The sequence below is a fragment of the Kogia breviceps genome, chromosome 8 (genome assembly GCF_026419965.1).
Source record: "Kogia breviceps isolate mKogBre1 chromosome 8, mKogBre1 haplotype 1, whole genome shotgun sequence".
NCBI classification, from domain to species: domain Eukaryota; kingdom Metazoa; phylum Chordata; class Mammalia; order Artiodactyla; family Physeteridae; genus Kogia; species Kogia breviceps.
In genome coordinates this window covers 89,519,338-89,591,426 of record NC_081317.1, presented here as the reverse complement: position 1 = coordinate 89,591,426, position 72,089 = coordinate 89,519,338, and positions in this window count along the sequence as shown.

The window sequence follows — 72,089 nt, the reverse complement described above, 5'->3', positions numbered from 1 at the left end:
GAGGACTCACAATCTAAGGGGCACCTACAGGTGAGAGCAGCGAGGGGCAGCACCTGTAGGTCACTTTCACTGAGGCTCTGAGCTTTTCCTGCCCTGGCTTCAGAATTCAAGTGATCTCAGCACAACATTCATAGGGATGCTGCTAGGTGCCAGGAGTCTGGAAAGAGGCAAAAGATCTCACCATGCTGCCCCTGCTCTGCCCCTGCACTTTTGTTTCAGCCACCCCATGAGTGATGGAGTCTGGGCTGCTTCCTGGTCCCCTGATGGGAATAACTCCCCAAATGACACAGAATAAGGTCAGAAGGCTTTCCAAGTGGCTGCTAGTCAAATGGCATCTCTGGGTCAATTAGGAAAGAGCCCTGTACTGGCAGGAGACAGATGGCTCACTCAAAATGGGTGATTGGAGAGAGTTTAGTGAAAAGATGGTTTACCAAGGCGAGTCCAGAATTAGAAAAAACCAGCAAAAGATGGTGAAACACCCTAGCAAGAGAGGGTGAAAGCACCCTAGCAAGAGAGGGTGAAGGGACATCAGGAGAAAACAGTTATGGAAACCCCAACTGAGCCACATCTCTGGTAAGGGGCACCTCATAAGAGCGGGGGACCTTGATAGAGGGTCACAGCCACTGCCAACCCAAAAAGGAGGGAGATGAGGGGATAAATACCCCACCTCTCTCTCCATCAGTCCACCTGTCTCCTGCTGGTGCATCCCGCTGGCTAAACAGGAAGCCAGAGAGCAGGAAGCCTGGTGGATGCAGGCCATGGCGGTAGGTCTTCCAGGGCACATAGAAGTGGGGGGAGGGAGAGAAGAGCTGGGAGCAAACAGAGGTGGCCAGCAAGTACCCCTTCCTCCAGACTTTTGCTGCCATCTGCCGGGGTGTCATGATGAACATTCTAATCTATGATTACAATATGGATGGCAGCCCCGAAGTTGGTCTGCGGTAGCCCTGCTATAATCAGATCTGATTCCAGGGCTCACTCTTCCCAGCACACAGCCCATACTCTGGCTCCCCAAACACCCTGAACAGAAATCCTGACTCCCCAGCATTTGCCCACATTGCTCCCTCCTCTGCAATTTCCTCCCCATCTTCAGATACACCTAATCTAGAAAGCACGGAGAAAATGCCACCTCCTCCCTGAAGCCTGCCCAATCCCACCAACTGGAAGCCATATCTGCTTCCTCAGGGATCCTCACAGAACCTCCCCTGTACTTCTCCCTCAGCGAGTTAATACCAGGATGATTCATGAGTGGGCCTCCTCACTCTGTTTTCAACTCTCTGTCTCTCTGTGTCTCTTCTCTGTCTCTCTGATCGCTCTCTTTCTCTCTCTCTCATACACACCTTAGGCTCCTCTTAGGGAGTAGATAGTGCAGCCTGTTCTTCCCTAAATTCACCCAAGTCCCTTCAAACAGCCAACTCTGTCCTAAAGAAAACACCCGAGGCTGTTGGCTACATGCCCCACTGATGCAGTGAAGGAGCCACAGGCTTCAGAGTCCAACAGGCGGATGTGAATTCTGGCTCTACCTCCAACCAGCCTTTAGTTTGGGGCAAATGACGTCACATTTCTGAGCCTGTCTCCCCATCCTAGCCATGGGAATAATAATCTGTACTTCGGGGCTGCTGTGAGAATTCAAGGGGTCCGTGTACGTGGTGTTCACTAAATAATAGCTTCCCTTTGCATACCCCAATACACTGGGTGTTCCTCAAGGGCACATCATGTCTGTCTTGACCCAGCTCAGCCCTCAAAGTCGGCCCAGCACTCTGGGGGTGGGGTGGTATAGTGTACTGGTTAGGAGGGCAACCTGTGAGCAATCCCTGTGTGGTCTTAGGTAAGTTACTTGGCCTCTCTGTGCTCTATTTCCTCATCTTTAAAACAAATAATAGTAACAGCAGAGGTGTTCCTAGCTAATATCCATGCAGGGCTTACTGGGTACCAGACACTGTCTGCTGCCTCTAGGAGGAAGCCTTACAAGTCAGTGCACAATCTGTCACTCTCTCTCCCTCTGTCAAGAGACCAGCAGGGACTTCCCTGGTGGTCCAGTGGCTAAGACTCCATGCTTCCAATGCAAGGGGGCCGGGTTCGATCCCTAGTCAGGGAACTAGATCCTACATTCGTGCTGCAACTAAGATCTTGCATGCTGCAACTAAAAGATTCCTGCATGCCGCAACTAAGACCTGGCGCAGCCTAAATAAATAAATAAATAAATAATTTTTTTTTTTTTTAAAAGAGAGAGAGACCAGCGGTCTTCCACATGATGGCTGTTCTATCAGTCTGTTCCCCAGGTGACAATGGCAATAGCACAGACCACTGCCCTTGCTGATCCAAGAGGAACACGTGGTGTGACTGAGTCCACTTTAAGCCACTGAGATCTAGGAGGTGCTTGTTACAAAAGCATAACTTAGCTGATGCTGACTAATACCCATGGGGCCTGTTATAGTTCCCATTTTATAGTGAGGAAACTGCAGTATCTGTGTCATGGACAAGCCTGTGTAATATTCAGGTTTGTCCATGTAAACTGGCCCATGATAAGCCCTTATTAAATGCTAGCTATTATAGATTCAGACATAGGCACAGATACAAACATGGGCACGGCTCTGGGCCAGTAAGTCTTTCCAGTGGATGGCTCGAGGAAGCCCCAGACCAACTCAGCCTCAGCCTGAAAGGAAAGCCAAGGTCTCCACAAGCACATTGCTGCTGTTCCACCACAGGCCAGAGCTTGGAAATTAGCAATCTCAGCAAATGCCAACCCTCCCCTTGGTTCCTCCCGTCTGTCTGGCCATCAACCTTGACTCACCAGCAATTGCTCCTGGCTGCATGTAAGCTGGCAGCCATGGATTTTCTTTCCTTCTAGGTTAAATTTCTGGCTATCAGTGGGTGAGTTTCTGTCACCTATAGCTCACCTGCATCTCGCAGAGCCTGGGAGAGCTGGGAGGCTGAAGGGGACTGTGACAGTTGGGGAGGGGCAGGGACCCCCAGGCACTTTCTCAGGCCCATATTCCCTGATCACCTACATCATGTCCTAATCATTCCCGATTGACAAAGGGTAACATTATCGAACATTGCATTTGTACAATACTCCCCAGCTTAGACTGAAAACATTTTCCTTTTCTTCATATATTCAACAGTCACTGGTCACTGGGCACTGTACTAGGCTGACATGGCTGCTCCCACCAATTCACAATTTTAGTAAAAACAGCAATAATAATGACTAAGCTTCTGAATGTTTATTCTGTGCCGGGCCTATGCTAGGCACTTCACATGTTTTATCGCACTTAATCCTCCCCACAAGTGTATGAGATAGGGGTTAGGAGTCATCATCATCATTTTATAGATGAAGAAACAGAGGCCCAGAGAGATTGTAACCAGACCGAAGACACAGCTAGAAAATGGTGGAGCCAGGATTCAAAGCCAGGTTGGTCTGGCTCCAGAGCCCCAGTGCCCTAATAGTAGTGAATACAAAGGGTTGTGAGGCAGAGAGGGAAGCTAGGATCTAGTTTACTCCTCATAACAGCCTTGTAAGTAGGTCTTAGCATCCCTATGTTGCAACTGGAGTTACTGAGGACCAGAGATAGATATATACAAGGTCATACAGCAAGCAAGCAGGGAAAGAAGGGTCGTCACCCAGCACACGTCTCCAAAACCTCCTCTGTACAAGAATCAGCAGCCATGGAAAGTGGAGACAGGCCTGTAATGCAGAAGGTCACGATAGACCAGTAAGTGGGACATAAACAGGGTTTGGAGGGAGCACAGAAGAGGTAATCAAGGGAGGCTTCCCAGAGGCGATTACATTTGAATAAAGACAGGAGAGAAGAATGGCACAAAGGCTATGCGCTATTTATACTGGGGGCAAATGGTATGGGGATCAAGGTAGCCTGAAGCTGGCATTGTCTGCACCGCTTCTTGGCCGCCACAGTAAGTTCCCCTTGCTGAATTTCTCCTTTCTTTCAGTCAGGATACTCAGACCACTCCAATGGGAGGGAAAGTTTTGGTCACTCTGATTCCTTATTCAGAGGACAGCCAGGCTGGGGGTGGTAAGTGCCGGTGGCCTGCAAGCTCATAGAGGACACACCCATAACGACCTGGACAAATTTTTGAGCCACATCCAATTTCTCCACCTTATCCAGACCTGTCTTCTGGAATTTTTAATTCCAGCTTCATTTATTTTGTACCCACCTGTCCCCATCTAGGAGGAAATCAAGCGAGAGTAAGAAGGGAATAAAATAATAGGAACTTTTTAGTCTGGAGCAGTCATTAAATGCTCTCTTTGCCCATCAGACTAGTATTTAAATAGAGGAGGGGTCTGGGGCAGGCAGAGGGCATTGTTAACAACTGCCTCAGTGTGGCAGCAGGAGACAGGAATAATAGACTTGGAGAATGTTTTCATGATTATGCTCCAGTGATGAGAAACAACGGGTCCCAAAAAGGAAGTAGTGGCACTCAGAACCGCTCCGTGGATCCTGCAGGCAGCAGCAGAAACTCTGCCTCGCTTCTTTTCTAACAGGACTGAATTAATTCGGGGACTGCGCGAGCCTTGCGCTCCCATTTCGATTACAGACAGACCTAGTTTTTGCCGAACTCATTAACTAGCAAGTCTGCAGGGACCTGGGCTTCCAAGCCTTGCTGGCCAGGCCCCAGGAGCCGGTTTCCGAGGAATCCAGGCACCCGGAGTGTGGGCAAGGCCTGCGCTGAAGGTTGGGACTTGGAGGGAAGCTCTCACTGTTCTCGCAAGTCTGAGGGTCTGTGTGTGGAGGAGGCATTACCAGCAGCCAAGCCATGACAACCTTGGGACTCAGCACCGGGGGTAGCTGGACATTGGTGATTTGAGTTCTGAATTTCCTGTAAAAGGTCATCCTCCCAGTAGCAACATATCATGTCAGCAGGCAGCAGGAAGGCGCTGAAACCCCAAATGGAAACATGTGGACATGTTCAAAGGCTGCCTGGTCCTCAAGTTCAGCTCCAGGACCCCCTCCTCCAAGAAACCTAGAACATCCCAACTGGTCAGGACCCCATTCTTGTGTTTCTGTCCCTATCCCAAGACATTCAGCCCTTCATATCCTGTGTAGCAGGTATTTCCATTTCCTATCTCCCTGATGAGCTGTGAGGCCCCAAGCAAGTTCTTTGATTCTTTGTATGCCCAGCCTCAGCACATAGTATGTTCCATGTTTACTTGTTGAATCCAAGAATGAATAAATGAACGAAAAGTGGCTGTAGGCAAAAGGAAAAAAGAGTACAATATTTTATGGAAACATTACCCACAGGTTAACAGTAAGAGATGAATGAAGACAACCCCGTTGAGTGGTGACATACTTATACATTCTAGGCTGGGCTAGAACCATGTAGAGGCAGGCTCGCCCTGGGAGTAACAGAGCATCACAGTTAACCCAGACTTTGAAGCCAGACTTTAATAAACCCAGACTTTATTTCCTAACTATGAACTTAACACTCTGCGACTTTGGCCAAGGTATCCATCTCGCTGTGCCTTAGTTGCCCATCTGTAAAATGGGGGTGATAAAATACTATGTACGTACCTCACAGGACTGTTATTTATAAGGTACTTAAAGTCGCGCTTAGCACAGAGTGATGAGCCATTACACGCACTCCTCTGTGACCCACCCAGCGCTGGCTTTTCTGTATCTCATCCTCCCTCTCCCACCACATACACCTCACGGCTGATCTCTGCAACCAAGCTGTGCTGGGTCTATGGGGACCCCTGGTGGCCGAGACATGGAACTGTCTGACCTCTGCTGTTTCCTCACCTCCTTCCCCGCCTGAGAATATTGAATATATCAATCACCCCCTTCTCCTTGCCTCTTATTGTTCACAACTCAGTTTATGCCACCTCAGATGCCCTCTCATACAAAAACACGCATCCTCTCTAACTTTTGTCCACTTGTAATTAAACTTCTTCCTTTGTCTCTATGTTTTGTTCTCCTCATCCTACCTCGTTTTGTTCCACCTGAGAGCCCCAAGTGTGGTGTGGCTGATAAGCTTAATAATGCTATGCTGGGCTTCCCTGGTGGCACAGTGGTTAAGAATCTGCCTGCCAATGCAGGGGACACGGGTTCGAGCCCTGGTCCGGGAAGATCCCACATGCCGCAGAGCAACTAATCCTGTGCACCACAACTACTGAGCCTGCGTGCGCCAACTACTGAAGCCCGTGTGTCTAGAGCCCAAGCTCTGCAACAAGAGAAGACATTGCAATGAGAAGCCCGCGCACCGCAACAAAGAGTAGCCCCCGCTCACCGCAATGAATAGTAGACCCTGCTCACAGCAACTAGAGAAAGCCCGTGCACAGCAACAGAGACCCAGCACAGCCAAAAATAAACAAATAAAAATAATTAATTAAACAAAATAATGCTATGCTGCACTGTCCGGTATAGTAGCCATTAGCCACGAGTGCCTATATACATTTAAATTTAAGTTCACTAAAATCAAATAAAATTAAAAATCCAGTTCCTCTGCTACACTGCCCACACTTCAGGTGTTCAATAGTTACAGGTGGCTGGTGGTCACTGTATTGGATATAGAACATTTCCATCATTTGTAGAAAGTTCTACTATACATCACTGCTGTATATTCCTCTAAAAAGAGAAATATAATTTCAACTTCCCTTTTTTTTTTTGGCCAGGCTGTGCAGCATGCAGGATATTAGTTCCCCAACCAGGGATTGAACTCGTGCCCCCTGAATTGGAAGCATGGAGTCTTAACCACTGGACTGCCAGGGAAGTCGCTCGACTTCTAAAAGGAAGAGACATAATAAAGAACTATTATTGTTTCCTTATCTCTCTATTAAACAGCTGGCAAGGGGACAGCTATCGTGTGTGAGGGCCCCGCCTGCCCCTGCTCCCAGGTGACTGGACCAGGGACTGACATCTTATGTAAGCTGACCCAGCAGATTCTCTCACCCAAGACTTCGGAATCAGACCCCCCTGGCGCTGGCCAGTTAGCCGCAGGGATTGGAGTAGGAAGGCCTTGGCAGCCTGCAGCTACCATTTTATAGAGGTCTCGATGGGTCACGCGTAAGCAGATGAACAAGCAGATAAAGCCAGTCTGCAGAGCCAGCAGAACAAAACAGAAGACCAAGAGACAAAAAATAAGAAACCAAACATTCTGTAGTGGAGGGCTGAGGGGGCAGCTGGCAAAGTGGAAAAAATAGATGCCAGAGGTCTTTCCACTTCCTGTAGGGCCCATCTGTACTTTCTGTAACTGGGTGCCCTGCCTGTCTCCAGTGTCTTGACAACTCCCTCCTTTTACCTGGGCTCCAAATGTTTTTCCGTACCTTGTCTCGAAATGGTTCTTGACCAGGCTCTTGGCGTCTCAAAACAGAGCCCTGACAAAGTGATGGGTTGAGTTTGTCTTCACCATCCTGCTCGCAGGACTAATTTGTGTAAACACTGTATGATGTACTGAGGGACCCAACAGAGGAAACTGCAATGTTCAGGGACTCAGCAGTTGTTATTAAGCATTTCCTGGGTTTCTCCAGCATGCCAGGCCCTGAGTAAAGGACGGAGGGGTGTCCATCCCCTTCCATTTCCAAATCCTAACCAGACTTCAGGGGTCTGCTCAATGCCACCACTTCCTGGAAGCCTTCCCAGATCTATGCACATACACCTCAGCTAGAGGTGAGCTCTCCCTCTCCCAGACTCCCGTGGGATGGCCTCTGTACATCTGCTTGGGCATTCCTACTTTCTGCCTCTATTTCAGGTCTTTGCATCCTAGGCCCATGCTTTACTAGTATGTGAGGTCCCTGGGGATAGAAGCTGGCTCCTGCTCACCTAGCTCACCTGCTCAGCACCAAGCAGGTGATGACCAGTTTGGGTTGAATTACTTGATAAACATTTAGACCATATTTTGGTTTCCAACATATCTAACCTAGCATGTGTGCTCATCCAAAGCTGTGGAGTCAAAAACCAGGTCTCCAGAATGGTCTGGAGTGCAGTTGGGCACAACTCCTCACTTGTAAAAGAAGACATGGGGGCTGAGAGAAATAGCTGATAGAGGTACCTTGATTTTCTGCCTTCCACTCCTATTAATCTCACTTCACCTGGAAGTCATCCCAGGTGCCCTCAGCTGTAATAAACATCTCCCCACTCCCAACACACCCCTAGCTCTTTGAGATGTTATTTTGAGCGATGGTGGCGAAGGGGGACATCTCAAATAAAGAAGTAAGGAGAAGCCCCTGTTAGGTCTGGATGGCAGGTTTTTGTGGAGATTGCCTGAGTGAGGGTTTGGGTCAGTTTCACTGTTTGACTGATTTGCTTACTGAAGTGATTGATGGGACATAATAACCTACACGTTTGGACCTCTAATGAGAAGAATTCAGGTATTTGTCCCAGGTGTCCATGGTGTTAAATAGCTGAGGAACGGTTCAGCATGACATCCAAGAGGATGGGTTCTCCATCAGCTTTTTAGGTCTAAGCTGTCCTAACTGAGAACATCTCACACAAGGATCAAATATTCATCACCAAACAAATATAAAAAATTTTGTTATAATGGGGAACCAGGCCAACTTCTGACACCCATGACACAGGTTACACGTAAACTAAGTTCCAATAACTGTATCACTAAAACATTAATGCTGGTTAAATTTTGGTTCCCTCTTCTAGATCAGGGAGAGTATGTATGTTTCATCTCACTTACCAGTACTCATTGTTTGGTGGCAGTTGCTTAAAGCCTGTGCTGAGGAGGATTCTGAGGCCCAGAATAAAGTGCTGATGAATGACTTGGATTTCACAGAGTGAAAATTGAGGCACTGAGGAAGGTCACTTCCAGGCAAAGGGGTCAGGACAGGCAAAGGCTCAGCCTCATGGTTCATCCAAGGAAACATCCACACCAAGTATCCTGGGAGCACTTGGCTCCTAATCCAAAAATGACTCAAGCCTGGATGTCCGGGTGCAGTCCAACGACAACAGCTGGGAAATTTGGCGTGAGAGCATTTGGACAGGAGAGGCATGCTTTGAGGGCAGCGGTGGCCCAGAGGCCCCTGTCAGCTTTGACAGCGGGGAACCCTGAGGAGAGACAGCTGCGGTACAATTCTGCAAGGTCACTGTGACCCCCCCCTCCTGCCAGTGGCTACCTCTTCTCACCCAGGGCGGCAAGCTCATGCCTGCTTCATCAAGAAACTCAATGTTCATTAAGGCTGCGATTCCCAGCCTGGCAGGCAGTGCCAACGGGTGGTCCCCTAAGCCTTTCATACGTCTGTGTATCTGTCCATCCCCGAGACTGTCTAGGTCTCCAGACCAAAGGAAGCGCTGGGACATGGCATGGTAGCCCTCCCCCCAGATGGCTCCCACAGCAGGGGGTGGAGGGGTTAATCTTGCCTCTGGCCTCTTGGTGGCCCTGCTCCGTTCTCCTCTCCCACCACTCCCCCACCTGCAGGAGGATGCTCAACTCCAGGATTTGAATAAAATAAAAACTGACAGTGTAGGGCCATGTTCAGGGCCGAGATACAGAGGCTTCGTGCAATTACCTCTGTCAGAATTCATTTTGTCAGCACCCCTCTCCTCTTCAGGTTGCATGCTACTCATATCTTTCGAAAGTTTGAGGAGTCAGAATAAAATGAGGGCAGGACCACAAGCGTCCCCAGATTAGAACAAACTGGCCACAAAGCTGGCAAGGGCAAGGTTTGTGAACCCAGAGGAGTGCGGGGAGAGGAGCCCTCCATGCTGCAGAAAGTCCCAGAATCGCAGTGGGAAGGGACCTGACAGGCAACTTGTCTCCACCCTGCACCGCCTTATCAAGTCCCCACCCCCAGTTAGGGATGGGGCCCTTCACAGTTTAGAGCGCTGCGACATGCCGGGGGAGGGGGGTGCGTGGGCGGCCCCTGCAATGTTCCCTCAGCGTCTGGCCTAGAACAGTCTAGGAAAGGGCAGCCCTGGGTCTGACACAGCCACGCACAGGTTATCCCCACCGTTCCCTGTATCCTTCACACATGTGTGCATCTCCCACCAATGGAGACTGCGTGCATGTGACCCCAGAGTGATTGATCCAGCCCGTGCTTCTGCCCTGCCCTCCAGACCTGGGTGTCCAAGCCCACTGCCCTTGCCTGTTGCAAGGGCTAACGGGATCTCAAACTTAACAGTGGAGGCCTTCCCATACCTAGGCTTCCCTGTCTCAGGTAATTGCAACTCCACCCTTTGAGTGGCTCACTCTAAAATCCTCAGAATCTTCTTTGCTTCCTCTATTTCTTCCAAACCCCACAATGAATGTGTCAGCAAACGGGATCAGCTCTGCCTTCAAAATCCATTCGGAATCTGACCACCAAGCCACATCCATCCCTGCCCCTCCCCTGCTGCCTCACTAGCCACAGGTTCCTCTCCACACAGCAGAATGAGCAACCTCTTAAAAGCTTAAGCCCAGGACTTCCCAGGTGGCGCAGTGGTTAAGAATCCGCCTGCCAATGCAGGAGACACGGGTTCAAGCCCTGGTCCAGGAAGATCCCACATGCTGCGGAGCAACTAAGCCCGTGTGCCACAGCTTCTGAGCCTGTACTCTAGAGCCCACGAGACACAACTACTGAGCCTGTGCTCTAGAGCCCATGAGACACAACTACTGAAGCCTGTGTGCCACAACTACAGAAGCCCACGCGCCTAGAGCCCGTGCTCTGCAACAAAGAGAAGCCACCACAATGAGAAGCTCGCGCACCGCAAACAAGAGTAGCCCCTGCTCGCTGCAACTAGAGAAAGCCCGTGCACAGCAACGAAGACCCAACGCAGCCAAAAATAAGTAAATAAAATACATTCTTTAAAAAAAGCCTAAGCCGAGTTATGTCACTCTTCTCAAACCCTCCAGTGTCTCTGCACCTCTCAGCATAACAGTGGGGTCTTCACCTTGGTTTACAAGGCTTGGCCCCTAAACACCCGTCAGGAATAAGGGGCTCATCCCCTGGATGCGGGAGCAGCACCAGCCCACAGCCCTCACCCCCTCAGGGCCTGCCTCAGCTGAAGAACATCCCCTCGCCTCGGCTCACACGCACTTCCTAGGGCGCCTGCACCCAATGCCTGATCAACACTGGGGTGTAAGGTACAGCTGTCTCACCCCAGGTCGGGACACCTGAGAAATGTTAGCCCACCTTCACAGCTCCCTGCATTGGAGGCCTCCAACGAGACTGTCACTGCTCAACTCCTGTTCTGCCTTGTCCTACTTCCTCCCCTCCGCCCCACTCCCTCTTACAGGTGTTGATCCCAAGAGCACCTCCTAATAAACCTTCTTCCCGGGAATCTCCAGCTCAGAGTCTGCTGCCTGAGGAACCCAACCTGTGACAAAGACCCTGTGACACCTGGCCCCTTTTCCTTCTCTGACCTCAACTCCCAGCCCTCTTCCCTCACTCCCTGTGCTCAGCCACTGGCCTCTTTTTTCTTTGTTGATCAGACATGCTCCTGCCTCGGGGCCTCTGTCCTTGCTCTTCCCTCAGCCTGGGAGGCTCTGCCCCCATATCCACACTCCTCTTATCCTTCATGGCCTCACTCAAACACCACCTTCTCTGGGAGGCCCTCCCTGGCCATCCCATCAGCAATTGAAAAAGACCTGATGCTTCCTATCTCCTCCCCTGTTTTGTTTTTCTCCTTAGCCCTTATTACTATCTAATGCACCGTATACTATTTTTTGTTCATTGTCTCTCTCAACTAGAGCATAAATTCCAGGAGGGCAAGGATCTTTGTCTATTTTTTTCAATGTGCCTAGAACAGTGCCTGGCACACAATAATATGTGTTGATGGAATGGATTAGATTCAGTGTTGTGAAATCTATCCATCCATTCATCCATCCATTTATATACACCCATCCATTCTTCAAGCATTTATTTCTCTGGACATATTAGATGAGGTACTGTGGGAAACTCACAAACAAATGCCACAATCCTCTCCACCAGTGGTTTCATGGTCTGGGAAGAACTGGAAAACCGGGCTGAGAGGACTCAGAGGAGCCGAAGATCCCTGCCAGCCGTGAATGGACCATGGGGGCTTCCTAGAAGAGGAGCATGGCACTGCCCGTGGTAGGACAGGGAGAACTTGGAGAAGGAAAAATGGAGGGAGGACACCCAGGCAGAGGGAGGGTGGAATTGAAGGTGTTGGCCTGGGTGTGGGAGAGGATCAACTCAAGGAGGATAGAGCTTTGCAGAGATTCCTGGGAAGGTCAATGGGGTCAGCAGATGAAGATGTTGGACCTCTGCCCTATGGACAATGGTGTCTGGGCAATAGACTGATGTGGTCATAAATGGTCCATTTCACAGGCTGACAGGGCAGTCATCCAAAGATGGAGGAGAGGACCCAGAAGGACCATTACAAGCAGGTTATATGAAAGGAGCACTAGTGCAGGTGTCCAGAGAGCGGGGCTCCAGTCCCCGGGTCATCGCTAATTACGCAGGTGATGTTTAGTCACACCAAACCACATTTCCTCCCTCTTGGTACCTGTCATCGAATCTCAGAATCACTGAGCTGCCAGGGACCTCAGAGGTCACCTAGTTCAGGTTTCCAAACTCCAGGCTGGGAAATCGATTTACTGAGCTGAGAGTGTTTTTAAAATGAAATAGAAGAGAAGGGCTATGTCAGAGAGCATCAATTGTGGTAAAGGTAAAATTGCTTTGCGAAACGTTTGTTTCGGGGTGTGTGTGTGTGTGTTGGTTCAAAATATAAATTCATTTCCGTGGGTCACAGTAATAAATATTTGAAAGCCACTGCTTTAGTGCACTCCCTCCACACTGTGTGAATTGCCTTTACAGAATTCCCAGTAAAATGCACGGCAGCTCGTGCTCACCTCTGGGAACAGGATGCTGACAAAGGCAAAATCCCCTTCCACTGTTGACGGCTCTGTGCACTAGAAGCACTTCTTCATCTCAAATTGTCTCTTGTTCTCCTGCCCATTGTTCTTCCCTAGCTCTCTCCCCCAAATAAACCTAATCCCACCTTAGATAACAGCCTTAAGAGAGTTGAAAACAGCTCTACAATCCTCTTGGCCAAGTTCTTTCGAGGCTTTAGGCTCATCCACTTCTCTCGCCTTGCCCAGCATCCCTCCTCTAGGAAGCAAGACCCAGGTCTTCATTGTGGGCTACCACCTCTGCCCAACCCGTAACCTACATGGTTTGAGGGGGCCTGGTCGCAGCCCCTGACTCCAGAGATGGCCAGTATGAGCGCCACAGTGCCCTTGCCCGTGGGGACTGGCTCCAGAGTGGCCACACGGTCCAAGCAAGCCAATCAAGGGCAGTCAGGGACTCCTACAGAAACTGTTAGAAAAGATGGTATGATGCTAAGACGGTAGACTCCTAGCCGAGAACTGTACTGACCATCTTTTCCAAAGCCTAGGGAAAATCTGCCATGGAATGAAGCCAACACAAAGGAAAGTAAAGGATATGAGGAGAGAGGGGGAGAGAGAGAGGGAGACTGGGTGGGGAATAATAGCTGCTGTTATTGGCTGAATTGTGTTCCCCCCAAATTATGTTAAGTCCTAACCCTCAGTACCTCAGAATGTGACTTATTTGGAAATAGTGTCTTTACAGAGGTAATAAAGTTAAAGTGAGGTCATTTGAGTGAGTCCTAATCCAGTATGACTGGTATCCTTATGAAAAGGGAAAATGTGGACACAGACAGAGGGGAAATGCTGTGATAACACACCGGGACGATGCCATGTGAGGATGGAGGACTGGAGTGATGCATCTGCAAGCCAGGGAAGGCCAAAGATTTCCAGCAGACCACCAGGAGCTAGGAAGAGGCAAGGAAGGAAGTCTCTATAAAGTTCAGTGGGAGCAGGGCCCTGTTGATGCCTTGACCTCAGACTTTTAGCCTCCAGAGCTATGAGACAGCATATTTCTGTTGTTTTAAGCCACCCAGTTTGTGATGCTTTGTTACAGCAGCCCTAGGAAGCGAATACAGTTTATATTTATAGAGCCTTTACTCTGTGTTCCACACAGATCTTAGTACTTTACAAACATTAACTCATTTAATAGTCACAGTAGCCCTATAAGGTCATACTATTATCATGCTATTATCTCCATTTTACAAAGGAGGAAATTGAGGCACAGAGACGTTAAGTACCTTGCCCGAGTTCATAGAGCTTATAAGAGGTGAGGCCAGGATCAAAATACAGGCAGTGTCTAACCACTAGGCAATACTGCTCTCACGGGAGATGGCGTCCTGATGGCACTGTTGCAGCTCTGGATCAATGGCCAGAGGCCAGTTAGGGGAGCCAGTAAATACCCATGTTTTTGCTTAAGTCCTTTGATTTGGGTTTCTGTCACTAACCAACCCACACCATAGGCGTCCCAGCTCTGCAGACCTTGTTCTACAGCGTGGTTCCCAGACACTTTGTAATCTTGCCCTCTCCACCCCTCCCCTGGGTACACTGCCAGTGGGGTATGTCCTTAATGTCTTGCCTTGTTACAAGCTAAGTTACTTAAAAATGACACACTGGCTCTCTGGATGGTTCTCATGAACCAAAAGGCAGAGAGTGGCTAGCAAGGAGCAGCAAGAGGGCTGAAGGCGGAAGGGAGTTTTCTGAAAAATACATCCTTCCTGAGTTTGAAACTGAGAGAATTAGAAGAAACAGGAATGAAGGCACACATGCAAGAAGTTCATGTGGGACTTTAGGGAACTGGGCATCAGCAAAGCTTTGTGGGTTGATGGGAAAGATGTGACGGAGGGGGAAGGAGGAGGAGGACGGGGAGGAAGAGGAGGAAAGGGTACTTCTCCAGCGTCCCCCTTTCCCACATGCCTCTCCAGGTCCCAACAATCATCTCTCTCTCCAAGCATCTTTCCAATCTATCCCTTCATCTCCTACAAGAGACCCCGGAGCTGACAAAGTCTCAGGAAGATAGTGAAAGTGCTCAAAAAGGAGGCTTCCTGATGAACAGTAGAACTTTTCAGTCTGGAGCACCATGGGCTAAGAGAACACCAGTTTACGTTCTTGAAAACCCAGAGGGCCAGCGAAGAGGCACAGGGAACTTGCCATCAGCTGCCATCCTAGGGCCTAGGAAGCTCCCCATAGAAGGTGAAAGAGAAAATTTCAAGCCAAAAAAAGGTCTATGAATTAAAAAATGGGTGATAAGCTTTGATAACTCAGAACGTCATGCTGTCAAACTGCAACACGTTGAAGACAGATTTAGAGCGTTTCAGCGGCCTCTGATAGAAGGAGACAGCTTGGTAATGCTTGTGGGTCTTCTTGTTGATGATAGACAGGGATGGATACAGACCAAAGCAAGAAAGAGGCAGGTAACTAGAAGGGAGGACAGGAGACAGAAGATGTGGGACAGGAGAGACAGAACAGAAAATGAAAGGGCAAGAAAAGACATGGAAGGGTTGGGATGGAAAGAGAACTCGTGGGGAGCCTGGCAGAGTGACAAGTACTGCCATGAGGTAGATGAGGGCAGAGATGCCCAAACAAGGGAAGGGCCCACGCAACAGCATCTAAGGGCACACAGATGAGGCCAATGAACGCTGCAAGCAAATGGCTCTCTCAGTTGATAACACTCATGAAACAGAATTTCACAAACGGCTTAATTTGAATTTCCACTACTTGATAGATTTCAAACCCAGAACAATGATTTCTGATGTAAAGGATCAATAAACAGTTGCCTGGGTTGAATCCCAAGGAAACAGGGACGCTTCCAACAGGGTTGCTAGGATTAAAACTCCTTCAAATACCGAATAAACACTGACTTATCTCTTTTTAAAGAACTTTTTTGTAAGGCAAAGGTTAGCTTTGCAAGGAAAGGCAGGAGGAAAATTAATCTAACTTACTGTGACCTCTGCCGGCTGGGTCTGAATTACATTTCCACGTGGCCTGTGAAGATCTTTCACGTCTCGCGCTCCATTAGTTGGTGTACTTAGCAAAGGTCGCGGGATGAGCAGACGTACTTTCTAGCCCAGAACGTGATCCTGCCGCACGGCCCTTTCCTGCTTCCCTGGTGCGTCTCTGTTGGAGGTCACCGGTGTGGGCATGAGCCATCCTGCAAGGCCTCATCCAGAAGCCTCCTGAGAACGACAGATGTTACCACTGTCACCACAGCTCTGGGCCGGCACAGGTTTCACATTGTTCCCATGCTCAGGGCCAGAGAGAACTGAAGCCCTTGAGTTTCTTACACTCCTAAGTGGAGATTCATGTGTACCTTTCAGGGAACTGATTTATAGTGAGAAAACCTGCAAGCTAAAAGTCAAAGGATGGAGGAGGGGGAGGAAGAGAAAATAGCAAGGGAAGCCGGTGTGATAGGAAAGCTTCACAGCCCCTCAGATGCAAAGCTTTCTGTCTGTTGGTCTCACCCACAGTGAGGTTCACATTCACATTCCTTTCTACATTGCTCTATTCCTTTTCCTTCAGAGTGGGGTCAGAATTCATGCCTTTCAGAAGATGGCACAAGCCAAGTGGAAAGACACAGCTTATGTTGCATAATAACAACACACACTCGTATTCCTTCTTCAGGAGCTGAACCTCCTTGTGCTGGGAACAAACAGAGGTGAACTGGGAACTGGGTCTGACCTTGCCCTCATGGAGTTTAAAATCAAGGAGAGGCAGGTGTATAAATTACTGACTGGCACACATGGGCACTGGAGACGCCTGCCATGGCCTCCCCACCCACTAGCCTCCTGAGAGAATCTGCCCCCAGGTTGTGGTGGTCGGATAAGCATGTTCAAACTGTTTATGAACTGGAATTCCGCTTGTCCTCTTTCTGTCTCTCTCTTTCCCTCTCTCCTCCTTCCTCTGTCACTCGCTACATGGGAAGTCATCTAACCATCTGTTGGGCTGTGTTTTCTCCAGTCTCTTCCCCCACTACTAGTTTGGAAGTTGTACATTCTATTCCCAATCTTTTAGTGTTATCCCTTTAAACACTTAAATACATATTTAACTTTATACTTTTCTAACAGCCTAAAGGGAACTGGTATCTTCATCTTTCTGCCTTCACATTCCCTGCACTCCAGACTTCTCTACAATTGCAGCTTGTTTACAAACACAAAAAGGCATTGCAGTTGTGTTTTCGTTGATAGTTATGTAGAGCAGTAAGAAAGTTGTGGTAGGAACAAAGGAAACTGTGGTGGAGACAACCGGGGGGCGGGTTTGGGGTCCAAGGGCAGGACACTGGGAGCCAATCACAGATCAGACACCCACTCTTCATGAGAGAGAAACTTCAGGCCACCTGCTCTCCAAGCCTGGCCACCAAGAGTCGCTGCTCCTGGCCTCGGAGTCACTGCTCTCCGAGCCCAGTGACTGAGCGAGGGGGAGCCTTTGTCCAGCTCCCCATGGGGCTCCCCTTGGAGGGTGCCCCCCCACGTGCTCCAGGGGCTCCCAAGCTGTTCTTTGGGGTGGAATGCACACACAGGAGGACCTGGGCTAGGAGAGCACGTGGACATCCCTGTTACACCCACTCAAAGGTTCCCAGTTCTCTCCGTCCCTTTGTTGCTTTTCCATCTTACTGGGCCAAGAATCACACCAAGTAACAAACCCTCTCAAGGGAAAGAGAAACTGTGAGATGAGATGTGAATTCAAAACCAGAGACTGCAGCCTTGACAGAGGCCCTCATATCCCAGGGAGCTCTTCAGAGGAGCCACACAATGTTCCCCCACCTTGCCAGCCTGTCTACTTATATTTGCTATTCTTCTGGAACCAGCTATCAAAATGAATAGAATATTTTTTGTTCCCTAACTAGGACGCAGAGTGATCTTTTTAAAATGTAAATTGGATTATGTTCTTCCCTTTCGCAAAGCCCTTTGATGGCTTCCCATCTGCCCCTTAAAATTAAATCCCAATTCCTTACCTTGCCGCATAGGGCCCTGTGTGGTCTGGCTGCTGGCTGCTTCTCCCACCTGATGACGTGCTATTTTCCCCTGCCTCCCCCCACTCCAGCCCTGCACAGCAGCCCATTGGCTCCTGGGAACTGCCAGTCTCATGCCCAGCTCACATCCTTTGTGCACGCTGGCCCCTCAACCTAGAACACCCACCTCCTCTGACCCTGGCTCACCCCTGGCTCACTTCTCCTCATCCTTCAATTTTCAACTTAAATGTCACCTCCTTGGAGAAGCCTCTTTCTCCAATAACCCATCGAAATTAAGTACCACTGCCCATATATTTTCTTTTCACAGCACCATCTTTCCTTCTCTTTGTAGCGCTTTCTTAAATGCATGATTTCTTATCCATTTGCTTGTTTTCTTGTTTATGGTCAGTCCTGCCCCACCAGGCTGCAAGTTCCCCTGAAAAGGACCCTGTCTTATTCACTACTGTCTCCCCAGCACCTAGAACAACGCCAATATATACAAGCCACTCAATAATTACTTGTTCAATGAATGAACTGATTTCTTAAATATGCACTTATTGAGCATTCCAAGGTTGTGGTGAAGAGCAAGCGAGATCATACTATGCAAATATGAATGGTTATCATCATCAGTATCATGACTATTTCTACCCGAGATAAACTTTTGCAGGCCAACCACCAGCCAGTCTTGCCAGGCTGGTTATTTCCAACATAATCCGAACAATAGCAACCATCGAAAAGGTCAAGTTTTCACCACACTTTGCCCAAGGATCATTTACAGTCCAATCATTTGGATTAATCTCTTGACTTAGGTTTGATATGTTCTTGTCAAGCAAGCAAATATATATTGATATTTGCAAAGAGCTTCCTACATGTGGTATCCACTAAAATATGGCTGCATTTTCCATAGTAATTGTCTCTACAAGCTCATTCCCAGCTGTGCTGGGTCATTTAGCTAATCTGCAGTAAGTATGGTATTGATCCAAGCAGCAAGGGAGGAGCACATTAGCCTGGCCCACAGAAGGGTGATTACTTCGGCTGCATGGTCACTTCACAGACTTGGCTGAAGTCTCCACGCTACACAGAGATGGTCTGGAAGTCAGCCCTCTGCCTCATCTCGCCCCCAACCACCTCCATGCACATTCACACAGGCAGTGGGATCTGAGCTGGCCACAAGGGGAGTGGCCATGTGATGACAGCATCTCAAGGAGACCTTATCATGTCACTCCCATGAAAGGGCTCTTATCATTCATTTCTTCATTCCTTCATAACTGACACTGTCTTATAAAAACGATAATACACAGTGCTCGCTAAGATGCATTAAAATGGATATTCTTATATGCTGCTTCTGGAAATGTAAATGAGCATAATCATTTGAAAAGCCCATTTGGCAGAATACATCAAAAAGTTCAGAGCTTCCCTGGTGGCACAGTGGTTGCAAGTCAGCCTGCCGATGCAGGAGACGTGGGTTCGTGCCCCGGTCCAGGGAGATCCCACATGCCGCGGAGCGGCTGGGCCCGTGAGCCATGGCTGCTGAGCCTGTGCTTCCGGAGCCTGTGCTCTGCAACGGGAGAGGCCACAGCAGTGAGGGGCCCGCGTACCGCAAAAAAGAAAAAAAGTTCATATTCTTTGACCCTATAATTCCACTTCTTTGAATTTATTCTTAGTAAATAGTCATGGATGTGCAGCATTGCTTTAAATAATTATAAATGTCCCAAAACAGGGGATTGGTTAGCTGAATAAGCTATTGTACATCTTTTCGGAGACTACTTACTCTTCAGCCATGGAAAAGTATTTGTGACTTATTAAGTGGAGGGTTGGCGGGGGCGAGCAACTTTCAAATAGCATGGATAATTTGTACCCCATTATCCCAAAGTGTTCAAAACTAAATTTGCATATATACATAGGAAAACTACTGGACTGATAAAAGAGGGGGTGGGTGCCCAGGGGATATTTCTTTATTCTCTATTCTGTCAGTGTTTGAAAGATTTCACAATTTTTAAAAAATGAGGGCTTCCCTGGTGGCGCAGCGGTTGAGAGTCCACCTGCCGATGTAGGAGACACGGGTTCGTGCCCCGGTCCAGGAGGATCCCACATGCCGCAGGGCGGCTGGGCCCGTGAGCCATGGCCACTGGGCCTGCGCGTCCGGAGCCTGTGCTCCACAATGTGAGAGGCCACGACAGTGAGAGGCCTGCATACCGCAAAAAAAAGAAAGAAAAATTGAAAAGATATACATCAAAATAGTAACAGCAGATGTAGGATTCCAGGGTATTTTTTACTTTCTTCTGAGAGATTGTCTGTATTTTCCAAGTGTTCTTAAATGAACTTGAATTCTTTTTAGGATCCAAAAAGATAAACAAGAAAACTTCCTTTACAAACAAAGCAACGTTCACACAGAGCGCCCAGTTGGTGTGCACCTGCCACATGCAAGGCCTGAGAAGCTGTGATAGAATTGAGAGCTAGATGGGAAAAGAGAACAGGCATCCAGGCAGGAAGAACGGCTTGGATAAAGACTCCGAGGTGGGGAAACACGTACAGAAAAGGTGGTGAATCCTGCTGTTTGGCTGGTTAGGACTCATAAAAGATGTCGTGGAAGATCAGACTAGAAGGGTCAGGAGGACCCAGATTCAGACAACTAGGAGCCATAAAAGGGGGGTGTGGAGGGACGCGTGGGGAGCCTCTGTGTTGGAATGGTCCCTGCAGGCTGAGTGGAGGGTGGTTGGAAGGGCCACACCACAGGCATGGCATCCAGTGGAGAGGCTGGAATGTGGCCAGGAGAGAAATAAGTGGGCAGTGGCTGTGGGACCACCGGGAAACATCCTCCAGGGCCCAGCACAGGCTGGGCCCAGCACTCCCTGGAGTGGTGGTTACGAGTTCAAGCTGAGGCACCAGGTAGCCTGGGTTTGATCCTGGCTTCACTGCTCACTAGTTGTGTGGCCACAGGCCAGTTACATCACCTCTCGGTGATGCCTCAGTGTTTGCATCTGAATAGTGGGGATAATAACAGTACCATGTCACAGAGCTGCAGGGAGGATGTCAAGAGAGATGCAGCACTTGGCCCAGGGCCGCGTACAGAGTAACAGTGCAAGTTAGCGGGTGTTATTTATTCTGACCAGACGTTCACCAGTAGTGCCCTGAGTGGGGCATGTTGCCTGCAGGGCCACCTGTATCAGCGAGCAGCACAAGCCAAGGCACAAGGTGAGCTCTGTCTCTCCAATCCTCCCCCCAAATGTTGTCAAAGAGTTAAAAAGTTGACAAAGTCAAAATGGATGGGAAGTCAGGTGAAGATCATTGTCCCAGGATGAAATTCCTAGGTCTCCAACTGATGACAGTGCATGTGGGTGTGGCCTCCCCTCCTGGGCCCAGGACACATTTGTTCTGACTCCACCTCCCACCTGTGGCCAGGAGATTAATGGGTGCAGCCTATTTCATCTATACTGACCCTTCACAGCTCCTGTTCTGGGGCCAAAGTCCAACCACTTATAAGGAAATAAAGAAAAACTCCAGTTACCCACCACACACACATCTTGCCTCCACCAGGCCCAATGCAAACTGTAAGTGGCTTCTTTAAACATCAAGAGTTGGAGGCAGGGACTTCCCTGGTGGCACAGTGGTTAAGAATCCACCTGCCAATGCAGGAGACATGGGTTCGATCCCTGGGCCGGGAAGATCCCACATGCCATGGAGCAACAAAGCCTGTGCGTCACAACTACTGAGCCTGTGCTCTAGAGCCCGCAAACCACAACTACTGAGCCTGCATGCCACAACTACTGAAGCCCGCATGCCTAGAGCCCATGCTCCGCAGCAAGAGAAGCCAGCGCAATGGGACTGCGCACTGCAACAAAGAGTAGCCCCCACTCGCCGCAACTAGAGAAAGCCTGCGCGCAGCAACGAAGACCCAACGCAGCCAAAAATTTAATTCATTAATTAAAAAAAAAAAAAAGTGTAGGAGGTAGAGCTGCTTTTGGTCTGAGTTGGCCGGAGAGGCTGGTGGGAGGAGCCGTGTCCCCAGCATCCCTACCTCCTCTCCTATTTCCAGAACCACAGAAGTGATAAACAGGCTCACTCCAAGGCAAAGGAAATGCACAATCAATCCACGCCTTTAGGGCTGGGCTACAATTTAAGGAGAGGAGGAGAGAAGATAAATAAAAAGGCCTATTTTCTAGAGAGCCATTTAAGCCCAGAGAGAAGACGTAATTATGTGTGCACCAGCTCTGCTTAAACTCGGCCCCAGCTCTCTCAAAATTGCCCTGAGATAATCAAAAGGAAGTGAAGAGGAACAACACAGACTCCAATTCAGAGGAGGCTGTGGTAATTAGCACCCGATGCCTGGCCCCCGCTGTCAGGCAGAGCAGTTGGTCACTGTGGGGCCTCCTGCTGTCTTCTAGTGGCAAAGGAAGACACTTCGGCTCTTCCTAACTCACCTCGAAGTTGGAAAGCACAGTACTGACACATCCATGACTGTATTTCTAAAATCATCCCTCAAAGAGATAAATGACTTCCTTTAGCCAGTGCTGTCCAACCTGGGCCTGGGAATAGATAATTCATTTACCCGTGAGCTAAATCTCCATTTTTCTCCTGGTACCATCTATAATCCCATCTCTTTCAATGTTTGAGGCACTCGATGTGATGAATGTGCCCCAGTCATGGGACAAGAGGTGAAACCCTCACTGGGAGAATCAAGCAGCCTATCTTAGGGCCAAGCCCATGTGACAACCTGCTCTGGGGGCACCTGGGTTCAAGAAGCCACCACACAGAGGGTCCCCTAGAAAGAACTACACTTGTTTCAAAGTAGAAATGCTTTCCTTTCCACGACAGGCCTGTCTGCCTGGGCCCAGGCAGGCTGAGGGCTGCCTCTAAGAATGGCAGGGCCCTTCCATGACTCCATGGAAGTCATGTAGGGTCCTTCCATGTCCCCTGCAGCAGGAGACAAGAGTTGGCTGGGATCAGAGGAAGGCAAGACAGCAGCCTGGCTCCCGCCAGACAGTCCAATCCCTCAGCTCCTGCAGGAGGTAAATGGATCTAGACAAAGATTCTCTATTGCTGGAAATTCCTCCTCAGGATTCTAACAAAGCAAGACCACAAGAGTTTCCCTCCTCTATCTCCTCACAGCCCTCCCAGGAGCATGGGTCAGGGTCACCCAGAGCCCACAAGCCTCAGTTTCCTCATCCATAAAAGGGGGATCTTAATTCTTATCCTGCAGAATCCTTGGATTCTGAGAAGCCAAGCATAGACACAGGTAAGATGTAAGGTTACCAGATGTACTGGTTACTCTGTCCTAACCAGTCAGATTGCAGCAAAGCACCTGGTCCAGTGTGGCTCAGCCCCCGCTACGTGTTAGCATCACTGGGCAGCCGTAATATAAATAATAGACAAAACATGATGCCTGGCCTGCATCCTGGACAAATTACATCCCATCTCTGCCAGTGGAACTGGAGTCAGTGTTTCTTAACATGCAGCCAAGGCTGAGAAACTCTGGCTTGGTTTGCTCGCTTGCAAATTCCTTTCCTCAGACCCCAGGGTCAGCTCCTAATCAGGATCTAAATGGTTAACACACGGTTGGTCCCCTGGGCTCAGAAGCAGCCCTGCCCTGAGCCTTTCCTAGGAGAGGCAAAGGAATGATGACACACTGGTTGTGACACATCAGAAGGGACACGGGCTTGAAGCACGGACAGTGATGACAGCAAGGCAGATATTCTTTGAGTCCATACTGAGTGCTGGGCACTGTGCTGACGGCTTGGTGTGGATTGTGTCTCTCTTAATCCTCATCATGACCCTTGAGTTGGCACCGTTAGGAAGGCGATTTTACTGACAAGGGCACTGAGGCTTAGAGGGGTCAATAGCCACCTGGGGTCACATGTCGCAGAAGAGAATTTTGCCTCTGTCCCCATTACTGGCGCACACTGCTCACCTTGCCTCTCTGTGCATCAGTTCCTCGTCTGTGGGTCAGGAAGGGTCCAGGGGAACCTCAGCCCCGAAGGCCATAACTGGCCCCAGCAGTGAAGTAGCTCTAGTGCAGTGTGATTTAGGTTCAGCCCATCACATGCACTTAAGTGCATTTGGCAGGTGAAGGTGAGACAGGGGCTGTGCTCCTGCTGCTTCTGCCCCTTCAGCAGGTGCAGCAGTATTTGCAGGAGTCCCTGTATGCCAAGTAGCAGAACTTGGGCATCATTACTTTTCTGCTGTGGGTGTAGCTGGTGGCTGCTCCCGCATTCCCCTGTCTCCCGACTGTGACAGAGGCAGGGGCTCCTCTGGCAGCTGGTCTGCGTTGTTGTTCTGCGAGTCCTTTCTGGAGACCTGGCCAAAGGTCTACTCCTCTCGCCCATCAAGTGCTACTGTAAGCACCTACTTCCCTGACTTAAATCCCTTTCTTCTTAAACAGCTAACGTTACTTTGAACCCTGATTCATACAGGTACACTCCCACCAACTTACCTGGCCTCAAGAGTGGCAACCATAGGAATAAGGGGGAGATAAGCTCTGCACTGAACCAGGGGCCAGAGATGGAGGCCTCTGTCTCCAGGGGGCGCTTGGGTGAAAGATTTGCCCAATTTGAGCCTCAGTCTCCGCATCTTTAAAGCAAGGACCGCAGGGCAGCCCACACCCATCGGGCTTTCACAAACGCTCACTGGTCCTTCAGAAGCTTAGTCTAACCAAGGAGAGGGGCTATTAACAGGGAAATCGGAGCTGTACAGTATCTCGGTTGTCTTGAGAGATGACCCTGCAGCAGTGGGACACAGAGGAGGGACGGTTCCTGGGGGTTGGGAGAGCACCACAGAGGGAGTCAGCATTGATAGGTCAGGGACGGGGAGTTACAGATGGAAGGACCATTTGACAGAGACTCAAATCTGCAAGAGTCTTAGGAGTTTGAGAAAGAGTAAAGTGTAGGGCAGAGCAGGGGAGAGACAGGGGGAGGAGTCCTCGGGAGGGCAGGTTCAGATCTTCTGGGGCCATGGTGGCACCAGGTAACCCTCCACACCTGCCACCATCTATTCCAGCTCCTGCCTCTTCACAACCTGACATCCACAGCCAACCTGTGAGGTGGGAGGCAACTCATGTTTGTCCCATTTTCTAGAAGAGGAAGCTGAGTCTTAGAGGCCTGAAGCTGATACAAGGTCACACAGGGAGTTCCGGGAGGAAGGAAGAATGAGGACTAGCTCTTCCTGCTGTCCAGTCGGCTCTTCCCCAGCATGCCTGCCCCCTGTCAGTCTCGGGGGCCAGCTCAGGGGGTGGGGCCGGACCTCCTGATGGAGCTCAGCTGCAGCTCTGCAGTCACCTGGTTGGCAGAGGCTTGTTTGGGGGCCTGAGGAGGAGTCCTGGGCTTCTGCACCGAAAGCCAGGGACACAAAGACAGAAAGCCCTGGAGCAAGGGCAGCATGGCGCTCAGCCTGCCGCCAACCCCACAGTCACTCCAGTTCTCATGGTTTTAAGGGAAAAAGACACGGAACCCGATCCCTGTCTTACCCCAGCTCTGTCACTGACCCTGGGGAAGGCTCATCACCTCACTGAGTCTCAGCTTGCTCATCAGTAAAATGGGGATAATAAACCCCACTTTGGTTACCCCCGGGGTTTTTGGAGAGACAAGTATGATACGGGATATAAAAGCCCCTGGTCACCCATAGGACCCAGTTGTCTGGTGCTTTCACTTGAGGAATGGGGTTGGGGGGCTCTTCACACACACACCCCATGTGGGCATTTTCTCTCTTGCCCCTTGTTTCCTGTCTCTGCTTGGTTCGCCCCAGCCCCACCCGCCCAGCCTATTATTGAGCATCTGCCTGACACTGCCTCCCTGTCCTTGTCTTTGTCCTGGGGGGGAGGGGAGGGGGAGGGGGAAGGGGCGGCCTGACACAGGAGGAAAGGCCACCGGCAGCGAATCTCATTCCTGCTCTCTGGGCAGCAGAGCCTGAACTCCCCACAAGCTGGGTTTGGCTGTGACCCTGGGCGGCCAAGGTGCTCACCCTTTTGTTCTGGGCATCTTAACACCGTGCAGCCACTGCTGCCATTCCACCGCCAGCCCTGTGAGGAGTTCCATCCCATTAACTCCTCCACGTCACCATGGCAACACAGGCTCCCGACTCTCCCAAAGATATGAGATAGGAGTGCTGCCACCAAGGCGGGCCTGCACCCCCTCCCCAGATAGGCAGGAGGGCCAGAGACCTCAACTCATTTCCAGTCAGAACAGCTGTGCCACCTGAGCTCCTACTATGCGCCCAGCGCCTGCCTCCAGAAACATCCCCACCCAAGATGGAGCAACCCCTACCCAGCCACTGATGTGTCAGCAGATGGCTTTCAGCTAATTTTAGGTTTTCTCCCTGACTGTGTACCTGCCTTTTCTCCTCACAGCACCGAAATCCAATCATAGCAGAGCTGGTGCTGACACAGTAATAGTGGGTAGCAGCTGTACCCCGCCATTTCTCATTGGCTCCCCAGTGTAAATTCTGAAGTACACATGGTGGTTCCTCCCATTTTATAGACGAAATTGAGGCTCAGAGAGGTTAAGTAACATGCCCAAGGTAACACTGCCATGAAGTGGGAGACAATATTTAAATTCAAGGCTGTTTTTAGACTCACAGACTTAGAGAATGAACTTATGGTTACAGGGCAGGGTGGGGATGCGGGGACGGATAGACTGAGAGTTGGGGACTGACATGTACACACTGCTATATTTAAAATAGATAACCAACAAGGACCTACTATTTAAAAATAAATAAATATTTAAAATAAAAAAAATAAGTTCAAGGTTGTTTTTTACTTGGTATATGTGACACTTACGTAACTCTTACAATATTCCAGGCACTGTCCTGTGCTTTATACATATTAAGTCTTTTAACCCTTGGGTAGGTACTGTCAATAGCTCCACCTTACAGATGAAGATATCAAGGCAGAGAGAGGTTAAGTAAATTGCCCAGAGTCATACAGAAAGAGATGGAGCCTGGATTCAAGCCCAGGCAGTCTGGCTCCTGAGTTTGTGTCCATAACCACTATTCAGATGGTCCCCAACTTATGAAGTTTCGACTTAACGGTTTTTCTATTTTACAATGGTGCTAAAGCTATACAGATTCCATACAAATTGTACTTCGACTTTTTGATCTTTTCCACATATGGTATGATATTCTCTCCTGATGCTGGGCAGCAGCAGCCTCAACTCCTTGTCAGCCACACCATCACGAGGGTAAATAACTGATACACTTACAACCAGGCAACCATTGTTTTTCACTTTCAGTAAAGTATTCAATGAATTACATGAGATATTCAACACTTTATTATGAAATAGGCTTTGTATTAGATGATTTTGCCCAATAGTAGGCTAATTTAAGTGTTCTGAGAATGTTTAAGGTAGGCTAGGCTAAGCTATGTTGTTCGGTAGGTAAGGTGTATTAAATGCATTTTTGGCTTAATGATATATTCAGCTTATGATGGGTCTATTGGGACGTAACTCCATCGTAAATCGAGGAAGATCTGTACTACATTTGATTATAATTCTAGGGCTCCTCTCTCCCAAGCTGCACCCTACCCCACCCTGAAGTGAAGAAATTGGCCACCTGACCACTCCGGTAGCTGTGCCTGGCTTCTCTCACTGAGCTGCTCTCTCAAACCAAGCAGCTGGCTAGTTTGAGGATTTTATCTCCCCAACCTTCCTGCAGCTTTCTTTTCCAATTTCCCTCGCTCTCAAAGTAATCTCATGTTTCCACTCACTGCTCTGGGCTTTAAAAGGCTCCCGTTTGGAAGAACAGCCGGGAATTGTCTTGCTTTCAGAGAAGAGCCTTTCAGCGCCCTGGCAGGGGAAGTCCCCCTGTCCTCCCACACACAGCCTGTCTCCAAAGACCATTAACGCAATCACTTAACGAGAGGCCAGCTCTCATAGAAAGGAAGAAAGAGGAGGAGCATTGTTAGCTGTTTGAAGGGGAGGAGAAATCATAAAATCCATCAAACCTGTATTTGTCTCATTAAAAGTGTTTCTAATTTATAATGTCCTGGAATGCAGATGCCTCCCAGCTGTGCAGGCCTGGTCGTGCTGCCTGGTGCACACCCCCTCCACTCCCGGGGCCCCCTCCCACCTCGCTGGGACTGCCATCAATTTCTGCTCATCAGCGGCACTTACAGTAAATGGATTCATTTGTGGCAATGGGAGCTGAGAGACAAAGGTGACAATATAATTAAGGTTTTTAATTCTATGCCTGAACAGTTAAGTCCAGAACTCATGATAATTAGCCGGCTGTAATGAAAGATCTTTAATCGTTATTTTCCCTTTGTTTCCTATAATTGTTCATTTTGGCCAAGTACATTTGTTCTTTCATTTGAATCTGGCTGCACAGTTTTATGTCACTTCCATTACTCCTATAAAACTCCAAAGAAAATATGTTGTGGAGCTGGTCATTTACAAAGTCACGGAGAGATAGCACCGGGAGCTCATCTGCGCACAACCGCTGACCCGGGGCCGTGACTATTTTCTGGAGGAAAGAAACCTGGGCTCGAGCAATCCACAGGCCTGGGGATGTGGCTACATAAAAGCAAGCACTGGCAGGAGAAGGAAAAACAATGGGCCCTGTACAGCTGAATTAGCCACAGGAGTTGCTGTGCAAACTGGTTCATGGAAGAATGATTATGATCACACAAGTTCCTGATTCTCAAATGCATGTGGTTTTTTTTTCACATTTTAGCATTCCTATTAACATCTTACAATGGATGTGAGTAATGTCATGTCTACCTTTTGTATTTCCTGAAAAGTTATAAGTGAATTGACAGTGTTTCTTATAGTTGATGATACCTTAGAATTAGGAAAACATGGTAAAAGCGTCTTCCATACAGCAAATATTTCCCAAGGACCCACTACATTCCAGGCAGGATGCTGGGAATGCAGCGGTAAGTAGAAACTGACCAGTCCCTGCTGTCATTGTCTCCACAATCCGGAGGGTCATCATCAACTCAGCCTCCTATCCAACCACAGCTGGCCAGCTGCACAGGATATTTTTCACTTGCTGTGGACTGTTTGGACCCTGTTTCAACTATGGGTCCAGGTAACCAGATTTCTGGTAGGCAAATGCCTTTCAGAAACCAGAACATCAAAGCAAGAGGCTGGGGGCATACAGCAAGGGAATGGAGGAACCCAGGCATTTGAATTCTGTCCCACGGCTGCCCAGGATTGGAGAAGAACCCAGCTGGGGAAATTGGGTGGGATGATTGTAATAGGAAAGGAAAACAGGCCTCAGACAGGACCTAAGGAATGCACTGGGATGTGGGGGGCACCTGGGCAGAAGGCCTGGGTGGCTTGTGACACAGTCCGTGTCCTTTCTCTCCTCCCTCCACTCCTGATCTGAGTCCTGAAAGTTGCGTGCCATGCAAGTGAGCTCATATATTTCCGGAGAGGAATGGGGCTAAACTGGGCCTCCTCTGATGCAGTGCCCTTCAGCTCGAGGTTCTAAACGTTGCTTCCTCTCAAATTTCCTTTAGTTACCAGTTACCAGGAAGAAGAAAACTAGGCCACCCCAATAAAAATCCTCTTGCTCTTCCCCAATCCATTCTACACACAAAGTCAGAATGATTGTTTTGAAAACACATGGCCCTTCCTTCCCTGCAAAAATCTTCAGAGGCTTCCCAGTGTCCCGTGGAAACAATCTAAACCCCTAGAAACAGCCAAAGGAGTCCTGCATTGCCTGCCCTCGTCTGCCCCTGGCTTGGGCCTTCCCCTGCAGCCTGCTGCTCAGCCCTGATGTGGCCAGCTCATTTCAGCTCCCGGGCCTCCTCCCATACTTCCTGTGCTGCCTGGGGGCATCTCCCACCTCCAACCGCCCTTTGCTTGCCCAATGGCTCACTCCAGAAGTCACCTTGCATAGGCTCAGGCACCAAGTACCAAAAAGGCCAAGGGAAGAGCTGCCCTTCTCATCGGGCAAGAGGGTCTGAAAGGCAGGCGCTGGTTGTGGGTCTCAAATGCATCCCTTTGGGCCCCTCACCAGAGCTCACTTACAACCCACAGAATAAGCTGAAAACTGGCCCTGGCACAGGTAGGGGTTGGGGAGGGACGAACATGTTTATAAGTCTAGTGAGGCCCCAGCATACCCCCTTCTGGCCCTCCTGCACAGCCACTGCCTGAGCTCCCACAGCTGCCCTCTCTCTCCTCGCTGGCCTCCTGACCTCCAGTCTCTCTGGAGACCCGGCTTCCTAAAACCTCACTGGGTCAGGACCCTTACTTAGAGAAAATCAAGGGCCCTAACCCTGGCACCCAAGGCCCTAACCCTCTCCTGCCGATCCCCTGCTACCTCCTACCCTGAACTTTCTCCTTTAGCAGAAAGTGGCTCCCGCTCGCCCCACACTGTGTCCTGCCTTGAGGTCTTTGCTGATGCTGTCCTCTCCACCCAACAGGCCTTTCCCCTTCCCACCACATCTTGCCTGCTGCCTGCTCTAGACTGGGTCAGATGGCCCTCTTCAGGCACCCACGGTGCTCCCATCAGTGCACTCTCCACACTGCTTTATCTTTATCTGCCCACCTCGTCCACCACTGTCCCCCAGTGCTAGGATGGGTCCCGACCCAGATCAGGATGCACTGTGTTAGGAATAAATGAATGGGGATGAGGAGAAGCTGGCCAGTCCAGAGGCAGCAAGACCCCACCAAGCCGGGCTCTTCAGCCCTCCAACAAACATCTCGTGAACCCCTTCTCTGTGCCAGGCCCTGGGCTCGACACTGAAACACTAAGTCAAGTAAGAGAACAACCCAGCCTCAAGTTACAGTTTTCCAGGGAGCTCACAGGGTACAATGGTTATGAACACAGGTTCAAATCCCACCTCTACTACTTACTAGCTGTGTGTCCTTGCCCGAGTTTCCCACCCTCTCTGTGCCTCAGTTTCTTTATCTACAAAATGGGGAGAATAATAACAGCTACCTCAAAGTGTGATTTGAAGAATAAATGAGAAATATATGACAAAGTGGTTGAATAGTGAATAGTGCCTGGCCCATTACAAATGCAAAAATAATTTTAGCTCCCCCAGTTTGCCGCTGGCCCCTGCCCTTGGAGCAGCCTCCCTCAAGCCCACACTCTCATGCTCCTGGTCCCTCAGGGAGCCACTGAGGCAGAGCCAAGACAGCACAGGCTGAGGAGTCACCCAGATGGGAATGCAAGACCTGGCTCCACCAACTAGCTGTATGACTTTGAGAAAGATACATGTGAAGTGGACCATTTCCCCCAGAACCCAGCCAAGCATCCGTTTTCCCTTAGGACAAGCAGAGAGGGAAAGAATAACTGCTCTGCCTACTTCACAGAGCCTTGTGAGGATAGAACAAGAGAATGGATGTAAAAGTCCTCTGTGAGCTGCACAGAGATTATCCCAATCCGAGCACCACATCCAGGGGGTCAGCCAGGTGGGCTGGACTAGGCTCGTGTGTGCACGAGGACATACACACTACACCAGAATCCAGAGACAGGAAGCCACTGTCCACAGGGAGGGAGGAGCAGAGGGTGACAGACGCTTGACAGCTTTACAAGCAGGGCCTCAGCGAGCTTTGGGGGTACAGCCTGGGGTGGCCCCATCCTCCAATCCTTGGTGCTGATTTCTGGGGCCCTTCCCCCCAGCACCTGGTAAGCTCATCATGACAGCAAGTGCCACTCCTGAGGACTCACCCTGGCCGCAAGGCTGTTCCCGTGCCCTTGAATCTATTAAACGGAGCAAAGTGATTAATTATTTTACTGTCTTTATGGCATCAGCTTTAACTTGCTTCCCACCCAGATTTCCAATTACATAGGCCCAAGTCTTAAACTCAGGAGGACATGTATTATTGAACTATTTATAATCAGAGTTTTTCAGAGCAGAAAAAACTCTGCCAGGCAAGAGCTACACAACCAAAATTAATGATTCAGAGACCAGAAGACAATCTTTCCATAATCAGAGGGGTGTGGGATGCAGTCAGGAAAAGGATGGAGAAGTGAGTCTAAATCAAAGATGCCAAATCATTTTCCACTGAAGGGCACAGATTCCCCCGCAAGGGGGAAGGCAAATCAATTGGTGGGTGGGAGTTGGGAGGACACGCCCATGCAAAATGCAGTGAAATGTAGTTGTAGTTATTCTTTTTTTTCTTTAAAATACTTATGAATTTTTAAATTGAGATGTAATTGACAGATAACATGTTAGTTCAAGTGTACAACATAATGATTTGATATTTGTATGTATCATGAAATGATTATCACAGTAAGTCTAGTTAACATCCATCACCTCACAGTTACAATTTTTTTTCTTGTGATGAGAACTTTTAAGATCTACTTTCTTAGCAGCTTTCAAATATATGATAGTGTTACCAACAATAGTCACCATACTGTACATTACATCCCCAGGGCCTATTTATTTCATAAATGGAAGTCTGTACATTTTAAAGCCCTTCATCCATTTCATGCACGCCCGCCTCTGGCAACCACCAATCTGTTCTCTGTATCCACGAGTTCATTTTCTGTTTTGTTTTATTTTGGTTTCAGATTCTACATATAAGTGAAATCATACACTCTTTGTCTTTCTCTGCCGGACTTATTTCACTTAGCATAATGCCCTCAAGATCCATCCATGTTGTCACAAATGGCAAGATTTCCTCCTTCTTTATAGTTGAATAATATTCCATTGTGTATATTTAATGTACACCATTGTGTGTGTGTATATATATATATATATATATATATATATATACAGATATATATATATATATATATATATATATATATATATATCCCACATTTTTAAGGTATTTTGATGAAAATGGTGTACCCCAGGTTACTTTAGTCACATGAACTGTTTTTTGGTTTTTTAAAAAATATTTGTTTCTTTCTTTGGCTGCGCCAGGTCTTAGCTGTGTCATGCAGGATTTTTAGTTGCTGCATTTGGGATCTTTAGTTGCGGCATGTGGGAACTAGTTCCCTGACCAGGGATCGAACCCAGCCCCCCTGCATTGGGAGCACAGAGTCTTAGCCACCGGACCACAAGGAAAGTCCCAACTCTAGGTTTAAAATGGAGATACATCACTACTGATAACCAGGGTGCCCACTCCACCTGATAACTCCAAACATCTAGCTGCTTCCAGCACCTCCTTAATTAGTTCTGGAAAACTCATGTGTTTTTACCAGCAAGTCCTATCAGCTACCACTTCATCTCCTCTTTCAGCTCCTGCCAAGTCACAGGAGAACACATACCACTGCCTCGGGGCCACCTTTATGCCACTGTCCACTGGGAAGCACCATCTCCACAATGGATGTGTCAGAACATCCTAGGGGGTCCACAGCCTGTCTGTGTCCCTGTGGGGACTGCCTCTCCCCCAGTTTGGTGTTGCAAGGAGGCTTGTGTTCCAATGATTTGCAGATGTTTTTTTTAAAACAGGCCTTTCCATGTTTACCCACTGTAACTCCCTCCTCACAGGCCCCAGACAGGAGTCCATGATGGATTTGGACAAGGAGGAAAGTTCTCAGGCAGATTCTCCTCCTTGCTAATGATTCCAGGCCTATTGCCATGCTGAGTTTGTCAGCCTGGCTTCCTCAGTACACAGGCAGATTCCTGGAGGACCCTCCAATCAGTCACCCAGATGGGCTCAGTTCAGGATCAAGCCAGGTCCCTGCTATAGGAACATGGAGGGGACAGGAACAGTAAGATCACTTCTGTGTTGGACCAGGCTGTGTCCTCCCAGAAACCCATTAGGTAAATGCCATTAGCCCCATTTCATGGAGATGAAACTGCAGCTCAAAGAGGTTAAGTAATTTTCCCAAGATTCCACAGCTTGTAGGTGGTACCAGGCTCTACCAGGATCCATCCCAGGTCTTGGATGCCAAGATTCAGTTATGACTCTGCCTCCTGCTGCTTGTTTAAGAATATATAAGTTGACAATCCATTACCAGGACTTTGTCTAGAAAAAAACTATTTTCAACATAGAAGAAATAAATGTTTTGTTTGTTTGTTTTCTGCAAGGGAAGCAGAGGAAGGGACTGTCATCAACAAACCCAGGCACGGGTCTGTTCCCTCCTGGAGTGCATGTTTGCTTAAGTAAAGCTGCAGTCTTAAAAAGATGACCCTAGAAAAGGCACCTTCTTTTATTTTATTATTATTATTTTTAAAATAAATTTATTTATTGGCTGTGTTGGGTCTTCGTTGCTGTGAGCGGGCTTTCTCTAGTTGTGGCGAGAGGGAGTTACTCTTTGTTGTGGTGTGCAGTCTTCTCATTATCGTGGCTTCTCTTTGTTGCGGAGCACGGGCTCTAGGCATGTGGGCTGCAGTAGTTGTGGCACGTGGGCTCAGGAGTTGTGGCTCGTGGTCTCTAGAGCGTAGGCTCAGTAGTTGTGGCACACGTGCTTAGTTGCTCCGTGGCTTGTGGGATCTTCCAGGACCAAGGCTTGAACCCATGTTCCCTGCATTGGCAAGCGGATTCTTAACCACTGAGCCACCAGGGAAGTCCTGGCACCTTCTTTTAAAAACCTTTTTTTTTTTTAATGGTGGAGACTGCTCAATTGCTCAGGAAACCTCTTTCCACCGCTCCTGAGCATTAAGCTAGACTACATTTCCCAGCCTTCCTTGCAATTGGGCGTGGCCATGTCCATGGTTCTAGCCAATGGAATAACAGCAGAGCTGTCTTCTCTAGTTATAGCTATGGCCCATAAGAACCTCCCCACAGGACTCTCCTCCTCTTTCCACTCTTACCAGCTTGATGCAAATAAGTGTCATGACCAAACCAAGGTTGAAAGTGGCAGGTCCAGAAGGTTATGGAGTCTGGGTCTCTGAACCAGCATGGAAGGAGGACCACCTACCTATCTAGAGTTGCCTAAAAACAAGAATACCCAGTCACATGTTAATTTCAAATAAGCAATGAATAATTTTCAGTATAATATGTTGGGGACAAACTGGGGAGAGAGGCAACCCCAGTCACGTTTCTGTAACTGCTCTGGGCTCTTAAGATCACTGGGTAAATAGCTATCATTTGGAACCTACTTAGACTAAAAAATTATCTGTTGTTTATCTGAAGCTCAAATTTAACTAGGTATCATATTTTATCTGGCAACCCTACAACCTGTCAGAACACCTGTCTGGTATTTTACAGGAGTGAGACATAAATGTCTGTTGTGTTTGAACCATTATATATTTGGAGATTTGTTTATTATATCAGCTAGCATTCTACCATCGCTCCCTTGAGGCATCAGATATTAAACAGCCCAGGAGTCCGGCCCTGTCTGGACTAATCAGCATTTACGCAAGTGGATATCTTGTCACCAACTCTTCCTGCCTGGACTGCTGTAGCTCAGTAGAGCCTATGGAGCCTTCAGCTCTCTCTCTTCCGTGGACACATTTGGAGCACCGGAGAGGAAGAGAGAACAGACCTAGTTCTCACCCCACCCCGTATCCCATGGGTGACTCCACTTGGGTTCACCAATAATTCCAGGGCGCTCATGAGCAGATGCAAACCAAGGCTCAGAGAGTCCAGACAGTAAATCTGGTGTGAAAGGGGTACAGGTAAGCTTTGGGAAAAAGTAGCAGCAACACTGAGCCCCTCCTGGGAGCATGACAGTAGCTACCATCTTTGGCACCCACAGAGCAAGTGCCTTGGTGGATAAGTGAGTGACTGGTCCATGCTGGGACAGTCTGGATAAGGAGTTGTGGGCAGCTCAGAGAGTCAGGAACATGGAATCTTGAAGTCAGGTCCCGAGGCCACTGATGGGAGCTCTCAGGGAGTTATTTCCAATGTGGCCCAGAAAAAAGAACCAAGACTTTGGAGCTACGAAGACATAGGTCAAGTACTGACTTTGCTGTTTTTGAACTGTATGACCTTAAGCAGGTTATTTCATCTCTCTGAGCTTCAGTTTACACCTCTATAAAATGGAATAACACCAAGCAAGTGTTGGAAAATTACCCAAGACAATGTACCCAAAGTACATAGTAAATGATACTTCCTCCCCTGGGGGGTCTGGTAGCTGAAGAGAAGATATGAAGGGGAGCTCACCTTCTTTATCACTCCCCAGTTTCCTTTAATATGCATGACCTCCCCCCTCCTTCCCTTCCCCACTGCCCATGGCCCATGAGCCAATAGCCCAGAGACCACTGCAGCCAGGGCTGGAACGTTTCTGAGGCCTCCATCTTTCCTTCTAGTCTAGGACCACAGAGTCCCCATTGCCAGAGAAATAGGGTTCCAAGTAGAAGTTGGGCTCCAGGCCAGCCTCCCACACCAACCTCTCATAATATTGCTAAAACGCTGCCCCTTATTATCAGAATGGACCTTAAGTGGGAGAGGCTGGGAACGCAATCACTGCCTCCAGCCTTGTTCCTCCAGACCTGAGCCTCACTCTTGCAGAAGAGACCCCCTTGGGAACCTTGCACTCCAGGGATGGCAGGTGAGGCCTGAGCTCTAGCTCCCAGATGCTCATTTCCAGAACACCCATCACTCACCTGCTTCTGGAAATGCTCCCGTTGGCTCCTCTGGAGCCATTACCGCTTGTCATGTTTATCTGCATTTAGGTGCGGTGGGGATTCACACACTTCAATCTGTCTTTGCTCATGAAGCAATGGCCCAAAAAATGGTAATGACGCCTCTGCCACCGCAGCATTACTGCATTCTTTACATATAGGGTTGCTAGATTTAGCAAGTAAAAGCACAGGAAGCCCAGTTAAGCTTGAATTAACAGATAAACAATGAAGAATTTTGTAAATGTAAGTATATCCTTATTTGGGACATACAGTAAAAAAAAAATTATTCATTTTTATCGGAAATTCAAGTTTAACAGGGCGTCCTGTGTTTTATCCGACAACTCTACTCACCCAGTCTCCTGCTGCAGCCAGGTCACACCCAGCTAGAGAGTTTTCACAGTCAGGCAAGAACTGGGAGTTGGGGGCATCTCTCTCCTTGCACAGATTCCAATTCTGACTTCTGCACCCACCTTCCCCTTCCACAAGCTCCTTGCGTTTTCCTCGACACACACTGTCCCACCTTCAGCCCTTTGGCCACACCGTTTCCTCTGCCCAGACTCTCCATTTCTCTACCTTCCTGTTCCTTCAAAGTCGAGTTCCCGGGCCACCTTCTCCCTAACATGCCAAGCTTCCCAGCCAGTTGATTCCTCCCCCTCTGCCCTTCCACAGCCCAGTGTCTGCCGCTCTCTTAGGACATGAACACTTCCACTGGGGCAGCTGCTCTGTGCCAAGCTCTGTGTGGGACACAGTCTCGGGACCGTGTGTGGCTCTGCATGTGTGCATGTCTGCGTATCTGTGGAAACGTGCACACGAGCATGTGCGGGGATGAGGTGGGAATATCCTCAAATGTTTATATTAAAATCAACCTCCTTGTGTACTCTGAAGAAATAGAGATCTGCACAAGATTATGTCCAAGGAAACTCACCCTGGCTTTTTTTCCTGAGAGTAAAAAAAAATAAAAATGACCTGAACATCCAACAGTAGAGAAATGGTTCCATTAGGAAACTCATATATAATGAAATGTGGTGCAGTCATTAAAAACGATGTTATGAAGGAGTATATACTGACAGTGGTAAATATTCATGATGTCAAAAGAAGTTCATAAACCAGATTCGCTAGTGCCCTAACTTTTATATCCCTGTGATAAGACATGAATTTGAAATATTAATTGCTTTGTTCTCATTGTCTCCCCTGCACCCCTTTTACCCCATGCCTTCACCCCCCATGAGAGCATGTCATGCCCCACCCCATTCCCATTACCCAAGAGGGTAGTTGTCAGAATAGGACCAAAGAATAAAAGTCCCAGGGGATTCCCTGGCGGTCCAGTGGTTAGGACTCCGCGCTTCCACCGCAGGGGGCACGGGTCTGATCCCTGGTCTGGGAACTAAGATTCCATGTGCCGAGCATGGCCAAAAAAAGAAAAGAAAAGAAAAAAACCCCCAAGTTCTTAGGTTTTAAGTTCAGGAGCCATGGCCCAAGGTGCAGGATGGACAAGTGAGCAGGTGGGCACCATCCACCAGTTACCCCCTGCCCACCCAGATGAGACAAAAGGCACTCGGGCCTGAAGCAGGAGGGGGAGTTTGCAGATGAAGATATAGCTCAGTTGCTGGTGCCGGAGAGCCCTGAATGCTGTCACCTACCTGCCTGGGGTCCAATCTCACAGGAGGGGAGGAAATGCTAAAAGCCCCAGTTAAGCATGGACACCCCAGAGCAGAAAGCCTCTGAGCCTACACCAGTGGGGGAGGCAGCCACTGGAGAACAGAACGGAGATGTGGTGCCTCCGGACCTGAAACGCCAGTACTGCACCCCCTGCCACCGCCCCATGCAGTTTCTTGCAGCCCCTGACTGCGTGGCAGGGCATTCAGAAAATTCTCACGGTTCCCAAGTGGGGCACTCAGGTTGACTGAAAAGTCATGAGTCAGAGTTTTGTGGCCAGGAAGGCCCTCAGGGGCGGGTGCAGCCACACTCAATGGTTTTCAGCCCAAAGGGGCCCACCCAGCTGGGCCAGAAGGGCAAGAGGCATGTAGGCCATGGAGATCCAGGCAGAGAAACAGCGCTCCCCCCACCACTTAGGGTCGACCTAGAGGGTAGGACAGAGAGGAAACCCTGACGGGGGGGAGCAATCCTGAGTGTGACCGAGCTCTAAAACCTCAAGTCACTGAGAATTCCCAGAATAATAATGACTTCGGTAAGATACAACTAGACTGATTTTTCTGCATCGGGCAGAACAGGGGCATCAAAAAAAGAAGCCCGCTTATAGGAAAAATAAAGGTACATCTGGGTGCATCAGCCTTGAGCTATGAAACTCCTTCCCACGGAGCGCACACACACTCCCATCAGACTAGAAGACCTGGCCTGAAATGCTAACGGCAGTTAACAACACCCAGGGACGACGGCATCCCCAATTGTCTTGATGTTCTTCTGTGACTTTTTCTGAATTACCAGGACCCCTCAGTAGCTTCCCTGGAATTCTCTAGGGTATGATGTCAGGACAGACCAGCCTGGCTGTCCAATCCCAGCCTCCAGGAGCAGGTGTGATCACCCCCGAGGCCAATTCCCAGGAGTGAGTTTTCCAGAAGGGTTGTCTAGGCTTCACCTCTCTCTGAGCAACACCATCTCTTCCACCACCTAGCCATCACACTAAAAATCTACATCTTATAGTAAGCAGTGGAAGGTATTAGCAGGGGAAGCTGGAGGAATAAACCTACAAATATGACCTTCATCCCCAATTCAGAGATGTTTGCTCTCCAGGATCTTGGCTAATGACCTTGTGTGACTACATATCACCTCATTCCTTTATGGTCAGAGGGCTTCAGAGCGATCAGGATCATTCCCAAAGCCCAACCTTAGAAGAGAAGTCAAATATCAATATTGTGTAGAATATGCATGTGTGAAAGGTGAGGAATCCCAGCTCAGACCATTTATTCTCCCTCAGCCTCAAAAGAAGGTCACAATAGGCCCTGAGATGAAGAGAATGAACAGTGATAAGAGTAAAGCTCTTACACTGAGAACTTGGACTCTCAGTTCTGTGCTAGTTGCTCCATGCATTTTATCATTTCCAATAACCCATGAATAGCTACTCCTCTTACTGCTAAGTGCCTGTACATCCTGGTATTCCAAGATAGTCCTGGTTTATGCCTGTTGTCCCAATGCCGTGTCCCAGTCTGGATGACCTCAATAGTCACACTAATTCTTATTCCCCTTTTATAGATAAAGGTATGGAGGCTCAGAGAAGTGAGGTAACTTCCCCCAGGTAACACAGCTAGAATGTGGTGGGCCTGAGAGTTGGACCCAGTCTATCTGACTCTGGAGGGTGCAGGTCATTAGTCAGCAATAGAAAGGAACACAGTCAAGAGAAACAGCCAGGGAAAGGACCGCCAGACAGTCAGGAGCGACAGGATAAATCACCCCCCTTTCTGCCTTATTTTCCCAACATTTCAAAATAAACATGTATCCCTTTTACAGATCTCCCCATAAAAATAAAAAACAATATAGTTTGTGATGGGGATGCTCTTGCAGACAGTGCTCTTTAGAGGGACACTGCCTCCCCCGATCCTGCTCAGGGAGCATCTGGCCAGGAGCCCCAGAGACCTGTGCATCTGGGCAACCCCTTTTGCACTTGCTGTTGAGGGTGGGGTGGACAGAGATGCAGCAGAAAGGGCCCCACATGAGGGCCCCAAAGGCCAGCTTCTGGTGCCCTCCACTCTCCCTGTCTGAGCCGCATCTCCTCATCTGTGAAATGGGAGTGATCATCTAGGTCCTACTTGCTTCCCAGAATTCTGCCAAGGGAACCTGACGGTACAAGCTTGGTTAAGTGATATTTTCTAGAAGCCCAGGCCACAGAGGGAATCAAGCTGTCAGTATCCCTCTGCACAGTGGACATTGCCCAACTCCTGTGATGTGGCCATGGGACCTTGTGCCCAGAGCAGGCTCAGCTCACAGCTGTGGGGCCTCATTTGGCTTGGGTTGGCATGGAAGTTCCCCACTCCATCCTTTATTTTTTAAAAATATTTATTTATTTCTTTGGCTGCGCTGGGTCTTAGTTGCGGCAGGCGGGATCTTAGCTGCGGCATGTGGGATCTAGTTCTCTGACCAGGGATCGAACTTGGGCCCCTGCATTGGGAGCATGAAGTCTTAACCACTGGACCACCAGGGAAGTCCCTCTATCCTTTATTTTTCATCCCCTCATAGGACCTTCAAGTAAATTGAAATGTAGTCCTCATCTGGGAGGAAAAGAAAACTGCAGCACTCAGCCAAGGGTGTATTGATCATGTTTCAGGCCAGAGACCCCAGACCCAATGTGGAAAGTGGAAATGGAGCTGAAAGGAAGCCACTGACAAGGGACCCCGTGGTGCAGGAATGGGGTTGATCCCACTTGCAGACCCTCCACAGAACCTAGCCTGGCTGAGCTGAGGCAAAACACACACAAGCAGCCAAATCCCCTCAGGGAGACAGGACTTTTCTCAAGGGGTTCCTTCTCCCCTTCTTTTTGTCCGCAAAGAAGCCTGGCAACTTCCTGAGGAATACTTGCTCTGAAATGATGGAGGGACATAGAGGGACCACTGGGCCTCTGCTAGGGGAATGACTCCATGAGACTGCTTGTCCCACAATTTCTATAAACAGCATGCAAGGCTGGGTAATGGATGGAGCACTGGGTTATCCAAAAGCCCAAGTCTGGAACATAGAAGCTGTATGACCTCTAAGCCTCAGTTTCCTCATCCAAGAAATGGGACTGTTAAACATGCTTTGCCTACATTCCTGAATGGTGAAGTCTCACTAGCCCACTAACAGGTAGGGAGACTAAGGCCCATAGGAAGGGGTTGAGTGGTTCATCTACTCACTCGCCCAGCGTCTTCTCCATTATCTCTTCTCCTCTTTTCATGCTCTTAAAAGAGATACTCTGTTACCTTACCCCCAGAACACTATTCCAGTCATATTTGGCACTTGATTCAAATTAATTCACAGACAAAGTCTTTGGAGCCATTTTTTCTTCCATCCCTCCCCAAAGAGGGATGCCCAATTCCTGTCCTCCTTACCCACAGATCCCTCACAGCCATTCCAGCACCAGTCCACCCTGGATCTCCCTTTCTCATCTGTGGGTGACCTGAGGTTAGATTTTATAGATTCCAGGGCCACTGCAAGGGAGTGGCTCAGAAGAAGCCCACTGCTCTTCCCAACCCAGCTTCTCAAATGTGCATCCTTCTCCCTCCAAAGAAACCAGGAGAACAAGGGGACACCTCCAATGGGGATGCCATTTACAGACAACACTTAACAGCGACAAGAGCAGGGCAATGACCTTCATAGGAATCCCTCGTAGTAACATTTCAGCCCTGGCCTGCGACAGGCTCCACTGACTCCTGGACATAAATTACTTGTTCATTATCAGGCCCTGACATGGGGAAGGATGTCAGCAGCTTGACTGTGTTTGTGTCCTGTGGTAGGCGGCTGCAAGCTGGGCTGCCACTGTCCATGGTGCTGTTTTACACGGGCTGGCGCTGCTGCCTTCATTGCCAGGCAGGCTCAGGCCTCAAGCTACCTACCAGCTTTGTGCCTCATGCAGGTAACCCTAGATTCTAGGCTGGGAGGCAGGGAGGATGCACAAATCCTCATGACAAGGTGGCCAGAGGTAAATGGAGATGGAAATTCAGCACCAAAGTCAAGCTACACAGAGGCTGACTTGAGTTAATTCTGAGAGCTACCACTTACTGAGCTCTTGCTGTAAGCCAGGTACTGTGCTACATATATTAATAAGAGTTGGAATCCTTTGGTTGCAAGTGGCAGAAACCCCAACCAGCTTAGGGAAATGTTATGGACATTCACTTAAATAGTGAAACCACAGTAAAGACACTGGAATAAGAGATTATTGGAGCCAGGGATTCAAGTGCAATCAGGGCTCTCTCTCTCCACTTCTCTGTCTTTCTCCAAGTTGTTTTGTTTCTGATGAATCAGCTATCCCCCCAAGGCCAGAGCCATGCCTGCAGGCAACTTCTAGCTTACATCTTATGTCTTTACAACAGAGAGGAAAGAGATTTTCTTTCCCAGCTAGAGTATGAAATCCCAAGGACAGACTCTGATTAGCTCCACTAATCTTAGCAGAGCTGCCCATGCTGGGGGTTCCCTCCAGGCTCTAGGAAGGTGACCTTCTAAAGTGAGGAATACCTGAATCCTGGCTTCAGAGCAGACCTGATTCAGAGAAGCCCACGCAAGCCTGGGAGGTGCAGGGTCCAGGAGCACTAAGGCCATGGCTGTGCTGGCCATCATCCTGCAAGGTGGACGCCTCCACCCAGCAACCAACAGGGGCAGTGATGCCAGGGGACTGCCTGACCCAACCACGGTTAAAGCTGTGAGCCCTTCATCTCCAGGACCACATCTAATTCCTGGGGCCAAGGTTTGCTGAATGAATAAAGAAATGCACCAAAGGACAACAGAATCCATGAGGGAGGAAAAGCAGCATTGACTGAACACCTGGGACAAGCTGGGTACTCCTTGTAGGTTATCTCACTTAACACCCAGCCACCAAGCCCAAGCAAGATGATCCAACCGAAGCTCAAAGTGAAGCTTCACAGCCAGTGACACATGGGGCTGTCTGGTCCCAGACCTCCCTTCACCCAGAGTCTACACGGAGAGTGCCATGAGGCAGGGTATGAATCTCCAGCTTTGCTCAAGGGAGATGCCTAGCTGGCTTGTGAGGTGTCCCCGGTGGCTATAGCCACATTGGTGTCCCCTGGTCAGCTACTGGGGAAGACTGAAGCAGGCAAGGCCCAGGTGGAGCCTAGAGCCAGGAGGCCTCTGAGGCAGAGTGCCTCCCCATGGGCTGCTCCCGCCTCCCCACATTGGCCCTCCTAAGAGAGGTGCCCACCCTGTGTTGCTGACAAAGGGCTCCAGCAGACAGAGTCCCCGGGCCAAGCAAACCCCGAGGTCCCCAAACTTTCCACTTCCATAAAGTGCTCTGATCTTGTCAAATTGCTACCAGAGGAGTCATAGCTGAGTGAACACTTGCCAGGTTCCCGCAGCTCTCCCGAGAGCTGTCACCGTCCTCATCCATCATAATTGAAGCAGTCCACCTGCTCCAGGCCCATCTTTCAAATACAATGATGGCTGAGATGCGATAGATGTGTCTTGTCATCACCTTGACTTTTTTTTGAGAATGCAAAGGTCAGAAGGGATCCTGGGGGCAGATGAAGCCCTGATCTCAAGGTGGAGAGCTGACTGCCTCTCCCACTGAGCACCAGTCCTCACCACGGCCATCTGCTACATCCCTCCAGCTCCCTCCCTGGCATCAGGTCCAGAGGACAGCTGGAGACTCCCTTTACCCCAAGACCCCCAGTTCCTGCATCTGCCTGCCATCTCTAGTTCTGCAGAAAGACAGACTCCAGAGGGCCAGCAGGGTTTGGCACTGACTTCCATGATCCCTAGACTCAGGATGACCCTAAGAAACAAACTTGCATGTGCCTCCACTCAGTCCATACCCATGGCCGCTGGCCTTGGACCCGTTTGTCTGGTAAGAGAAATGGTTATCACTGGTTATCTACCCTCAAGTCTGTTACTGAGCGCAGTGGGTATGAATAGGTGCAGAGAGACAGACGGCACGTTGCCCTGCCTCAGCCCCAGCCCAGCCAGAGTCGCCTTTCTGAGCAAAGCTCCACCTGTTCGTGGTCCTCCTGCTCAGAGGCCTCCAGGGCTCCCTCCATCTGCAGAATAAAGACAACACCCCTGGGCTTGGCACCCAAGGAGCCAAAGAAGCAGTCAGTTTGAGGAGCAGTAGGGGCCCCTGAAAGAATCAGTGCTCACTTAGTTTAAGAAAGAATCCATTTTTTCACAGTTAGAGATGTTCTAAGATGCAAAGGAGTGTCAAGGGAAGAATGAGTTCCCTGTCTCCAGAGGCATTCAAGTACAGCCAGAAGATCTTCTGCAAGGCTGCTGCTAGGGTTCTAGAATGGATTACAAGTGGGGAGGGGATTGGAATGGGGTAGCTGTTTGTGTGCCTGCAACCTGAGTTCTCGGACACTCACTCTTCAGCCTCATCTCCTGTTGTGACCACCTCCAGGCCCTTGATCAGGCAGGTTCTTCAGTCTGGAGCAGCCTTCTCCTCTGCTACCAGCACAACCCCTACTCAGCTATTCCTTGAGTCAGCATCACAGTTGCTGAGCACCTACTCTGTTCTGGGGATACAGGGATCACTAAAACATCATCCCTGCCCCCAGAACCCCAACCAGCTGTCTCCCTCCTCCTACCCGCAGGGCTGCTGAGCACAGCCGGCCAGCATCACACAACTGGGAAGCCCAGAGCATGGCCTCCACCCCCTCCCATTCAGAACAACTGGCTCCTGTCCCTCCATCATGCAGGCCGTGAGCAGACACAGGGCTTCGTCGGCCCCTCTTGCCCAGAGCCCCAGGATGAGGTGGGAAGGAGCATGGGGAGGGCAGGCAGCAGACCACGTGGGCTCTGCACAGGGAACCAAGGAGCTCCCACAGTCCCAGGTTCACACTGGGCCACTTCCAGACCTCAGAACATTCAGGAGCCAGGCCCCTGGTCTCAGTGACTCAGGTAAATCCCAGTTTATTCTCCCCAGATCTGGGTCACAGTCCCTTGCCTCATCTAGAGAGGTCAACCCCTAACAGGCAGAGGAATTGGGACCTTGTGTCTCACAACACCCCATCTACACTGTACCTGTGACTCTAGCATTGAAGCCATAATCACTGTGGAAAATTACAAGGTTTCTCCCAACAATAGGATTTTTATCAGAGCAAACTGATTCTCCTCATTGATGTCGCCTCCTACCTACTCCTGCTCACCCAGGAAGGGTTCTGAAGTCCCAAGGAGGTGCCCACAGGAAGAGGGAAGCTTGGAGTGGGAGGGGCTGGAACGAGTGGTCCCCCTCCCTCGTCCCAGCAGTGAGAATGGCACAGTGCCTGACACATAAGTACTTAATACAGTTTGGTTATTATTATCCCCATTTAAAAAATAAGAACACTGAAGTTACACCCCTTGTCTGGGGTCCCACCGCTGGGAATGGAGGAGCCAGAACTTCAGCCAGATCTGACTCCAAGCCCACCCTCTGGGCTCTACTGATGGTTCTCAGGGTACAAGTTCTTCCTGGGGTCAGTCACTGCATTGGTGGTGTGATGGGAGAGGACTGAGACACTTGTTTTATGAAAAGTCCTCTTTCCAGGTGCACAGGCATTGTGAACATTCATCTTGGCACCAGGGTAGCACCCTCTGCATAGACAGAGAGGCCTTCCTGCAAAAAGACTATTACCTGTTCAGATTATAATGCAGACCAGGGTTTCCTCAACCTGGTTCCACAGGGTTCCCCCAGTCCCCTCAGCCATCCTCACCCCTGCTCCCACTTGTACGCTCTGCCCCACCCAGGGGGTCAAAAGCAAGTCCCACAGCTCCCAGATCCTCAGGATTCACAACCTCTCATCTGGACATGGCAGTAACTTCCTCCCTGCCTCCTGCCTCCCCTCCACCCATGCTCCATACACAGCCTGCCATCTTCCCAAAGTTCCAGAATGCACCTGACCTTGTCACTTCCCTGCTGAGAACCCTTCCATGTGGGCTGCATCCATCGGCCACAGGGCCCTGCATATCTGGCTCCCAACTGCTTTCCCGCCTCATCTTCCCCCCTCTCTACCACACGACCACCTTCCTGTCCCTGGGCTATTACCCTTGCTATTCCCTGTCTGTCACCCTCTTCCCCAACTATTCCAGTCCCCTTCCTCCTTGAAGCCCAGCCAGCCCCCAGAGCTGGGGAGGAGGATGCTTCCTTCCCTTCTCCTAGCACGTTAGTCACGCCTTTTCCCAGCACTGACTTCCTCTGTCCTGGTGCCTTAGCCAGTGTCCCCACATCTCTCCTCTCCCTCGTTAGCATGTGAACCCACTGAGGGCAGTCTGAGGCTTGGCCACCTCTACTTCCACAGCACCTCGCATTGAGGGCAATCAATATTTTAGGAACGATTTCATGACAGTAATTCTGCCTTAATTTCGTATAGTACTGTACTTGTAAAAGCATGTTCCTATTAACTACTTCATTTTACTCTTAAATTTCTCCTCTGGTGACGGGAGACCAAATATTATTCCCATTTAATGGATGAAGAAACTGAAGTTCAGCGAGGTTAAATGCTCCTCCACCACCCAAGATCTCATGACTAACCAGTAGCAGGGCCTGACCCCGACCCTGGTGCTCAGAATCCCATTCCACTGGGGTGTTCCTCCACACCAAGATTTTCTAGGCATGGTTAGAAATCCTTGAAAAACACCAAGGCATAGGAACGTTGCCTGATGACTGTGGCTTGGAAAATGCTATTCTGGTTTTTTGAAAGAGAAATAAGGAAGGTGGCCCAAATCAGAAACCAGTGACCTTGACATTGACCCAGGCAAGATTGGCGTGTTGTGAGCAGCCAGAAAAGACAGGCATCGGTAGGAGGTGAGGGCCTGGATGAGACCTCAGTATCCACATTTACCAAAGTGAAGTGCTCATAGACAATTACAGTCGACCACAAAAAACTACTATTCTACTAGGAAGTAGAATCTGATGTATTTCCTGGTCAGTAACCTTTGGTCTCTATAAGATGCCCCCTGCCTGATGAGTGTTCAGTGCTTGTCTTAGCTGACTTCTTTTAGCCACATCTCTCTCTCTCTCTCTCTCTCTCTCTCTCTGTGTGTGTGTGTGTGTGTGTGTGTGTGTGTGTGTGTGTGTGTAAAATCCTCTAAATTACCCAGTACCAGCCGCCCCATCCAGGGACTCAGGTCCTGTTTCTTAATGATGATTGATGGCTTTGAAGATGCAGTGGATCAATAGGGTCTGAATTCCTAAACCCTTGACAAGAGCTGGAGTAAATGCCTGCCACACAAAGCAGAAGGGGGCCCTGTCCCTCACCCTCCTGCTCCTTCAATGGTCAGATAAACCAGAAATGGGGCCTCCTGGGGTCACTCCGAAAGATGGCACACCATACTTGGTCTGCATTGCAGCAGCAGTTCCTTCATTCACTCAACAAATATTTAACCATCTTATCTGTAAAGGACTGTACTGAGCACTTCTATGTGCCAGGCATCACGCCCAGCTCTTGAATGCATCCTCTCATTTGGTCCTCATGGCAACCCTGTGAGGAACTTATGGTTATCATCCTTATTTGACAGAAGCGGGAAGCCCAGGTGAGGTCTTTTGGCCAGAGAGCTAGGAAGTGTTGGAGGCAGGATCTGGGGCTAGAGTCCTCACCCTGGCACACATAAAGCTTCACAGGAGGGAGAGATGACCTGGCCATGGAGGGAGAAGGGATGTAATCAGGGAAGATGAGGTTTGTGAGCCAGACCTCCAAGGACAAATTGGATTTGAAAAAGAAAAGAAAAAGAGGGCGAGCATTCTAGCCAGACCCCATACCTGGAGCAAGGGCAGGGAATGCAGGCAGAAGCCCAATTCAGGAAAGGAGGAGGGTAACTGGGTCTGCAAAGAGCAGAGACTCCAGGAAGAGGGACCAGAGCAGGATGATGCTGGGAAGGTGGTTCAGGGCCAAACGAGGCAAAACGCAGGAGCGGTATTTTCCTGAGTGGGGAATAGGGAGCCACAGAAGGCAAGGTTTCCACGCAGGAGAGGATCACCACCAGGGCTGTGAGTCCAGAAAGCAACCTGGAGGTGCCCTCGACAGCAAGACAGAATCAGAGAGCAGACCCGGCCAGGGAGAGATGGTGAGACGGGCGCGTTCTTCCCCTGGCCCCAGACCTGGGTGTGGGCTGTGCTCGGCGGGTCCCTGCCCGGCCGCAGCTCCTGGCTCTGGGGCGGGCAGGTAGCAGGGGCCCCGCGGGCGGTGGGGGAGGCGGTGGGGGAGGCGGTGTGGGGCTGCGGGCGGGAGGCTCCCCCTCGACAGGTAAGTGATTGGATTAAGAGGCCTGTCTGACAGGATGTCCGTTCAGCCGCGGAGGCTAATCAACTTCCCCATCCTGTCTGCTAATAAATCCTGCTCCGGGGACCACTCTGCCTGATGATCTCTCCTCGGGGACCGCCACAGACTTCTCCCGGAGAACACTCGCGCAGGCCATTAAGGAATCGCCTCGCGCCTGTCAGGCCCGCCGTCCCGGGGAGTCTCGGGAGGTGCCCATCACCCAGGTGCGCCCGCTCCGAGGCGGCCGCCGGGACGGCGCGGCTCGCGACGACCCGAGCCATTGTTCCGCTGTTCCGCCGCCGCGGGGCTGAGAGCCCGCCCGGGTCCCCGCTCCGCCAGGGGTTGTACTCCTCCCGGCGGCGGCCCCGGACCCGCGCTCGGCCTCTGTGAGCAGCCCGGGCTCCTGCAGGGCTCCGCGTGCATAAATTAGGAGGCGGCAACTGTTGGATCTATAACATCTATAGAGAAGATGTATAAATAAATTAAAGCTTTAATTATTTTCTTGGATTCGCCGTAGCTCAAGAGAGCTAGCGGAAAGCTGTCGAGGAAGGCCTGACTCTCTCCCGAAGCTGTTCTAGTTTGCTTAGCTGCAGTAATTTCTTCTTCCCTTTCTTTCCCCCACCCGCCAAAAGGCACCAAGGGGGCTCAGAAACAATGTCCTCTGTTGCTCAAGATAAAAAGTCCAGGCCTTTTGACTTGAAGACCCAGCTGCTTCCGAAATAGGATGCGTCCCCAACGCCAGCACACACACGCACATACTCCCCTACCACCAGTTTTCTTTTCTGTGAATAGTGTCTATGGGCAGAGTTCAATCCCACGTTTTCATCAGATCTGGAAGAACCTCCAAGGGTGTTATTAAATATGTGAAATATGCCAGAAATATTCACGCAATCCCCATCTGGCCCTGGGAGGAAAGAAGAAAGGACTGGCAAATGATAAAGTGTGTTTGTTTTTTAATCTAGATGACATGTTTTACATCATTAAAAAGGACAATTATTTTTAAAATTCAGCCTGCACGCTTCAATGGTTCGGGAGGTCTGCCACCATGGAATCCATCAGGACCTCCCTCCACAGCCGGGCCTGGGTCCATCCTCGAGGCCAAGTCACATTCTTAAACATTCAAAACCATGGAGGCTATTGAGAGTCAGGTAAAAAGCCCTCATCTCAAAGTCACCTTTCCCAGGAGAAGGGGGTGCTTCTGATCTCACAGGTCAGAGGATCCTAAGTTCAGGCAAAGGAATTTCAAAGGGTGATGTTAGACAGGGTTTGGAATGTCCAAACCACCAATATCTTTGAAACAAAGCGCCAGTTATCCCATTATGAAAACCCTGCTGATTGCTCTCCAGATTACGTCTCACCTCTGCTGTCACTAGTCCAGGGTCACACCCTAGTGAGGGAAGCAGCTGGGACTTCTGCCCCATCATCTGAGGCCAAACCCAGGCTCCTCTCCAGGACACCCAACAGTCAGCTCCTGAAACTGTTCCTCAGCCCCGTCCCTTGGTTTCTTGTTCTGCTTTGAACACAGGCCACAGGTCAGTATATTAAAGTGTAGGTCTACTTGAAAACATACATCCCTTTTGAATCAGCAAATGGATTTCTAGGAATGTCTAGAAAGACAAGCAAGTCACCAAGAAAATTATGCGAAGATCAGTCTTAATGATGTTCATCATGGTGTTATTTACATTAGGTTAAACCCTATGAAACCGCCATTTCTTAGGTCAAGAGCAGCCAAATGTCAGAAATTTCATGTTGTTCAGTTAAATTATATAAAAAATTTAGAAATACTTAAACGCTCATTAATAGAAATGGTTAGCTGCATTTCCGTACCCACTGAAAAACTACTTAGCTGTTGGAAATGATGTCACAGAAGTATACTCAGTAGAACATAAGGAATTCAGAATTATTTTCAATAAAAAATAATGCATACCATCTGATCCCTTTTCTGTAAAAATGAAAAATAAATATGAGAGATAAGGATAGACCCCAAGATGTTACGAAGGGTTTTCCCTTGATATTTGGGTTGCACATGATTTTCATTTTCTTCTTTTTGTTTATCTCTATTTTCTGACTTTTATAACAAATGTGCATTGCTTGTATAATAATAAAAGTAAGCAACAAAGGGTTTAACACACACACATACCACACACACATACACAATAATAAAATAAAGTGTGGGTCCCAGAGCTGAATCTGAGATGCTGACCAAAGCTGAAGAGAGGAGACTGCTGTGTCACAGCCCGGACCTGAATGCGCACCTCTGCTCTGTTGCTGGCGGGAGGCAGGCAGAGGAGGCCAGACAGGAACTCGGAGAAGGGGAGGTGTACTTCCTAGGTGTTCAGGCAGCCGAGAGGCAGAAAAGGCCAGGGTGGACAGGGGTGGGTAGATGGAGAGGGCAAGGCAACCTAGACTCAGAAGAGCCCTTGGAGATGATTTTGTCTAACACCTTGGACAGGTGGAGAGAGAAGCAAGGAGGTGTTTAGGGTACCAGTAAGCTCATGGCAGAGCCAGGTTTGGGACTCAGCTCTTTCTAACCCCAGGCTTTGCAAGTGGCCACAAGACCAACCGAGCAGAGTGGGGTGCATGGATGGGCACTGCAGAGCCGTCCCGGGGGTGTGGCTGCGTGGGTGGCCAATCCCTCAGTCCAGGCAGCTCTCAGAGTGCAGCCCTGGACTTGGCATCTCCAGGAGCACAGGTGTGCGCTGAGCCAGCTGTCTCCAGCCATGGTGGCCTGTTAATAACCACGCTAACTGTCCCCACACACGTCAGCACTAATCTCCCACACAGCCTTCCAGGACCTGATTTATCAGAATGGAGGGCACGCTCTTAAAGGGTCACAGCCCACCGCAGATCTCCGTTCCTTTAGCGGTAAGTGGCGGAACATATTTTCTCTGCTAACACCACTGTATGTTAGAGGATAGATTATTTTAGGAATCAAGACTAAATTGAAAGAAGGCAGGCTTGATTTTTTTACCCCAGAACCATACGAGGGGGTCATCTATCAGCGTGATGCAGAGGGCACAGTACTAGAGAGTGACTGCAAAGCCCAAGGCGGAGGTCTCGGTTCCAGCACTGATTTGCCCAAGTGACCTTGGGCAAGTCACTTATCCTCACTGAACCTCAGCTTCCTCATCATCAAGGTGGGGGCCACTATCTCCTGCCCTGGTACATCAGATGGTCTTACAAATACATCAGAGAAACACAAAACGGACATTTTACCAGGAAGGACATGCACACATACACATGGCTGGTAAATACAGAAAAAAATGTTCAAAATCCCTAATCAACTTAGAAATACAGATTAAACCAACTAGAGGAAATTTTTGATTATCAAACTGACAAAGATTAAAAGGTGATAAAAGCCAGCATCAGTGACTGTGGAGAGATACAGGCCTTTCAAACACTGCTGCTGAGGATATAAATCAGAATGACCTTTGTGGGGGGTAAACTTGGCTGTTAAAATGAACTTACCCTCTGACACTGCAACTCCAAACCCAGGAATTTGTCTAGAGGAAATAATTAACTGTGTGAACAAAAATGCAAGAACTTAAAGCATTTTATCCCAGAATCTGCGTATAATAGTGGGAGGAGGGAGTGATGAGAAAGATCTAAATATCTGATCATTAGGGATTGGTTAAAGGATGTTACAACCACCTGATGGTATCCAATTTATCTGTCAAACCCATGAGTGACACAAAATTATTCCTTGTTAAGTTTTTTAAAAAGTGGGCTTCAAGACAGAATCCAGAGTGAAATCTATGGAGGAAAAAGTACTAGAAGAAAATACATCAAAATATGGACAATGGGGAGTCACTGGACAATGGGCTTATAAGTAATTTTTATTTTCTTCTTTTTGTTTATTTGCATTGTCTACATGTTCTACAGTGGCCATTACACTCTTAATTTTACAGCAAAAAAAAAAAAAAGTTATTTAGTAACTATCCTTACTCTGTCTCCCCAGGGTGGGAGTGAGGATCAAACTGGAGACACTAAGGAAACTGGACCACATAGAGGATTATGATTCCACTGTCCTCCCAGAAGCCCCTGCCTTGGGTCAGAGCTGGTCACGCCCTTCTCAGTGCCTCCATTTACTTGTTTGTGTCATTCTCCCAGTACCGACCTCATGCTGCCTTCTCTTAGATTATTTACACACCCATCTCTCCTTGTGTCCTGAGAGGTCACTGGTGCAGAAGCCACCATGTCTTGCCATCATCACCTGGTCAGGGCTTGTCCTAGAATCACTACCCAGTGAATGCCTGTTGAATTAAACTAAATGGCCATCGGCTAGAGCTAGATCACCTTGGGTGCACAGCCTGCTTGCTGTCTTCCAGAGGGGTCAGTTGCCCTTGTCTGTGCCAGGCCCAGCAAAGCCTGGTGTGCAGCACACCCTCTCATCACCATTCTTCCTGGAAGGCTGCTCACAGCTTGCTGATCCGGTGAAACCTTACCTATAGCCTCTCCTCTGTGGGCAGTGGTGGTACAAGGCTATCCCAGACACAATTTCCTTGGAACCTCAAAACAAATTAGGAGGGAAATCAAGGTTTCTCAGCCCCATTTTACAGATAAAGAAACAGAGGCTCTGAGAATTAGAATGATTTGCCCATAGAACTACTTAGAAGGGGAGCCTGTGCTCCCAGACTCAAATCCAGTGCTCTTATGCTGTGCTCAGGGTAGCAGAAACCCAGACCCAAATGGATATTCTGAAGTCTTCACACAGTGACAGATTTGGATTCCAACACTAACCTTCACTAGCTATGTAACCTTAGGCAAGGCCCTTCCCCTCTCAGGGTCTGTTTTCTCATCTGTAAAGTGGTCCTAATAATCTGTCTCTGAGGGTTATTGAGGGGATTCCATCAGAAGGGGAAGCTCTTTCAAACAGGATCCAGCTCAGTGTATACAAGTTCCTACCCTAGTCAGATGTACCTTTGACAAAGGGCTGCCTCCAGACATGGCTGCCCAGGTGGGCTTTCTTCTGTGCTTCTCTGCGGGAATGGTCTTGCTGTCCATGTGGCCTGAGATCAACAGGTGCTGGCCAAGAGGCTGACAGCAGACAGTGCCTCCTCCTCCACCTCTCACCCAAAAAAGGGCTCCAAATTCCTTCTACAGCTTCTTTACTGGGCAGAGAGGAGGGTGTGAGAATAAAAAAGTAGGAGACTGATGGAATGTGTCTCTGCCACTGATTCACTGTGGACACATCACTTCTATAGTGGGATGAATAATGCCCCCCTCCCCTCACCCCCCAAATATCAGGTCCTAATATCAGGTGTAAATCTTACCTTACATGGCAAGATAGACTTTGCAGGCATGATTAAATTAAGGATATTGAGATGGAGAGATTATCTTCAATTATCTGGGTGGGCCCTAAATACAGTCACAAAGGTCCTTACATGAGAGGGGCAGAGGGAAATTAGACACAGGCAGATGACAAGGCAATGTAACCACAGAGGCAGAGGTTAGAGTGATGTGGCCACAAGCCAAAGAATGCTGGCAGCCAGCCAGAGCTGGAAGAGGCAAAGAATGGATGCACACATACACATCCCTTGGAGCCTCCAGAGGGAGTGTGGCCCTGCTGACACCTACTTCGGCCCAGTGAAACTGATTTTGGACTTCTGGCCTCACAAACTGTGAGAGAACAAAATTGTGTTTGAAGCCATCAAGTTTGTGGTTAATTTATCATGGCAGCCACAGAAAACAAATGTACTTACCCTCTCTGAGCCCGTGGGAAAGTTCTGTGATCCAGTGCTTGTAAACTCTCAGGGACAAACAAAGCTTCCAGTTAAATAATGAAGAAAGTGACTCACTTCTGGGTTGTAATCTGCAATCATCCGACATCAAATGTCACCCTTTTCAATGCCAGAGGCCAGTGTAGGACTGAGCACAACCTTACGTCCTAGAAGTGGGTTAGGAGTTCTCAGAAGTGCTCCGCCCAGCCCCAAGATCCTGCGACCTGCACAGCTTATATGTACTCTTTTACGTAAAGGGCCCTATGGTTTTTTTTTTTTTTTTTTTTTTTTTTAGAAAAAGAGTTCTGATTCTCAAAAAAGAAAAAAAGCTTTGGCATAGTCCCCAAGAATATAAATTTAGGAAATGAAATAGCAGAAGAATGAATTATAAAAACCACCAGTCTAGTCCAATCCTTCCTATACAGACCAAGAAACCAATGCCCAGAGAGGAGACGGGCCTCACCCAGGGTCACAGCAGCAAGCTAGGAGAGATGGAGAAGTGGCTGCTGTTTCATTTCCAGAAATTACATTCCTTGGGCTTTGCTTCCAGCACCGTCAGCCTCTGGGCTGGGGCTACAGCTCAGGCCTTCTGGCTCCTCAAACTCACACACACTCACAACACTCACACACCATTAGATTTCTAGCACTCTGTGGTTTGCCAACTTCATCCATCCTCAGGAAGTCACCATTACATTAGTTTCCTGGGGCTGCTATAACAAATCACCGCCAACTGGGTGGCTTAAAACAACTGAAATTTATTCTCTCACAGTCCTGGAGTCAAAAGCCCCAAATCAAGGTATCAGCAGGGTCATGTTCTCTCTGAAGGTTCTAGGCTTCCAGCTTCTCCTGACAATCCTATGGCATTCCTTGGCTTATAGCTCTGCCTTTGTCATCACAGCCCTCTCTCCCATCTGTGTCTCTGTTTTCTCTACTAGTGAGGACACAGTCATTGGATTAGGGTCCACCAGTGTGATGCCATCTTGACTTGATTATATCTGCAAGGAGCCTCTATCACATCACAGGTCTAGGCAGACGTGAGTTTCGGAGGGACACCGTTTAACCCAGCATAACCATCTATTTGGGTTCTTTATCCAAACAAATGAATATCAGAAGCTTGAGAGCCCAGCATTAGCCAAATACTTAAACGTCTGAAGTATTTTCCCTGTACCTCTCTTTCTGTTCTGTATGGTAGTAACATGTGGCCTGGTCTACCCTTTCTATATTGTGCATTCCTCAAGGGTGAAAAATGAGTTCCCAGCCCCCTCACATTGACCTGGCACAAACGAGGAAGTTGGGAACATTTGCTGAACAAATGAATGAACTAAGACATCGAAAACACAGCCCAAAGAATGTAATTTCTGTAAATGGAGCAGAAGCCAATTCTCCAGCTCTCCTAGCTTGCTGGTTTCACAGCAGGCAGTTGAGTTGCTGTGAGGCCAGCAAGCTTCCAGGGGCTCTGCCTGAAGGAGGCACGAACAAGACTGGCATCCGGCAACCAGCCAGCAGGGGGCAGAGTGGTCTTATGGATACAGTCCCCGAGGATTGAGTTTGGGTCCACTCACCCAGCAAAGACTCCCAGAATCAGAGTGTTTCTGATTGCAAGGGCTGAGAAAATATCTAGTCCAACTCCTCTTTGTAGACATGGAGAAACTGGGACCCAGGGAAGAAGGGCCTTGCCCAAGCTCACATGGATAGTTGGGATCCAGTTCTCCAGACTCCACTCCCTGGTCAATCTAGTGCTGCCTGCATCATTGGTCTCCCTGGAACCAATCCTTAACAGGGGATAAAAGAGCTTATCAGTTCAACATGGGGCTTTTAAAGGGACCCCTCCCTGATTTAACTCTATGTACACAATGTATATATCCCCTTTGACCTAGTGATACCTCTTCCAGAATTGGACCCCAGATGTGCACAAGGATGTTCATCGTGGTGTTGTTTACAAGACAGAAAAATTGGAAACAACATAAATTTCAACAGTAGGGGGCTAGTTTAATCAATGATGACATATCTGTTTATGGACTATTGTGCAATCATTAAAAATAAATTTTAAGAAGATACTTATAAAGAAAATGTTCAGGATATAGAAACCTGGGGAAATAATACCTATAGTATGTTCCTAATATTCCAAAATTATACAGATGTGTATACATATTCTTATACCTAAGCAAAGATGGTCCCTGTTTTGGGTCACAGTTTAGGGCACTCTACATTTCATAAACACACACGCAAAGAGTTATTCCAGAAGACATGGGCACTTCTGTTGCTTGGGATCTGGTGCTTGGTGCTGCATAGCGTAACCTTAAATATCAACTCAAAACTAACATCATTTAAGCCCTAGGAACTGTCTCCTCTAGCCCTCTGTCTTTAAAAACAAACAGGGACTGAATCCCAGTGCCACAACACTGTGAGGGCTGTGCTGCTCCTGACACCAGAGACAGACACTGCCTCAGAGTGCAGGGAACATTTGAGCAGTGGACGTGCTTAAGGAAGAGAAAAGACAAATTAATTTGTCAAATGCTTCCTCTCAGATAGCATGAAATGCAATCTTTTCTTGCATAACAAAGTATCATCTCCCAGTAGTGCCAAGTGTCCATTTCCTTGCTTTTCTTCATGTTCTAATTCGTGGTTCCAGAGGTGCTCACTAATTAGCACATTTGCAACAGCTGCACATAACAGCTGAGGAATATTTTGCAGTAGCACATAATTCATTTTACTCTTAAATTTGTATGCATGTAGGTCTAGACATAATATGCATGAAGCATGATGCCAGGTCTTTACATTGACAACTAGATGGACCTTGGCCATTAAAATAGCATCGAGTTTTACTATTTTGAATATTTAGTTTAATTTACTCAAACATTTGAAAATTAAATGAAAGTTTTCAGCTTAATTGGAATAATTTTAATGTAAATTCTCAATATTTACTAATTATAATTTGAAGTTTGCCCACTCATCGTAATAATTTTGAATATTTTAGAAGAAAAACCACCTTTTTAGGAAAATGATTTAAACATGTGGTATATGGGACTCCAACAGTACTCTTGCCCTGGACTCCTCAAATGTACAGATTAGGCCTGTGTTTAGAAAAAAATCCCGAGAAAAAATACATCAGAATTTTAAAGGAAGTTGAATATAGATCGTAAGATTGCCATGATTTTTATTTTATTTTATTATTTTATTTTTTATTTGTATTTTTCCAGATTTTCTGCAGTGAAAAAATATTACTTATCTAGTTGGAAAAAACAAGTGATGCATCTTTACCAGGTCAGCTCTCCAACCCCACCTCAACGTGGAACTTTCGACCCTCAACCAGAATCCTGGGACAGGTTTCTAATTCTATCCCTCTGCTCCCACAACAACCCCAGTCTTCCAGCAGGAGGGACCCCAAGGGTGGCTCCACCCTCAGTCCACTCAGCGTTCTCCCCATCAGCCGACATTGGTGTCAGGTAATGAAATGCATAAAGGAGGCCCTGAATGCCCTGTGGGGCAAACAACATTCTTAGCCCAGGGTTTTCCCCCGGAGGAGTTAACTCAGTGCTACTTCTGGGCACTAAGCAGAAACCAGTGCCCTCCCCAGAGTTTGCAATGACCGCGTCTCCCTCAGGACAGGGCTGAAATGCCCCACGACCTGACCTTACAGGATCCTCCTCTGCAAGATGATCAGGTGATCAAGCATACTGGGAGCAAAGGGGAGATGCTATCATGGTTCTGTTCTCCGTTCCCCAGCAGATGGAATTTCCCCATATCGGGAATTGACAATAACGGGGAAAATGTGTGTTTCTTCAGAGAAAACAGCAGTGGGAACAGTGAGCCAGGATGTTCTCACTGGTTCTGATCCAGTCCCAGACTCTGACACCTGAAGCTTCCTCTGCCCATTCCCAAGCACCTTCACCACCCTCCCGGGTCAGGCAGCGAGCGAGGCTGAGTTCCCTTGTCAGGCTATCTAACTTGGAGGAAGCAGTTCCCAGAATTGGGAGAGGAAGCCTTTACACCTACAGGGTCCCCCTAATGGCAAAGCTGGGTGGACCTCAGAGCTGAATCAATCCCTTTTTTTACACATGAGGCTCAGAGTTCCACCAACCACTGGCCCTAGGTCACAAAGCAATCGTCCCAATGGGAAGCCAAGAACTTGCTCTTCTGGCACACTGGACAGCCTGAAACTTGCCTTCACATCATGACGTTTTAAATTGAACACCAGATACCTGCCACATTCTTCAAGGAGACATGCTTATACTTCAGGTTTCCTAGAAAATTATCTCTACCTGGACACTTGCCCTGAGCTGCAAATTGAGCAAAGGCAGAGACCGCAACGCCTGATTCACCACAGTAGCCTCAGCGGTTCCCAGCGTGCCTGGTTCGCTGATTCTAAACTGGGCCTTTTCTCATAGTTTCACATCTCTGAGAGTGGGCTACAACTTGCAATCAACCAACCGCAGGTCAAAGTTTAATTGGCAGCATTTTTTCCCTTAATAGATTGATCACTGTGCATCATACAATTCATGCATCTTAGATTCAATGAAATATGGTGAAATATGGTAATAGTGGCCAAAACATATATGTCAAATGAATAAATGTACCAAGCACTGTGTAAGGGTCTACATGCATTTCATTTACTCCTCCCCCAAAATCCTCCTATGAAGGAAGCAATATTATTCCCATCTGACAGATCAGAAAACTAAAACCTAGAGCAGTTAAGACACTTGCCCAAGATCACACAATAATGGTGGAGCTATAATCACCCCAGGAGAATGCAATTCCCTTGTCAATAAGTAGGGTCTGAGGGGTTTCCTGGAACATGCAAATTTCAGTGCTAAAACTAGCAAAGTTCCTGACAAACCAGGAGGGATGATCACCCTGCCATCAAGTCCAAGAGTCCTCCATCCCACTGCCTCCATCTTCTCCAGGGCCTGCACCTGAGCAGACCCCTAGGTCTGGCAGGATTCCCACAGCTGGGTCCCCCTCTGACTCGGTGGCCCCTTCACTCTTCAGTGCCAGGAAGGCCACCTATATCCCCCTTTCCCTTAATGTCTGCCATCAACAGGCACTAGATCCAGATGTTCACTGGACTTGCTGGGCTGTTCCCACAGCTGACGGCACATCTGGCTGGGTTCTCGAAGCTTTGTTGAAATTACGTACCAGGCTATGTCTCCTTAATTCCCGTTTCATGCTGCTATATGAATTTTGACAAGAAGCTCAATGTTTTTAGGTTCTGGGAAGCTGCTCCTATTAGCACATTCAGACCTAAGCAGAAAGTGTCCTTTCCTTTGAGAAGCCTCTCAGCCCTGCTGACCAAGATTGCAGGAATCCACACAGGGCCCAAGTTTGTTCAGAAGGTCAAGTTGCCAATGGGCAGTGCTTCTCAGGGGTGACCCCAACCTGGGGCTCTTATTACAATACAGACTCCAGGTCTTGGCCCAAACTTGGTAAATCAGTCTCCGGGTATGGAGCCCAGATATCTGCATCTGAAATAAACTCACCTGGTGGTTCTGATATGTGCCACAGGTTATGAACCACAGCCGAAGACAGTTTCAGAAAATCCTGTGGCCCCTGCCTCATGTCACCTCACTCCAGACCGTCTTGCAGCTGGGCCCCCATTCAGGTGGGTCCAGGCTCCTTGGTGCCCCAACTATGGGGACACTTGACCCTAGCTCCTTCCTTCTGGGCCTGTCACTGCTGTCCCATGGTTGGACAGCAGGCATTAAACAGCTCTGTTCCCCCTCAGGGGGTGATGGCTGCAGGACCTGGGAAGCCTGCAGTCATAATTCAAGTACTCATAGGAGCAGCTACCCAGAGCTGAGCGCTACTTTATGACATGTAAGCATCTTTGGTGCCCTCTCCCCTCCCCCGCTTCACCGGGACCTGGGCTCCCCATCCTCTCTGTCCCACCCACATCTGCCTCTGCTCTCCCCTCTCCTCACCTGCTAGACCCCCAGGGCTCCCCAGTGTACATCGTGGACTCCCTTGTAGTACTGGTAAATTTTACATGAGTAATGAATATATTGATCTGACCACAACTCCATAAATAGAGGCATGGGGTCTGGGGTTTGTTCTCTGCTATATCTTCAGTGCTCAGTACAGAGCTTGGCACATTGTAGGAACCAATAAATAACTGAATAAATCCCCACATGAACCTATGAAGCAAGAACTATTATTATCCCCACTTTCACAACTAAGGAACTAAGGCAGAGGCAAAGGAATTTACTGTCCAGAGACTAATTGGCAGAACAGAGCTGGAACTCACTCTTTGGGGCCCAGATCCCCAAGTTCTATCCCCATGTCTGAGAGGGTTCAGGAGCAGACAGACCTGGGGCTAGTCTGACAACTGGTTTGTCGTCTGTCCTGAGAACAGGCAATGTCTTCGTTTTTAAATTTTCATCCCTTTTCTTGCTCCTAGATTTCTGTTTCTGCTTCTCTTTCTTTTTCCCCTCTCTCCCTTCTCAGACCTCCCCTGCCCACTGTGTCCTCAGCCTGACAGTCACAAAGACCCAGTGAGCTCTTAAAGGGGAACTTCTCAAAATAAAGGCAGAGTCGTGCTGAAGAGAGAAAAAGCCCATCATCAGGGCCAGGTGATTCACTAGCCCCAGTGAGCTGGGGAAACAGAGGCAAGTAAATATTGAAAAGAATTAGTGCTTTTTTCGTTTAAAGTCTGTCTTCAACATGAAAGAAGAATAAATTTTTAAAAAACAGCTCCTGCAGATGAAGAATATTTGGAAAACTTGGAGAAACAGATATAATAATGATAATTGGAAACTGGCTTCCACCCTTTAAAATGAATCCTGATGAGATGCATCCTGAAGTGTAAACAGATTTGAACAATAAACTTATTGAACCATATACAATTATTTCTGGAGAGAAATGGATGAGCGGTTGGTTAGACAAATGGAAGAGGTGTGAATGATTCTTAACATTCTTATCTGGCAAAATGGTCCTTGGAAATTAATGGAACAAAAAATTATACCGGGGAAGAGAAGCATCATCAGGAGAAAGCACTAAACATAGGAACCATGAAATGAAAATGCGTTCTTATGAATAAGAGAATTAATGAAATGAATTTAAGAAAAGGTCAAGTTGGGGAGAATATTGGATGGGCTGCAGTTCCACAAAGCCCCTAAACTTACTGTGGCATTTGAGGCACAGGACTTTGGAAGTTCAAAGTCCCTGAGAAATCATCCATTCCATGCTTTTTCTATACATGAAGACCTCAGGTCCAGAGAGGTTAATGACTTGTCGAAAGCCACACAGCAAGGTGGGTACGAGTCCTAATGGTGCATTGATGCCACATGTGGATCAAGGAAAGCCACGTCTCCATTTACTCTGAGCTGCATTTAGTGACAGAGACTACACTTTAGAAGGTGCTGACAGGCAGGGCACAGGCCTAGAGGAGCTGGTTCAAGAGTCTCCATGCAGAGAACATGCTCTCTAGAGTCAGGGAAACCTGGGTTCAAATCCTGACTCTGTCACTTACCAGCTATGACCTTGCAAGTCACTCCACCTTTGGGAGCCTCAGTCTTCTCATTAGTAAAATGGGGCCATCATTGCCCAATTTGCAGAATGAAATGAAATATCCCAGGAAAAGCACCTAGTACATGGTAGGAACTCAATAAATGGTGCTGATGTTATAGGTATGACCAGAATTCATTGTCTTAAAATTCAAAAGTTACCAAAAACAAAAAACAAAAAAACTTTTAATGGCAAAAGAAGGAAAACAAAGCATCATGACAGAGTAAGACTGACAAAAGGAAATGAGGAATGGAGTGTGCTCCAAAAGCTTGCTAGCTTTCCCCAGAGAAGTCAGATGGCCCAGGATTGCAGAAAAAATATACGAAGACAGTGGGCACTGCCTGGGGAAATGCTAGGATCTCTTTACAGCTTGGTTCTTGAGATACTCTTGAGGATTTGGACTGCCCTTCCCCAGCTCATGCCCATTAGGGTCCCTCTGCAGAACAGTGTCCCCATAACTAGTGGTGCCCACTCTGCAGGAGAGTAGGGTTTTTTGTCAGGCCCTCTAGCCCCCATCACTGGGTGTGGTTCAGGGAAAAAGGGCAAGAAGGGCCCTGATGAAGAGACTCCGCTTACCACCACAGGAGGACACCAGGGAGGCACTATCCTCCCAGGGCTGCCTCAGGAGCAGTCAGGTAGGGGCTGCCTGGCTAGGGTATGGGATTTTGCAGAGGTCATGTTTGAAAATATGCACAGGGCTCCTGAGATCTGCAGAGCCTAGAGGTGACTCCACCCAGCAGGGTCCCCAGAGCAACCCTATTTGCAAGGGAAATGAGAGTGCCTGGTTAAGAACTGACTCCTGTTCTAGTCCTATGAGAAACCAAGGTCTATTTAGCTGGAATCATTTTTACAAAATGATGCTATGATGAGCTGAATAGTTTATTGCCCAGTAAACTATTATGCTTGAACTCTGCACAGACGTGACCTAGGAGCTCCCAATCAGCAGGACAGACAGACTCATGGGACTCCAAGCTAAGACTATGGCCAGGGCTTCCCTGGTGGCGCAGTGGTTGAGAGTCCGCCTGCCGATGCAGGAGACACGGGTTCGTGCCCTGGTCCGGGAGGATCCCACGTGCCGCGGAGCGGCTGAGCCCGTGAGCCATGGCCGCTGGGCCTGCGCGTCCGGAGCCTGTGCTCCGCAGCGGGAGAGGCCACAACAGTGAGAGGCCCGCATACCGCAAAAAAAAAAAAAAAAAAAAAAAAAAAAAAAAAAAAAAAGACTATGGCCATAGCTCTCTAGATCCTTCAGATTAAGCTGCCTGCTTTGACTGAAGTAACTAAATAGCAGTGACATCACAGTTCAAATTCTACCATGTTCATAAAGCCTTCCAGATCCCCCCCATCAGAAGCAGCTCCTTCCTCTAGATCCTGTGACTCCATGTTGACCACTGTCTTTCTGGAATTTAAGACAAGACATGCAGCCTCATCTGTAGAATAACAGTACCTATTTTGTTGTGTTTGAGGGAAGTTTAAATGAGATTACTAAAATGCTGAGAATAGTGCCTGGAACTTACTCAATTCTAAACAAGCGGGCACTATTATGTCCTTCCTTAAGCTGGTCTGAGGCATTTACCAGGCCCACAGTCAGGGCTGGGCTTTGTGGTGGGCTCTGTGGATTTGGTGGTCCTGGCTGAGAGGGCTTGCCAAAAGGCAGAGGATCTGGCTAATGGCAGAAAACCTCCTCTGGTCAGCACCACAGACAGCTCTGTAGGCATCCTTAGCTGGACTGTGGAGATGCCCCAGAGGTTCACAGCTCCTGAGGGTATATAGACTTGCCAGGAGATATCTAGCACAGATAACTTTAAGGGAATCTATTTCTGGGTTCTCAACTTCCACATGAAACACTTCCTAAAACTGACCTGCCTATGGTGGAAGCATCAGGCCACTTTTCCATTTCCATCTTCCCTTCTATAACACCCCTTCTACTGTACAAACAGACTCATGTATCTTTTCACCCTGAATCTTGTTATGGTGTATTGTCCTGTTGAGTCCAAACTTCTGGGACATCAAATAAAAGGACAATTCAACAGTGTTCTCAATGTCACCTTTAATCAAGGCTCTATAAGCACCACTCCCCAAATCCAGGGCCATCACATACAGTTGTGCAGGTTGTTCATTGCATAATTCCAGGGGTTGCCATCTGCATCATAGTTTATGTGAATGGCTCTCCCTGGAGTTTTGCAGTGCACAGACTGCATGGCTGTATGAGGTGGTCTTCCCCCATCTATCTCATTAAGAGAAACATTTCCAATAAAATTTAACTGTTTAATAATTATGAAACTTTGCAGTACATTCATGTTATTTTAATCAAGTTTGTATTACTAATAGTTGAAATGATAGCTCAATCCAGAAGAATTTTTTTTAATTCTTAGAGGTTTATGGTCACAGGAAATTTAAAAATTCAATTTATATACATCTTTTTGTTGCAGAAAAGTATGATAGGAAAATCAATAAAAGACTTTCAAGCATAAAAATATATTACATTAGAATAAAATTCTGTGGGGGAAGTGGATTGGAAATATAATTTCCTACTGTTAAATAAGAGCTCATTCGTGTATTTTTTTAAAAGGCTGGTGGTGGGTATAAAATTGCATGATATTTGTATTTTATTGGACACATTTAAAATAGCGATGTGAGAGTTTTATCTTACAATGTCTATATTTATACTAAACCAGACATTACATCCTTTGTAAATATTTTAAATTGTTTATTTAAAATTATTTTAAATTGCTTCAGATATTCTATATGTCAACTTTTAAATGCTCAAGAAGGGTTACACATTTTCAAAACTATTTTAGGGAGCGTTGAGAAAAAATGGTTAACCCCACCGATATCAACCCTATTTCAGACACCAGCCTGTCCCAGCAAGTGGATGCATCCTCTCCACAGCAAAACACATATCTCATGTTGGGAGCACTAATTCTTTGCTTTTCTTTAGGCCAAGCTCAGGGTCAGAGACAGGGACGCTACTGTGTGGAAAGGATGGTTTTTGGCTACCAGAGCAGGTTTGCCTGGCTGCCTGCTGTCACTCCTCTCTTCGCCACAGAACTCGGGTTTTCTTCTGTGTGATTTTGTGCAAGGGTTCACCTCCCTTTGGGCTCCAGCAGTCTGGCTGTCAGGAAGATGAAGGGGTCAATCAGACCCTCAGGACTCAGATGACAGTTTGGGGCTCTGGTTTCTACTCCCCCAATGCTCCCTCACTGAGTGATTGATACCATGCCTGGCACATAGTAGGCCTACAGTTAATATGTCTACCCATGTGACAACCTCAAATATGGAGAGATCTGCCTTTTCCCTATAGAAATTTCCAGAACAAAGCTTTCAACCAATTTGCATGTATAAACTTTTAGGAATATAGATGAGATAGAGGTCTACTTATTTAATAAATTTTAAAATTTAATTTCACATATGTCAAGTAACATATAAAACATATTACTATACCAATATAGTAATTATAAATTAATATGTTCACTGAAAATTAACATACTAATATAAAGTCTTATATGAATTACAAATATATTTAGGAATACTGTTTTTCCACGTTCACATTTAATTCATGAAACAATTATATTCATTCTCTTCACATACAGCTTTGACATTGGTATCTTTACCACCACTAGAGCCACTTCCCAAGTCATCTAACACAGCTTTCCAGAGAACATTATCTTCACTTCCATCCAAGTCATTTAAGATACAGGATGGTTTGCATTTTAGGATGATGCTGTCACTGGAAATTATACTCCTAGCCCCAAGTACCCATTCTCTATTCATGAGCTCTGCAAAGTAACCACTTAGAGTGTATTGTTTTTTAAAGGGATCTTTAAAAGGCTTGTTTATAACATCCAACACTTGCAATTATAAGGAAAAATGACTAAATCTGTGCTTAGTGTCTTTGTCTCCATTTTTGCCTAAGTGACGTTTATAAGCATTTGAAGCATAGCATTGATTGAAGTTATTGGGAGCTAATATGTCATCCCCAAATAGTGCTTTGTGGGTTAATATTAGGTGTTTGAGAGTGAGCCCTATAACATAAAACACTTAGTAAGGACTTGAATAGAAGGTAAATCTCTCTTTTTTGAGAGATAATGGGTGAGTGGCGGGGTGGATGAACAGTTGGGTGTTGGAGTCTTTGGCTAAATTCAAGACCCTCCCTCCCAGGTTGGGGCTTCACAGGGGCTGCCCTCCAGGTCTCAAGAGTCCTTCATTGGAATCTCCCCCAAGACTAGCCCACCAGTACAATGGGTTCCAGTTTGGGCAGAGAGGCTGATGGCAGGGCTATCATCCCGACCCCGACCCAAGCCAGAGAAAGGAAGCCATGTTTACCATGTGCTTCCTCTGTACAGACAGCACCCTGGAGCCTTCTCCCCTGCTCCCCCGCTAAGGCTCCCAGCCAGGCTGTGAGGTGGCTCTTTAGCCAGGAGGACACTGAAGCTCTAGGCATTTTTCAACTGCATTTATAGAGACATGAAAACTTGGCCAATAATTAATCTCCCAAGTGGTTACAAACTTATGCCCAATGGCTCAGAGTTCGCTTTGGGAATTAGACATCCCGGATTTAAATCCTGTTCTTCCACTTAGGAAATGTATGACCAGTAGTGAGTCACTTAATCTTTCAAGCTTTACTTTTCTTACCTATTAAGTGGGGGTAATAATGTCTGCCTCATAGGGCTGTCATGAGGATTAAAATAATGGTACCTAGCCCAGAACCCTGTACATCTGTAAGAACTTGGAGCTTTAAGACTTAAGCTCTGAGGGCAGAGAACATAATATAAAAACCAGATGATCCTTGGGACAACACAAGCTTTCCCTGGGCAACAAGTGGTCACACTGCTGATCTTTGCATGTGTGAAATGCAAAAAAGAAGATAGCAAACTGGCCACCCATCCAGATACACAGTGATTCTAGCAGGGGGCTTGGTGTGTGACAACTATGTTAAAAATCATGTTTGATCTCTTATTTCAAAAACGGTACAGTTCATCATACAGAGAAACAAAAAGACAATTACAATGAACTCTAATTCCCAGGGATAACATTGGTTATTATTTTGGCATCCTACCAATTCTTTTTCTTTGTTTGTTGATGGTTTTTTACTTGCCTGCTTTTCCTCTCTGATTTTTTTATTGTTTTTTTAAAGGGAACTTTATTTTTATTTATTTATTTTATTTATTTATTTTTGGCTGTGTTGGGTCTTCATTGCCGCACGGGTTTTCTCTAGTTGCGGCGAGCGGGGGCTACTCTTCGTTGCAGTGCATGGGCTTCTCATTGTGGTGGATTCTCTTGTTGTGGAGCATAGGCTCTAGGCACGTGGGCTTCAGTAGTTGTGGCACGAGGGCTCAGTAGTTATGGCTTGTGGGTTCTAGAGCATAGGCTCAGTAGTTGTGGCGCATAGGCTTAGTTGCTCTGAGACACGTGGGATCTTCCAGGACCAGGGCTCGAACTCGTGTCCTCTGCATTGGCAGGCGGATTCTTAACCACTGCACCACCAGGGAAGCCCATGCTTTTCCTCTCTTAATTGCAAACATAGCATCATACCCTCCATATTATTTTGTAACTGGCTTTTCTCACTTAACACCCTGTGAACAGCTTTCTATAGCATTAACTATTATTTCACAACATTTTAATGATTATATAATCTACTAACTGATTGTACCATGCTTTTTTTAAAAAAATAATTTCCTTTTTTTTTGGAGGCTTTTGTGTTGCTTCTAATTTTTCCCATTACAAATAAGGCCTCTTAGAATTTTACAGTGTATAAAACACTTGCTCCCATCACTTTGGATCTTCTCATTAACTTGAAAAGAGGACAATGTGATCATCATTCTTTCCACTTGACAGGTGAGAAAACTGAGGCTCACAAAGGAAAAAGTGGCTTGCCCAAGGTCACTCAATAACTGGTAAAGCAGCACCCAGCCTGGGTCTTCTGGACCTCCACCTGGCCAACTTCCAGACCCTCCTTCCCCACCCCCACCCCCGCCTGACTCCCTCACAGTCATAAATCCTCCAAAGGATGCTATGCTTCTGCCTCTTCCTCCCCAGGAGCATCTGGGCTTAGAGGGATCACTTAACCCAAACGAGAAACCCTGACCTCCTACTCAAAGCTGCTTCTCAAACACTATCTGGCTTGTCACCCAGTTTTATTTTGATCATTGTAGTTATCACTACTTATTATTTTCTTGTTTATTTACTTGTCTTCTATATAGTTCAGCAATTCTCAATAGGGCAGAACAAACCCCCGGTGATTGCAAAGCAAGTCACGGGTTGTCTCACACCCTTACAACATCTGAATTTTAACCAGACATCCATGTGGGTCAAAAACCACTCATTATTATCTAAATCTAGACTCAGGCTCCATCTTACACAAAAAGGATCATATGCTTGGTTTAATTGACGCTGACTTTTCCAGGAATGCAACCACCATGGAAAGCAAGGGATTACCTTGCTTTCTTCAACTTGGAGTCTCCTCATTTCAGAAAATGACGTTCTCACTGGCAATACCATTCATTATATTTGAGTCACTGTTATTACAGTTGTATCAGTCTGCATTTGTAGCTGTCACATTCAAAGCAATTCTAAGTATATTTACCAAAATCTTTTTTTAACCCTTATTTCAAATTGTCAAAGATAAAGAGAAAATGTCATCAACACTCAGACATTATCTCTTTTTTCCTTAAATTCAAACATTCATTATAAGTAAGTGAGCATCGAAATGCTTCATGATGCTTTCTGGTGTACTTATGACCAAACATTGGAATATTAAAATATATATTACTTTATTAAAATTACTTTCCTTTTATTTCTCTATTACATTACAGTAAAAGGCTATGTTGATTTTTTAAATTATGTGAATAAGTGGAATGTGTTATCCTATTGATACTATGTATAAAATAGATAACTAATGAGAACCTACTGATAGCACAGGGAACTCTCTTCAATGTTCTGTAGTGACCTAAATGGGAAGGAAATCCAAAAAAGGGGATATATGTATACGTATAGCTGATTCACTTTGCTGTACAGTAGAAACTAACACAACAATGTAAAGCAGCTATACTCCCCCAAAAAAATTTTTTAAGTTTTTTGGAAAAAACAATGCAAAGAATGTACCTCTCTGGAGAAAGGAAGTATGGATAAAATAGTCTCACTCGTTTTCCATATGCATTACTGTCTTGTACTCCTTTGGTTGAAAACATTTACTTCCTAATAGATTACCTCTAATAAAATCTTTATATGACAAAAAAAAAAGTGGAATGTGTTACCTGTGAATTTAGTTTCAGAATGACAAAGGAGCCATTCAAAAGATTTGAGTTCCAAAGGGGACTTCGGGTCTGATTGTGCTGAGAACCACTGTGTAGTCTGTCTCCCCCGCTAGAAGATCAGCTCCATGAAGGCAGGACCTGGTCTGACTGAGTCCCCACACCAGCTCCTGGCACCCAGAAGGGTACTCAATAAAGACCAACTGAATGAAGGAACGATGGAGGCATTTCAGGCATTGTAAACAATTGGATGGGGAAGATCTTTATGGGCAGAGTTCAGCCTTTGACAAGTTGATTAGGTAACATTTCTGAAATTCTTTTTCTCCAAGTACCAATTGCAGTAGGAACCCTGATCTGCCTGGATGTTGAGAAGATTCAAGGAGATCACAGATTTGAAGACTCCTGGCACAGGGCCTGGCCCAGGGGAGGGCTGAGAAATTGATTGCTGGTGTTGTTTTTGTTGTTAGATTTTCCAAACAGTAAACCATAACTCTCTATTCTCAGCTACCCAGACTCCTTCTCTGCTCAAAATCTGGTAGTTGTTATTAATACATTTTCTTAAGAACCTCTTATTCTCATTTACTTCCTCCCACCCCCCCTACCCCAGGCCTGGGCTACCTTCAATAATTTCACTCTAATTGGAAATTGGAGCTGTCAGGATGACTTTCCTTTCCCCTCCCCAGTTCTCACCTTGGTCCATGCTCTGACAGATGCAAAGGTCCCCACGGCTCCAAGCAGAAGCCACAGACCAGGAGGATGAGGAGAGGGCCAGAGTCCCCGTGCGCACCATGGCAGAGCAAGCCCAGTGCCCCAGTCTTCAGCTGCCACACGGGGAGTGGACCTGGCCCCTCTGCCGATTCTCGGTGATGAAATGCCGCAGCCCCTGGGGAGCTGTCTCCAGCCTTCCACAGTGGCTCGGCGGCAGGTTTATCACACTCGCTGAGAGAAGACATAATCAATTCCCCAGCTGGCACTTTGCCCTGAATACCCACTTTTTCAGCTTGATAGCAGGACTAAATTAGTTATTTAGCAACTAGGCCCTAATTTAGAGCAAGCGAGAGCCTTGACAAGGATCATTGTTCAAGGCCATCCCCCCTTTGCCTTCAGATAGGAGGCCCACAAATCCCCAGAAGGTGATAAATAGACAATTAGAAAATAGATATATTTGGTTAGATCTACAAGGCTCCCCGGCGCTGTCAGGTTCACAATGAAGGGGGCCGGGGTAAATTGGTGGCCAATGAACGCCAGCTGCACGGCCATCCGTCCTGCAGACACTCAGCCATATGTGGCCATTTACAGGCCATCCTGAAGAATAGATTGGACCAATAAGACCAGAGGGAGCTAAAAATACTTGACAAAGTTGGCTGCTCTTCATTTAACAAGAATAAAATATCTAATGGGGTGTAATGGAGGCCATCAATCACCTACTGCCAGACACAGCCGTAATACCACACTTTTAACTATTAATGCAACTTTTTTTTTTCTCTAATAAGTGGGACTGGCACATCCGCTTTGTATACAGGGTGGATGTTTGGGGAGTGGAGATGAATGGGTGATGCTGGAGAGCTGTGGCAGAGGATGAACTTTGGCTTAAAAATAGAAAAAATGGTGGGACTGGAAAGTGGTGTAGCCCCTGTGGAAAACAGTATGGTGGTTCCTCAAAAAGTTAAACATAGAATTACCACGTGAGACTTCCCTGGTGGCACAGTGGTTAAGAATCCGCCTGCCAATGCAGGGGACACGGCTTGATCCCTGGTCCAGGAAGATCTCACATGCTGTGGAGCAACTAAGCCCGTGTGCCACAACTACTGAGCCTGCGCTCTAGAGCCCGCAAGCCACAACTACTGAAGCCTGGGTGCCTAGAGTCTGTGCTCCGCAACAAGAGAAGCCACCGCAATGAGAAGCCCACGCACCTCAACAAAAAGTAGCCCCCGCTCGCTGCAACTAGAGAAAGCCTGCACCCAGCAGCGAAGACCCAATGCAGCCAAAAATAATACAAAATTTTTAAAAAGAATTACCACGTGATCCAGGAATTCCACTCCTAGGTATATATCCAAAAGAATTGAAAAGTAGGGACTCTAAAAGATACTTGTAAACCAATGCTCACAGCAGCATTATTCACAATAGCCAAAAGGTGGAAGCAACCAAGAGTCCATCAACGGATGAAGAGATAAACAAAATGTGGTGTATATATACAACGGAATATTATCCAGCCTTCAAAAGGATGGAAATCCTAACACATGCTACAACTTGGATGAACCTTGAAGACATTATGATAAATGAGATCAGCCAGACACAAAAGGACAAATATTGTATAATTTTTCTTATATCAAGTACCTAGAATAAGCAAATTCACAGAGACAGAAAGTAGATTGGTGGTTGCCAGGGGGTAGGGTTGGGGAGATGGGGAGTTATTATTTAACGCACAGAGTTTCTGCGTGGGATGACTAAAAAGCTCCCGCATTAGATACAGGTGATAGTTGTACAACATTGAATGTAGTTAATGCAATTTAATTATACACTTAAAATGGTTATAATGATAAATTTTATGTTACGTATATTTTACCATAATTTTTTCTAATTATAAATGGGAAACACAGAGCAGGCAAAACTTTCTAATTTGCCTTAAGAACGGAAGAATCTTGTGAGTTCAGTTAATCTAGGAGTATTTTTTTTAAAGTCACCCCACAAGACTGATCTTCTCTTGGCAAGTCATGATTTCTTGGGGTCTCAGTTTCCTTCTCAATAGATGATAGATAACAACCCCTGACCTCTCTACTTCCCGGAGCTATTGTGAAGGCCCGAATGAGATGAATTGGACATGAGCATCCTTCGTAAACTGTTAAGCGCTATTGTCTAATTTGTCACCATACCTCTTTCCAGTACAGCTAGGAAACACTTCAGGAAACCTACTAAAGGTACTTCATCCATATGGACTGATCCATCAATCTGAAACATCCCATGGATAGGAAAGTCAGGTCCCCACAGATGGAGACCAGACCCTGTCCTCAACCCACCACTAACTTGGGGAGTCTCCCCCTTGGCCACTGCTGGTTTCATGCATTATTCAGTCACCAGAGTCACCCTATAGTGGCCCTGATGGTGTCCTTCACACAGTCTGAGAGTGTCTCCAGGCAGGACAGACAAGGAACAAGAAGCAGAATGACTTTGAACACACATGCAGAGAGCAGCTGAGCCAGGTACTGTGGCAGCGTGGGGTTGAGTGCTCTTTGCTGGGAAGCAGCAGAGGTCTGGGCGTGAGAGGGGATGATGATAGCTGCAGAACGGTGGCCCTCACGTTTCATGGTAATCCCTGTGGTTTGGGGGTTTTGTTATCGTTTTTTAACCAACCACACCCCCCACCAGAATGCATATTTTGGGTTTATTGAAAAGATTCCTTCTATTTCAGCTTTTAAAGCACATTTACGCCTTTTAACTCATTTGATCCTCAAAACCACCTTGTGCATAAACAGACTGAATGTTTCTTTCTCCTGAATCTGGCATGTACTGCTTGTGTCCTAGCTCACCAAGTCTGAATTCAACTCAGTCCCTCTCTGATCACTGTTTTATATACACTCATGAACCCAGATGCCCTATATC